General features: G+C 43.9%; 1 protein-coding gene and 1 long non-coding RNA gene across 5 annotated transcripts in view; both read right to left on the minus strand.

Annotated features, from left to right (window-relative positions):
- Nucleotides 1-7,297: 7,297 nt before the first annotated feature.
- Nucleotides 7,298-47,761, minus strand: LOC118926389 (uncharacterized). 4 transcript variants are annotated; one of them, XR_005030442.2, is made up of 6 exons: nucleotides 46,780-47,761; nucleotides 19,399-19,511; nucleotides 11,605-11,744; nucleotides 10,603-11,431; nucleotides 9,985-10,193; nucleotides 7,299-9,876 (listed from the first exon to the last, which is right to left on the minus strand). It is a non-coding gene; the product is annotated as an uncharacterized LOC118926389 (long non-coding RNA). The 4 variants fall into 4 exon arrangements; XR_008992441.1 differs by lacking the exon at nucleotides 19,399-19,511 and adding an exon at nucleotides 14,204-14,296 and having other exon boundaries at nucleotides 7,298-9,876; nucleotides 9,985-11,431; XR_005030441.2 differs by having other exon boundaries at nucleotides 7,298-9,876; nucleotides 9,985-11,431.
- A 23,331-nt stretch (nucleotides 47,762-71,092) lies between these two features.
- FOS (Fos proto-oncogene, AP-1 transcription factor subunit) overlaps nucleotides 71,093-72,089 on the minus strand; it is a 3,391-nt gene continuing 2,394 nt past the window's right edge. The window contains exon 4 of the mRNA XM_036913132.2: nucleotides 71,093-72,089. This exon is cut by the window's right edge and continues 449 nt beyond it. Within this exon, the coding sequence (XP_036769027.1) occupies nucleotides 71,897-72,089 (193 nt within the window). The 3' untranslated portion in view covers nucleotides 71,093-71,896.

The raw sequence follows: 72,089 nt of genomic DNA on the forward strand, positions 1-72,089 counted from the left end.
CTGCATACCCCAGGTAAGAGAGCTGAGTCAGAATAGCATGTTCACTAGGGTGTTGGCTGTGCCTTCACACAGAGTGGGAGGTGATGGGGTGGGGGGCAGAGGGGCAGGTGGATTATCATTAGCCATCCCACTCCCTTAAAGAGAGTTTGGTACTGTTTGAATGAACTTTCCAGAAGCCCTTTCCTTACCTGCTGCATGGGAGTCATTGGTTGTCCTGAAGTGCTGTCTATTAACGATTGTTTCCAGCTGCCTCGAACCAATATAGCAGTCCCCTGTGTGTTGGGGATGAGGGGGGTCTCTTCCCCCAACAGCCAGTGTCACCAGGTGCCGCCTCGGTTTCCCCAGGATGATCAGTCATTGAAAGTCTAAAAATCACACCCTTCAGATCAAGCTCTGATTGGGCACTTACTGACATGTAGCCTCGGGTGAGAGAATTACTTAACCTCTGGAAGCCTGCCTGTTTTCTCTTCTGCAGTATGGAGATTAGTAATGGTGCCTTCCCTTGGGGGTGGCCGTGAGAATTATAAAATGTGATAACCCAGGAAAGCACTTGACACAGAGCCAGGCACAAAATGTTCGCTACAGACCCCAGGCCACATCCTCACAGTGTATGTGACCCTTGACCCTTGAACCTCTCTGTGTAGAGGTAGCTCTTAGCTGTGAGATTTTCCGGCTCTTACCCAAGAAGACATGGCAGAAGACATGCTCTCTTTCCTGCTGAATGGGTGAATGAGAGCCACTACAGGTTTCTTCCTCTTTAAAATCAGCATGCCTCTGCTACTGTGTGAATTGTAAATAAGGAACGAAATCTTGGAGCCTAAGATTATTTGATATAATATACATGAAAGTTTTTCACAAAGCAAAATTCTATGCAACGTGTCAGTTAATAACACTTATTCCTAGCATCCCTAATGTCACGCTGTGAAATGAAACTAAGCTACCATTCACTGAGCCCTATTCAGCACCATATGTTTTATATGCATCACTGAATGTTATTGGATTTAATACTACTAATGGTCCTCTGGGGTAGTAGTAAATTTAAGCCCCATTTTATGGATGAAGAAACTGAAGCTTAATAAAAGTGTGCCCAAATCCGCACTGCTCATACAGGGTGAAACAGCTTGCCTTTGTTGCATGCTCATATGACCAGAGGAACCGCAGAGTATATAATCTAGCTAATCTCCTGGACCTGGCCAGATTCTGCATACAAGGCAAGATCCCATTAGCAGTTATACCCAAATCTAGCTGAGCCCTGACCCTTTTCTGCTCACAGGGACCTCATTCTACCCCTCCTTTGTCCTTCTCTGTCCCCTACTTCAGACATCCATATACAAAAGCAACTCCCCGTTCCCTGTCCCCTGGTGCAAATCACTCCAAGGGATGCCTGGAGAGCCTCTGCCCAACAAGCTCACTTCCAGGGTGCAGCAAGGTCACCCAGCTCCCCACCACAGAACTTGCCAGCCAGTCACCATGTGGGCAGCTTTATTAAGTTTTAGAAACCATCGGTTTATCTTCTTAGCTCCTCCCTACTTCCACTCTCACACCATGACCTTTCTCTCAGTTCATCTTTGTCCTTGGGGAAGTAAGGTCCTCTCTGACTTTCTCCTGTATGACAGTGTAATCTCTTCAGAATATGATTCTTACTACTTAAATCTTCCTCGGCCCTTAGCTTGTATGTCTGCTACCTTTCAGACTGCACCCTTAAAAGCTCCTCTGCCATTTCTGACTCTGGAAAGAGTCAGTCCTGGACACCCACCATTGTCCCTTCACACGTTCTCCCTCAAGTAGGCCATTCCCCTTGTGCTTCAGCGACCACTTCCATGAGTAACGATTCTAACCAAATCTCAGGCCTGGCATCCTTCCAACTGCCTGCTGAACTTCCACTTGGACATCCTGGTCACTATAAAACCTTCGTACTTAGAAGGGGCCCCAATCCTCCCCGCCAGTCAGCTCTCACTCCCAACTTCCTACGTCTGTGGGCACCTCTGTTTGTTTTCAGTTTATGGCAGGAAAATTACAGCCAGGACTCTGCCCTAACTGGTGATACTGGCCTCCACTCTCTTCCTTCCTGGTTTGAAATGAGTTGTCCTATAATAGGATAACTAATGACTACTCTGTAGCAATACAAAATCTCAGTGGCTTAACACAGTATAGATTTATTTCTCACTCCTGTTCAGACCAATGAGAAATTAAGGGTGAGGATCTCTGCTCCACACAGACATTGAGGGGCCCACACCCCTTCACTCTGGCGGCTCTGTCCTCTCCTAAGGCCGTGGAGTCCTCCACTGCATCTTCAGCATCCAGCCAGCAAAGAAAAGACAAGAGCGATTGTGATAGATCACAGGGGGCGCTTTAGGAGCCAGGTCTAGAGGTGGCATATGACACTTTCACCCACACTCCATTGGTCAGAGCTCAGTTACATATCCACACCTAGCTGCAAGAGAGTCTGAAAATGTAGTACAGCTATGTGCCCAGGAGGAAAAGGAAATGTGGATCAGTGGTCACACAGCAATAATCTGAAAGTAAGGGCTCTCCACTTGCAGTGCTCTGTCTGTGGCCTAATTCCTCATGAAGTCCCTTAACCTGAAGTATTCCAGCTTTCTGTTCAACCAAGCAGCCCCACCTCAGTCACTCAACTTACCTTTAAGTATCAGCTGAATGACATTGACCCCCACACAATGCCAGCCTTCATTCATTCAACAAGCGCTTACTGGGCACTTATCATGCACCAGTCACTGTGTTCTACACCAGAGACTCTTACCACCTCATGCCCAAACTATGACTGCCACTGGATGAATCTCCCTGGCTTCTGTCTCTCTGAAGTATTCTGCACAGTGCCTCCAGGTTATTTTCTCTAATGGAAAAACAAAACACATTCTGCCAGCTCTGTATCACAAAATTCTGTGATGTTTCTTCATTGCCTATAAGACTCAATTCAGTACAATAAATATTGTTTTAGCATCTGTTGTGCACCAATTCTGGGACTGCCACAGTGAACAAGCTGTGTCCTTCCCCTCAGGGAAATTGCTGTCCATTCCTAGGATGAGGAAGACAACTCACAGGCAAGAAAACAAAAGGGCCCAATCTTTCAACCAAGGGGAGCTGACATAAATTGTTTCTGCTTACTCTGTATCCACTTCCCTTTACTCTGGCAATAGCACCCCAGTCTTCCATTGGGGAATACTTTAGTTGGGGTTTCTGAGACACAGGTTCAAGTGTGAATAGTTTCCTTAGAAGGTGATCTTAGGAAACACCAGTAGGGAAGTAGGAAAATGAGATGGGAAAGGAAAGGAAGTCAATAAATGGTATGTTGTAATTCAAGAGAGCACTCCGGGCAACTGGAACTTAATCCCACTGGGGATCCCATGGAAACACTATAGCATGAGCTTTGGAGTATTTCCATTCAAGTGACAAGAGAGCTGGAGTATTTGTATACCACCTCCATCAGCCATTGGCTGAGGACTGATCCTAGGAGGTGTTCATTTCTCAGAACTTCTGGCCTGTCTGGAATGTGTGCAGGTGGGTTCAGGGGGTCAGAGAAAGCCCTCAAGCAAAGAGATGCAGGTGTTAACTGGAAACTGAGTTGGAAACTGAGTCAACATTCACTGAAATGGGAAGGGCCACAGGGATAAGGATAGGGGACCAATAGCATCTGCTACAGTGACCATTCCTCCATGTGGTTAGGGTAGAGCAGAACTTGCCCTCTTGGGCCATGTCCCAGACTTGGTCAGTGAGAAACCCCACATTCCCCTGGCTGTGGTTACAGTTCTGGTGGGGGTAGGGGGTGGTTGCTCATGACCCAGGCTGAGCCAATCACCAAGCCTCAGTCCTTAGAACTCTGCTAGAATTATTAAGCAAGAGATGGCTGAACTGAGATGATGTAAGTCTGGAGCTGCCAGGAACCACCACTAGGAGAAAGCCTGTGGGAAAATGAAACCAATACAGATGAACCCAGAGCTGAGAGATTTAGAAAGACTGAGTCCTGATGACATCAGCTGAGCACCTGGATCTAGCCATACCTCAAATTCATGCCCTTGGACTTGTTAATTCGATTAAATAATAAATTCCCTTTATCTTAATTTGAATTTGATTTCTATTGCTGGAAACTAAAGTAGGTCTAATACATGGGGCAACCAAGACTCTCCAAAGCATGCTCCCAAGTCAAGTTTCTATTGTTATTGCCTACAATTCTTCTATGCAAACACAGCACTATTTCTAGGCTTGTAACTGATGGTTCCTCCAATGGGAAGTGTATATACACACCCCTGCCTGCTCTGAGTATCACCCACCTCATTCCCACTCTTCAGGACTACCTATCTAAATCCAGCCCACTGTTGGTCCATCTTCAGTCCTGCTTCCTCCAAAAAGCCACCCTGACCACCCCCAACCCACAGGTCCCCTGAGCTCCTTGATGGCTGCTATCTGCCCCATTCATTTGGTACTTTTCATAACATTTCTATAATGTTGGTGCAAGTAGATGTTTTCCTGACTCTCCATCAAAATTAGAAGCCATGTGTGCAACTGTTCACCTCTTTCATAATGCCCAAAATGAACTCCTATTGTAGTATGCAAAACAACAGCCTGGTGACTCAAATCTTTTTGGAACTATCTTAAAAATAAATAAATGGTGATGACAGTTTGGGCTGGTTGAGTGAAGAACCTAGAACACAAGCATTTCTTACTTCTCCATTTCATCTAAGACCAACGGAGCATATTGCTACTGAGGGAGGCTCACACATCACCCACACAGTGGGGCACTTTCCTCACACTGTCTTTTCCTGAGTATCTCAGGCCACAGCTCATAGACCCCTTGTAGCCAGTATATGTATTCCTGACTTCTCAAAAGACTGTGCATAATATCACCATATTTTAAGGATATTCACATTGGCCGTGTGTGTGTGTGTGTGTAGACATTTCTCAGCTTCCCTTGCTGCTGAGTATAGACATGTGGCTAAGATTTTGCCACTTAGATGTGCATACATAAGACTTTGATTTGGAAGTGAGCTACATGAGGAAACAGGAGGGATGCAGGCACATATTTTATGGGACCAGGTGGTGGCAGGTATGGCAGGTTTCTGGGACTGGAGGCAGCAGTGACAGAACCCCGCCTGCAGCAGAGGCAAGCATTGTTCTGTGATTGGCAGTGGTCACAGCTCCCAACTGCCCCGGTCCTGCAGTGTGGCTCGGGAGCTGTTCATAGAGGATCAGCCTAGAGCCTGCTTCTCCAGTCCTTCAGAAGATTCTGCAAGCTTCCCAGTGTCTCCAAATAAATTCCCTCCTGCTTGAAGTAGCTACAGTGAACTCTGTTGTCTGCAACTGTGCACTCCAACCAATGCAGCCCTGATGGCTTCCCCTCCTTCCCAGGACGGATTCCAAGATATGTGACTTTGCCTGGCTGATGGTCAGCTTCAATTCCTCCAGAGGTCAAAATATCATCTGCTATTGGATTTTATCTGCTTTTGGATTTATCTGCCTTTCATTCTTGGAGAGAAGAGAAAGAGTTGAGCAGCAAAACTGCATGGCCCTAGAAAATCCATCCACATTCCTGGCATTCTGGAGGGTTTTCCTAGTCTGATTGGGAATTCTCACATTCACCCACTAGGTGGCTTTTAGTTGACCAGAAGCTTTGACTAAATAAATATAAAATCACTTACGTCTCCTAAAAATTTTTATGGCACCAGAAATTCAAAATTAAAGAAAAAAATCAACTCTCCCAGTGTGAGGCTCCCTCTGACTCTACAGACCAAGTTCCTTTAGTTCAGGTTCCTCTTACTGGCTTCTGACTCAGCTAATTTCCCCCTTCTTTGGGCCTCTTGAAGACTTTTCTCAGCTCCCCCACCACTGCTCCTTTGCAGCTGCCTAAATCACATTTTCCCCCTGGAGTGCCTGGTAACTTCCCAATAAAACTTGACTGTCTACAAAGTCAGGGGGTCTGAAGCTAGAGCTAGGGCTGGGGTTCATCCTGAGTAAATGTCTCTTCTCTTCCGCCTGACCCAAATTCTATGGAAAACCTTTCCTCCCTCTGCTTCCCATTCTCTACTTCAGCTGACTCCAGACTAAGCCAACAATTCCCCAATCAGCAAGTTGGGCTGCCTGTCCAAACTTTATGTCCTCCTAGAGGGGTGCTGCCAGGAGCAAGAAGAATGGCAGAGAGGATTGCCCAGTTCTCCTAGTGCAGAGGCACACACGTGCATATGGCCACCAAAGATGCTCCACAGGACTCTCCCCCATCACCCTCCCAGCCATTCATTCATTAACATTTGTTCCCTGGAGAAATTGCTCTGGACTGAAACCCTATCAGAGGGCAGATTTGGGATGGCTTCCCAGGGTCTGTCATACATATGCTTTTGTGGACAAGTCCTGGCCAACAACTTAAGGGGAAACAAGTCCCAGGAGGCCCCTGGCTGTCTGATCATGTGACTCTTTTGGCTCTGTTACAAGGACGTCCTGTTCCTCTTGGAGTGATGGCTCTATTGGGGAAGTGACTGTGTCATATCTGGGACAGGAAAAAAGCTATTTCAGGTCCTGGAGTAATCACTCACTCACTCAGTGAGGCCTTTTCAGGAACTGCCTGGACAGTAGATAAAGACCAGTTTTGAGGGAGGGTAACTGGAAGCTGATGTTACTATGCAAAGGTAACCCTAGAGGGAGAAGAGGAACAGGGCAGCCATGTCACTCATCCACGTGATGGACTTCTGGACAGCCACAAAGTGATGACAGGTGGAGATCAATACACATAACTCCCAAACCAAGATGCAGAGGATGCTCCACCCTTCTACATCGGCAGGCAAGAATGGGGACATCCTCGGGTTTCAAAGGCACATTGAGCAATAGGATGGTACCAGGGGACTGTGAAGGTCTCTCCTTGGCTGGCTGGCATCCTCTCTGCAATGAGAGATGGAAGGATCCTCATTTGCATATTTCCTTCAGGAATTATGAGAGTTAAACCCAAAACTTAGCATTTCCTCATCACTAGCGCCAACTGGAGGAAAGAAGGCTTACATTCAGAAAGCTCATGGACCCACACATACTGACGAGTCAGCAGTTTGGCCACCACTCTTAAGGAAACAAGGGGGAAAGGCCTTAATCCCAGAGGGGTCATCTGTGTGTTTGGTGTCATGCATTTACCTGGGCCCGCCTGACACGCTGGAGATGTTTGGCATGTATTTAATGGGTGAATGGGTTCATGTTTATGTATAGAATTTTTATACCATTCTACATTCTCATTTACCTCAAAACAGAGGCCGTGTATCCATTTGAGTCTCAGGGAGGTAAAAGTGGATTTCACGTCTGTAGGATCAGTTAATTAATCATGTTAACTTTATTTGCCTGATAAATAAAAAGAGGCAATGAAAGTCAGAAAGATGTTTTACTACAAGTCTACAGAGCTCTGGGTTGACCTCCAGGTAACCCCGGCCTCACTCAAGTGGTCTCTCCATTACCATGCAAAGAAAAACAACATTTCTCCCAGAAATTCCAGCTACTGTTTTGAGCATCTATGGAGAGAGCAGATGTTTGGCATTCTTGCTACTGCTTTGTATCCTGTGCCCATGACAGATATCACTAATCAATCATTATAACTCTATTCCGCAGACCCTCAGAGTCCTTCACAACACGGCATTCCATGCTGCCAATCAACTAGAATTCACGCAGGGAAAGAATCCTTGTTCTAGCCCATGATGGTTTGTGATATTCTTGTATCCTAAATCTGTCTGAAATCCTCACAATACTCTTTATGAACACTGAACTTACAGAATTAGGGATCTGAAAGGGACCTTAGAGATCATCGAGTTTAATTCAAAATACAAGATGAGCCTGGGGCATCTTATATTGCAAATGGGAACGCTGAGAAGTCCAGAGTGGTTAAGCAACTCGCCCAAGGCCAGAGCGTCAGTTAATGCATTAACAACCCCTTACATGTGTATAGTTCTTTAGAGGTAACCAGTACTCTGACCGGAAGCATCTCATTGATCCTTCTTGTGTTTCATTCCATTAATACTGAATCCCTACTGTGTTCCATGTACTATGCTGGGGATCAGGAAATCAGCAGTCAGTGAAGAAAAAGAAAAAAAAAGATTTGATTCCTTCCTTCAATTAGGTAGAGAGCCTTAAAATGACCCCGTTACCTGGGCAGAACAGATACTATACTTGTCCGTTTGTTTAGGTACTGGGAGATGCCAAAAGAGGACATGACACTGATTAAAAAAATTTTTTAAATGGTAGCTCTGGAATTCACAAGACAACTCAAGTCACCACTTTTGGATGAAGTCACTACTGTGTGATATATAGGAACCAAATTTCCAGACCTATCAGTCATTTCTTCATCAGCTCTCTCCCCATTTCAGAATGCACAAGGTATGAAGGAATGCTCTGAGACCTAGCTCTCTATTCAGGAAATGGTGGTGAATTGGCTCACCTGTTTAAGCAATTGCAAAGGGCTTTTTCCTGCAGAGCTCTGACCTCTGACTCTGTAGCTCCCCACGGAGTGGTGAGGAGAGCACAGATATGAGAGAGCAGAGCCGTGGATCCTGTCCCCACTGATGGCTCTAACCAGCCAGTTCATCTGGGACAAGTCACATCACTTCTGTAGGCCTCAGTTTCCCCACCTGTAAGAGCAGTAGGTTAAACCATGAAATCTCTCAGCTTCCTTCCCCCTGACATCTGATGATTCTGCCTCAGGGAGAGACAACTGTTCAGCAGACTTCACTTTCTCCTTTAACCAGATATATATGTCACAGCTGTCCCTGCAGCCTAGACCCACCAAGCAAACAGCAGCAGGAAAGGCAGTGTGGTCCAGCAAAGCCCAAAGTCCCAAATTCTAACCATGGATTCAACTGATCCTGGGACAGGAGGCAACCAATGCAACCTCCACACAGCACGATCCCTCTTCCCTCACATGACGGTAGTGACTCCATCAAAGGTGAAGCCAGATGCAGAAATGCTTGGAAAATATAAAGATGTGCCCGTCAGGAAGGGGAAAAAAGGAGCTAACCTAAGTAAATTTGGAAGATGATGTTTTGACTGGAATCTGTAAGGCTAAAGACAAAAAGAATGATATGAACACACTGTATTCTAGTTAAAATTTTGTTTTTCATAGGGATGTAGAATAGCAGTTCTGAAGCTGCATGTAACTGGGGTTGAAACAAGTATGTATATAAATTGCAGGCAATGGAACCCAGGTTTCTCACTGTCAGATAAAGAACTGTCAACGAGGGAAGGGGGGAGGCAGCATGAATCCTGTGGGGCTGGATTAGAGTTGGAGATGTCCATAGGAATTCATTTTTATTTTAATATACAGTAGACAGAAATGCATAGAGGTATATGCAAACACATGGGTTAGTGTACACACATATAGTCCCTAACTCTGTCCACTAATAGGGTGTAGAAGCTATGACACCCAACAGCAACCAGCACACCGAGCAGTCAGAGCCTGGTTTCCCAATACCACTCTCCAGTAAAAGGAACCAGGGCTCCCCAGAGAAAGAACTGCTCCCAGGGATGAAGAGGGGAAAATACCAGGTGAGCCTGGAGCATTCTAGAATGCCAGAAGGTAAGGAAATTTTTTTTTTAATTCGGAGCATGTTAAGAAGACACAGGAACCAACCTGAAAGAATTCCACTGACCAAAACTAAAACAATTTAAGCAAGAATCTCAGAAAGTATTGGATTATAACTCAAATAATATAACATCCATGAGTCCATACTAATATAAATAAATAACTGAATACATGAATAAACTACAGAGAAGAGACACATCTTCCTTACAGAAGAATTCCAAATTATATATGTAAATTGTCCCTGTTTCAGGAAGAATAACTTCATTTCCCTCCCTTTGAGTGTGGGCTTAACTTAGTGATTCACTTCCAATAGGCAGAGTCTAGAAAGGGGAAAAACAGTAACTTTACAGTGGAGAAACCAGGCAGTCACCCTACCTGTGTAATTAAGGTTAGCCTCACCACTGATTAGTCATATTGATATCACGTACCTCCTGATATGGGTTGAAGAGCAAAGGCACTTCACCTGTGTGGCATTTTTCCAGAAAATCCAAAACCCTGGTCTAACCATGAGAAAAACCTCAGATAAAGTCAACTTGAGGGATCTTCAATAAAACACTTGAAAAGGTCAAGGCCATTAAAAATAAGGAACAAAAAAAAAAAACTCACAGATCACAGAGACATGATGCAATGCAGTCTCCTAGAACAAAAAAAGGACATTAATAGAAAAATGAAGGAAATCTGAGTAAAGCCTATAGTTTGGTTTATAGCATTGTGTCAATGTTAATTTCTTAGTAAGGTAACCCAAGGAAATGCTATTAATAAGAAAGGATCATTACATCTGCAGGTAGAGAGGTAAGTCTGGAATTCTAGACCACTAACTACAGGGTGCCAGTCACAGTGGCCAGGCACTAGATATGCCACCATTTGAAACAAATTCAAGGAGAGGACCAGGGCGTAAAAGAAGGGAGGCCTGGACCAGAGTTGATGGCAGTAAGAGTGGGATTTGGAAAGCTATATGAGGCTTTCAGGGGCCTTCTAATGATTTCTCAGTGACATTAACAGGCTTCCCGCAGGAAACCGCTTCTGTTCCACCACTCAGTTCTTACCTGTGGGCAAAAGTCATTCTATGGGAAGCTGTTTCTCTGAAAAGGGCTGGTTTGTGATCAGAATCCATTGTCAGGGAGAGAGAAAGTTCCTTCTCCCACGCAAATGCCAGGCAGGGGATGGTGCCAAATGGTCACAGGACCCTCATTTTCTGCAACAGTGATTGCTTTGTGTAAAGGGGGCAAGATGCCAGGGCAAGTGCTGGGGAAACTGCCGGCTGCCCAGCAGGACAAGGCCGCAAGCGTGTGGGGAATTTCAGACTGAGACTGGTGCAAGAAAGAGAACTTCACCACATGATCCCCACCATCTTCTGGGAGAGCTTGTCAGAGAAATAATGGCGAGACGCTGCTCGTTCCTGTTTCTCAGATGCAGCAGCAGTACTGGCGACATAAGGGCGGAGCCCCTCCAGAGGGGGTAACGTTTAAAGCTAAGTGTCTTCTAGAAGGAGTTTTTAACTTGGGTAATTTGGTTTTGACAGAGATCTTTTTAAAACTTGTTGCTCACCACCACCACCAACCCCCTTATTAAATAGATCTTGCAAGATACAAATTAACCTTTCCTTGGTAGTTGAAGGTCATTATGGTGAACATCAGTTATGCCATGTGCTGAGACACAGAAGTGCATTCAGCGTTTGGGACATTTGGGTGGTGATCTCAACAATGGCCGTGAAATTTGCTTTCTTGAAGGAATCCCTGACATCAGCTTGTTTTTCCTTCAGAAAAGTGCAATGTGTGTTCCCTCTGCTTCACAAAGGCCAAACAGAACACTGGCTGCAGAAGCTGTGTGACCTTGGCCAAGTGATGTCATCTCTGAGCGGCTCAGATTCTTCATCTGTAAAATAAGGAAGAATGTTATGAAATTAGATAATGCATATTTAGAACATGCATGAGATGCAATAGAACAATGCTTAAAACAGTCCCAAGTACGTAAGAAGAGCAGAATGTGTTCATTTATTACTATTGGCAGAAGATGACAAGTCCCATGATCTGGTTAATTCCACTCACCTCCTTCTGCTGTGTGCTCACCATCAGCTACCTGCCTGGGAAGCCGCACTGCTGGTGACTTTTATCCCCAGGGCCTCCGGTGGCCACCAGTCATTGTGCTGATTCTAATGAAGGCTACTCACCTCCAACCTGTGCCTTGTCTAGTGAAAAAAAGAGCAGAGACTTCCCTGGGTCAGGGTCCTCACTGGGCCACAGGCCTCGTGCAGTCCACAACGTCCAGAAAGAAGCCCTTTACAAATGTCCACTTAAAGCAGGCCTGATCGGTGGACCGAGAAAGCCCCAGGAGGGCGCGGGCCCAGGACTTCATCAGGAACTGGCGGCACCGGTTGGCAGTGCTCCCATCACTCCCACCCCCAAGCCCTCGAGGAAGGAAGGCCCTGTCTGGCCCGCAGGTCCCTCCCCACGGGGCTATGCCCCGCATGGGCCACCCCGCAGATTTACAGAGACCCGAAGACCCCTACTTCCCCAGGTCACCTCCCCAGACCCTGGGCCGCTCCCGCCCTCTAGCAGGGGTGCTCGGCCCAAACCAGCGAGGCCGCCTCCCAGGCTGGAGGATGCTGGGACACGCTTTATGTGGGACCCCTCAGCACGGATGCGAGCCCAACTGGGGAGACCGCTGCCTCGCAGCACCCCTCCGATGCGAGGACCAGCCCCTCGGCTCTGCGGCCTTCCTTCGCCCGCCCTTTGGCGGACACCATCCTGCAGACACCACCTGCCCAGCTCTGCCGAGGCCCGATGGAGGTTGCCCCCGTGGGCACTGGTGGGGCCTTTCCCCTCTTTGCCAGACACGCAGCCCTCTTTCCTTATAAATACACGCAGACACACAGGCCTGCTCCTCTCCTGGCTCCCCCAACAGAGTAACTCACCGAAGGGGTGAGCAAGAGACCAGGTGAGTTTGGAGGAGCCCCTCTTCTGGACACCTGGAGGGGCAGAGGCAGCACCCCTGACACCTGGCACGCCGCGGGTGTCAGTCGTTATTTATTTTTGCTCTCCCCTTCCTCTTTTTCTTTCTCAGTGTCAGCCCCTCTCTCTCCTCCCACCTCCTCTCTCTGTTTCCCACTCTACCCCTTCTCCCACTTTCTCTCCTTGGGATGGATGCCTTCTGCCTGCCAGGGACACCCAGTAGGCCTGAGGGGGCTCCCTCTGCCCACCCCCCACCCGGCTCCTTCTGGCCTAAATTCACTCTAGTTCCTTCCCCATTTCTGGCCACCCTGGTTTGTCCAGTGTGGTCTGGTTGAAGGAATCAGCTCTATACCAACCTGAACATCCAAAATTGCTACCTGAAGTACATTTATGCATGGCCATAGGATTGTTTGGCTTTTCCAAACACCTTCCCAAAGTTTCCAAAATGCCATCTTATGAATGAGTGTTCATTTCAGTGAGTGTGATAATAATATGGCAGTTATATTTGTTTAAGTCCTTATCTATTACAGATATATATATTTTGAAATACTTACAGGTGAGACATGATGGGAAGGGAAGAGGCAGATGGGGATGTGGATGCAGAGGGAATGGCCTAGGATTGAAATGAAGTTTCCTGGGATTCAGCAATGGGTACATGTGGGTTCATTATACTCTGCCACCTACTTTCTCTGTAACAGAAGGTATAAGAGGATACTCTGGCCATCAAAAAGAAAGATATCAGTAAAAGAACAAAGACACAATGTAAATAATTATTGAAGCTGGGTGATGAATACATGTGGGTTCATTATATTATTTTCTCTACTTTTCATGTATTTGAAAAGTAATTTCCAGATAAAAAAATGTTTAAAACTTTTAAAAGATGTCACCTTCTCATGGACCTTTCAAGTGTGTAAATCCATTCTGTACTCAGCGTGCTCTGCTGAAATGTTGATGGACAGGTGTTTCCTCAAAGGCTTCAAATGCAGCTGACGCCTCTGCTCTCAGAGGAGCACACACCGAAATGCTCCAGAAAACTGAGGACTTCCTTGGCTGGGCAATGCTAATTATGTATCTCCATGCCTTTGCCCATGCTGCTCTCTCCATGTACCCTGCCCTTCCCTGACTCTCTCTCAGCCTTATCCCCTCTTCCACTAAATTTTCTCTAAGGCTCCCACAGTTTGGGCTACCACTGAACCTTGTACACACCTCTGTATTATACCATTCACCTTGAATTGCAATATTTATTTTATATACCTGACTGGCACCCACTCCACACAAGACTTTTAGCTACTCAGGATCAGGGATAATATTTTTATTCAACTTGCCACTGTCGTAATTTCAAATACTATCCTTAACATTCATGACTCTCAAATTAACATCAACAGCCAGACACTCCCAAGCATGAGAGCCGTAGATCTGGACCCAAATGCCCCTGAACTTCTCCCCTTGGATGTTCTACAGACCCCTAAAATTCAGTAAATTCAAAACAGAACATACCATCTTTCCCCTAAACTTACTCTTCCTGCAATTCCTAAGCAGGTGAATGGAGCCACCGTCCATCCAGTTGCTGAACCCACAAATCGGAGCTGCACCCTTTACCCCCTCCTCTCTGCTCCACCTGTCCACATCCTGCCTTGTTCTTGATCGTACCCACCTGGCTCATCCCCTTTCTTGTTCAAGCACCATCAACTCTTACCTGATCAACTTCAAGAGCTTTCAACTGTTCTGCAGTCCTGCTCCCTCCATCCTAGTCTCCACACAAAAGCCTGATCTTTCTAAGATGATCTTTCTGAAATGACAATATAATTCTATCACACCCTAATAAAATTCTCCTATGTCTCCCCAAAGTCTACTTACCTCAACATTTAAAATGACTTGCAAGACCGTTTGTGACTGGCCTCAGCTTATCCCACTCCTACAATTTCTCTCCCCCAGTACACACACACACAGTAAGCCCAGCCATTCAGAACAACTTGGAGTTTCCCAACACCTTATACTCTCTCTGTGTGGCACAGGTGGCATCCTTCACCAAATATCACATGTGCTCCCCTACATTTCTAGCCCTGTAGCAATTAGATGTAGCCATGTGACTAGTTCTGGCCAATGGATTGAAAGCGGAAGGTGCGTGATCAAGCCCAGGCTAAATCATTGAATCTGCAGTGCACCTCTCTCCCCTCGTCTTCCCAGGTCCTGTGTTCAGATGAGGGAGTCTTGAGATGGAAGCATCCTGGGTCAGAGTCACCCCATGGAGGACATTGCCCCAAACTGGTATAAGACTTTGCTTGAGTGAGAAATAAACTTTTCTTGTGTTAAGCCATTTAGAGTTTGAGGGGTTTTCTTTAACTGCAGCATAATATCTAGCCTATCTTCACTAGTTATTTTGCACATGCTCTTGCCTCTGCCTATAACAGTTTCCCTCCTGCCTCTCCTCCACCCACTGCTACACCTCGCCAACTCCTGTTTTTCTATCAGGCTCAGCTTAGTGGTCACTTCCTCCTGAACCCCCAAATCCAGGCATGGGGTTCTTACTAAGAACTTCTTTACCACCCTATGAAATCCCTTTTAGCACTTTGCATCATATATTTTAACTGGCCATTCATTCGCTTCTTATTTGCCACCCAGTCTGCAAGGCTTGGACCCATGCTTATCTGGCTCCCAGTTCTATCCCTAGCACCTGCCAATGCACCTACATGTAGGATATTAACCAAAATTTGCCCAGTAAACAAACTTGGTGTTCATGGGACCTAGCCCATAACTCAATATACATTTGTTAAATGAATGAATGAATGACTTCACACTCCCCAAAATCAAACAAGGAAAAAATATTTGGGTTAAAATTTCAACTACAAAGCAGCCCAATGCTCAGAAATATGAATAATTTGAATTATGAAACTATGTTCACAGACAGCTTTAGATAAACAAATTAGCACATCCACCCCTCATCTCTGCGCTATTCCAAGGGTCAACTCTTTAATTTTAATGGGTTTTTAGTCCCTCTTCTAATAGTAAACTACTAGAAATAGTTGAGAAGTTGTGAGGGTAGGAAGTGACTTATACTCAGCTGGGGAAATCAAATGCAAATGTTGAAAATCTACAGCCAGATCCTTACTCTACCCACCACCTCCCTTTTTCATGTTTAACTTTTCCTCCCCTTTGCCTGTTGGGACCACAGAAGGACCTGCTGTAGGCATTAAAACAGCAGCTACGTAAATAAGAGAGACATCTTAAACCCTGGTGCCATTTAAGGCCACAGCTGTCTGCAAAGCCCCAGGCCCTGCTATGGAGTCAGGCAACTAGGAGGACTGGGGCTGGGGACTGAGCAGCACCTGCCCCTGGCTGTCGATGCCCATGGTGGTGCTCGAGCCCTTCAGCTTCTCCATTTGTCATTTCAGCAGTGCCAAGAGCTTAGGTCCCTGGGAACTTGGGCAGGCTTCTGCAATTTTTCCCAAAGCTTTCCGCTCAATCTGGGTGAAACCCTGAGAAATCAGCAAGGAAAGAGTCACCTATCAGACACAATTCAAGGCGACAAAGATCTATTGAGCAGGCACATACATGAGTCCTTGGAGGGAATACTAAAAAAGTCTGCATTCCAGATGGTGCCTTCAAAGGTCTGAGCCTCAAGATAAAAACCCAAGTTAACCACGTGAGAAAAAGACAAGAGGACAATGCACGGCAGTGTATAATCAAGTGCTACATTATGCAGTTCAAGCTTTACAAGAGTCATAAAGGCAAGACAGATGTGACCAGGAGAAAGCAAGGAGGGCCTCGGCCTCGTGATAATATTTGCTGTTGGATGCCTGCTCTGGGCCAGGTATTACATATGTTAGTGCTTAGGCTTTACTAACCCCGCTGGGGAGGCTCAGGAAGGCTACATAACTCGCCCAAGGTGACACAGCTGGTGAATGACAGAACCAAGATTGTTACCCAGATCTAACCTCACAGCCTGTGTTCTAGACCACCTTACATTTACAGCTTCATAAAGGGTATTATTATTGTGACCAAGACCCTGAGCCAAAACCTACACGTGTATTGTTTCTCCACCCCACACTATCCCGAGGAGGCAGGTATTATGATTCCCAACTGACACTTGGAAAAACTGAGGCTCAGAGAAGGAGGGAAATTGGGAGACCCCTAACTGCAATACAATTCAAGTTACTTCACATTCAGGTACCCTGAGCATTTTCATTTTCATCTGCCAGTGATCTTTCTGAACCACAAAGATTTTAGAGATGTAAATGTGCTATTTGAGGACTTGGTGACATTTCGATAACGCCTGTTTCTCAAAGACAAATTGGTAAGTGGTCTTACGGCGGCTCAGCATCCGAAGTCCTTCCTAGGAAGTAAGCCCATCCTCATGCGGACTCATTACCAACCAAGATCGTGATCCCCACCTGTCACACCCACAATGGCTGATGTTGCCATGAAATGTCACTGGTGAGCCTTTTAAAGCAGGCTTCATGTTATGTGCTTTTGCAATTTCTTGATGTTTTCCAGCTGCCATTAATGTTTGTCAGACACATCAACATTCCTATTTTCTCTCCACACAAATCCCGTATGTTTTTACATCATTTTCAGTAAAAATTCTCACCTGAGTAGGCAGTAAGGCACTCAAATCAATTTTTGAAAAACTTTTAAACCAGTAAATGTGCATTTTGTTGTACAAAATACAAAAACAGGTATTTGTCCATCTCATTGACTACCTTTGTAACCTTTGATAAGAAGCATAATCTCTCTGAGCCTCAAGTTTCTCATCCATAAAATGGCACTCAATAAGAGATACACACTAGCAGTGGCAATATTTATTTATTGTCTATTATTTGCCAGGCCTTACGCTGTGTGCTATAAAGTATATATAATAAGACTCTGACATGTACACATGGAAAATACACACATGAAGATACATAGATAGATAGACCATATATATGATTGAGAGTATTCAGAAAAAAAAGTCTGGCATGATACAAATCTAAATATTAACAATGATTATGGAAGGTTTATTTCCTTCTGTGTCTTTATATATTTCCCAAATTTTTCCATAAAATATATGGACGGATTACTTTTGTGATTCAAAGAAAAAAAATCTTGGGAAATCCACGCAAAGTGCAGTTCATTTTGGAATAGGAGGAGTGCTTTATTTCAAGAAGCATTAAAACTTTAAAACCTTTTAAAAGGTGCACTAGCTTAACAGCCCCCAGAAGCAAGAAGTAGCTATTTCCTAGCAAAGCTGAGCTAACTCAGCTAACTTCATCAGCAGTTGCTATGGTACCTGGTTCTAGAACAAGGACGGGAGGATTGGAAAGGGAAGACTTCTTCTCAGTGTCAATCATCTGTCTGGTGGTCACCAGAGGAAGGCGGCTGACCATTGGCTAAACCTCATGTTTAGTTGTTCTGAAGCCAAGCCCAGCTCCTACACACCAGCCATCCCTTCACCATGATGTATGCATTCTTCCAGAGTGGAGACCATGCAGTGACACAGGTGTGCCAGCAGCAAGGGACTGCCCACAGTTCTCCCCACCTGGGAGACAGACCAGCTGCTAAGCAGGGACACACCTGGTCCAGCTGTGAAGCAGCATCCATAGACAGAAGCTGTGGGGACTGGGAGCCGGGCTCAGCAGAGAGGAAGTGGGGAAACAGCACGTGCGGGAACAGCAGAGCACCTTCTGCTTCCCACCAGCTTTCTCATCCAATCCTCACCGCAGACTGATGGGGGGCAGTTGGGGGTGCTGACTCACAGATGAAAGGGTCTCAGGGAAGTGAAGAGCCTTGCTCAAGTCCCACAGCTAGTGTGAGGAGAAAAGTTACCACAGCATGCTTTATTTCAGGGACAGCAAAGCAAATGTTACAAGAGTGGTGAGGACCTTGGAAAATTGAAGAGCTGAACTCAAACTGGGCCAGCTTTTCAGCTCTGAGGACCGCACCATGCTGAATGCAGGCCTGCTATGGCAGGATCTTCTGAACTGTGAAATGTTTCAGTTTCTGAATGTTGGATGCATTTTAAAAATAAAATAAAGGCATCTGCAGGTCAGAGAGACACCCCTCCTGGCTGAGTGTGACTGACCAGCTTGCACCCTTGGCCTCAGGGGCTGCCGGGACTGGATTCAGGCTGTCCGGCTTGCCGGTGTGCCACTTAGTGTGCTGCCTGGCAATGGGTAGAGAGTTTCAGGCTCCTCTGGAGAAAAGGCGACACTTCCCATTGGACTGGGGGCTAACCCCAGAGGAAGAAGAAAAGCTATATATGTTTTCAGATTACCAGTCAGAGAAAACATGAGCTGGGACCAAATAGATTTAGGAGAGTAGAGAGCTGGATTTGGTGTCTAGTTCTGACAAAAGAATTCTTTTAGGCTATGAGCCAGTCAGCATTGCCTCAGTGATGACCATATATCCACTTATATTGTTCTGGATTCTGGGGGTAGAGTGAGGAATAGAACAGAAAGAATCTTGTGCCCATGGAGTGTACAGTTGAGAGAGAGGAGGCAGAAAATAACCAAGTGTACCATCCCTTGGTGGGAAAAGCCATGAAGAAAAGCAGGATAAGGAACACAGAGCACATTTTCTGAGGGCTACACTGGTCAGGAAATCCTCTCTGATAAGGGGAACTGACTTCATTGGCAAGCCGTGTGGATTTCTGGGGAAGAGCAGTCAGGGGGATGGTAGATGCAAAGACCCTGAAGCTGGAGGATGCGTGATATGCAGCAGGAGCCGGGAGGAGTGAGAATGGGAGGAGAGGAGGCCAGTGGAGGTGAGCAGAGTGAGCATGGGCCCCATGACACAGGGCCACCTTGGTCATAGGCAGAGCAGTTTCTGGGGATGAGACGGTAATGAGATCTGCCCTCTGCCCTCAAGGGGCTTACAGCCTGACTCTGTGACCCACTGCATCCTACTCCCACCTACCTGGGTGTACTTGGCGTCCTGAATTTTCCTCACACCCCTGCTGGCCTCTGAGCCATCTGGCGGCAAGTGGGATACTGAAGAGAGCCCACTCAGCACAGGGCAACCCCCTGGGTCTGGACAGAGAAGCAGAGAGAAGGGAAAGCCTGTGCTGGCTCCCCCCCTAGGACCAGTCATGCAGGGTTCCATGGTCAAAAACCCACTGCCTCTTCACAGGTTGACAAAGAGGGCAGGAATCACTGCCTTACCATTAGGACCCAGAAGTACTTTTCATTCACATATTCCTGCAACCTGTAAGTACTTTTGCATTCACATATTTATTTTGTAATCCCTGAGCACTAAATTCTGACTAGTGCTTGGGTATCCATAAGTGAACACCCCACAGAGCCCACAGTCCTGAGGGGATCCAGATAAGCAAACAGGCAATTTGAGCACAGCAGGGAAGTTCTGTCAAGGAGGCAGAGCAGGGGATTCTGGGCAGTGATTGCTGGTAAATGTTTAACAACTGACTCTCCAAAAAAATATGTTTGTTGGTGTGTGTGTATGTTTATGAATTTTACTGACATAAAGTATGTATAGCACACAATTTATAAGTAATAACAAAATATACAATACTCTTCATTATAAATTCCATATAATCAATAGATTTTTACAGAATGATGTCATTGATTTTTGCTAGCACTTGGGTCTGGAGCCAAGCTATTGTTATTACATATTGATGAACAGGTTCCGGCAGAATATTGGCTGGTAATGTTGTCTATGTTAGTAAGTACGATGAAAGGAAGGGAGATAAAAATGTGTGTTGGAACTTCACTTTATTTGTCAATGACATGAAAATTTTCTTTGCTGAATTAGATAATAGGTTTTGAATACTGAATGAATATTTCCTCAATTTTTTGTGCTATTCACAATATCATAGCTATAAGCACAACTTTAAATGTAATCTGCATTTTTTAATATTTTCCCTATCACTTAAATTTAGAAAGTAACACAATAGTAAGTCAATCCCTGACTTATATTATTTGCCAGTTTTTGTGATGTAAACATACCCACAAAGGCTGATTTCAAGCTACTGGTGTGTTATGGTCTGAATGTTTGTGTCCCCCCAAAATTCATATGTTGACATCCTAACCCCCAAAGATGATGGCACTAGAAGGTGGGCCTTTGGGAGGTGCTTATGTCATAGGGTGGAGCCCACATGAATGAATTAGTGTCCTATAAAAGAGGCTCCTGAGGGCTCCCTTGTCTCTTCCACCATGTGAGGACATAGAAGACAGAAGGTGCTAGCTGTGAACCAAAAGACAACCGGGTTAGTGCCTTGATCTTGGATTTCCCAGCCTCCAAACTATGAAAAATAAATTTCTGTTTTTTATAAGCTATCCAGTTGCTGGCATTCTGTTAGAGCAGCTTGAATGGACTAAGCTATAGTGTAATATCCCTAAACTGAAGAAGATTTGGAGAGAGATGCACAGAAGCCTATAAAATATATAGTATTTCCACCATATGGATACAAGCAACATAAGTAACATAGGTAATAGCAAAATGCACAAGTAATTACAACGTGATGAATTTTGAGTATTTGTTACCACAGTTGAATTTTTACTAATGGCTGTGTTTAACAATCAGCTCACAAAATTCCCTGAAAATTTAACAGTAAGTTCTTTTGAGACACATAGGTAAAGTGCTAACCTAAACTTTAGATGGTCAGGCCAGCTGAGACCAAAGGGGTGGGATTAGCAAGGCCAAGTGGGACCAGGTGTCCAGGCAGAGGAAACAGTACATAAGAAGGGAGAAAATATGTTATCTTAGTAGCTGAGCAGAGACAGTATTATTCAGAGAGTCATTTCTTTATCAAGGCCTTAACTGAGGCAAAATTCTAAGGCCTTGAAGTCCAAGGGTGTCTCTGAGTCTAGGGTGTCTTGTGTCTTGTGTCTTTAAAGGAAGGGAGGGTTACTGGGCATGATGGAGGGAGAGGGACTGGGAGCTCCCAGGGAATCTGGGTGGGCGGCCGGCAGAGGGGAAGCACGGAGTGGGCTGGGTGCTGGGCATGTACAGGGGCACCTGCCCGGGAACAGGCCCCTCCTTCAGACTCCAGGAAAAGTCACACCACTAAGAGAAACACATTTGAGGAGTTTTAATTTCTTGTGAGAAATGCAGTGAGGAAGCCAAGATTTGTGTCAGGGTTAATGCCCAGAAGTGACAGGGCCTGGGGTGTCCTGAGAACTGGAAATGGCCCGTCCCCCAGAGCCCAAGGTGGGAGGTGGAAAGTGGGAGAAAGACTGAGCCCTGGAAGCAAGGTTGACGGTGATGGGTCCTGCCTTGCACGACTCGAGGCCCCAGTACTTCACTCCCACGCACAGTTCTGGGCCCCTCTCTTCTGGGTTAACTCCAGGTGTGAGCATCCGACATGGGACTAGACCTTGCAGAGCCCCACATCAGAGTCAGGCTAATGCCCTTGCCAGAATAGCCCTCATCCCCTTTCTTGACCGCAGATAGCCTTCCCAGGCCCCAGAGGCTGTGGCGTGACAGGACTCAAAGCTCCCTCTAAGGAGGCTTCTAACCCCTGCCCCTTGGCTAACAGTGACCTTTAATGGGCATCAGGCGCCCCAGAGGGAAGACAGCGAGGATTTTCCCCCGCTGCAGAACATCCTCCACTTGGACTCCTGAAATTCACCCGTGGTGATACAGTCAGCTCCAGACAGTGACTAACCCGGGTTGGAGGTGAGTCTTTCCCTGATGGGGAAATGAAGCCTTGGAAAAAGCTTACTCCTTCTGCAGGGCACTTTTCTTCCCCCATCTTCAGTTGGCTCATCCTGAAGTCACAGAACTTTTGTCTTCCTCTTCCCCATTTTCTAAAGCCCCTAGATATCCTGTGGGGAAAGGAGAACAGCCCCTGCAAAGTCCAAAACCTAGCTCCAATCAGTGTGCTCTTTTGGCCTGTTGCTGCTGCACATGTCTGTTCCCAGGAGCCCACAGCCCAGGATGCTGGGGACAGACAAGTAAACCAACAGTTGCAATGCACCATGACACGCGCCTTAATAGAGACAAGCCCAGGGTCCTCTGGAGGCCTGGAGACTGGGGCATCTGATCTGACCTGGAAAGGCTGGGAAAGGCTGCCCAGAGCTGGTGGCAGGTGTATCTAGAATTAGACCCAGAGTTGAGTTAGCCTGGCTGAGATGCAAGGACAGGACATTTCAAACAGATGCAACAGCACATGCAAAGACATGAGAAAAGAAGGCACAGTCAGGGTCTTATGAATGGTTTGGTGTGGAGAACTACAATCTTGATTACATTTCTATAACCTGATGAATTCAGGCATGGCGGTAGGACTTATTGGCCAATGAAATTTCCAGACAAATGCATGGTTCAGAATCCAGTGTCCTCTCTTCCTACTTCTGCAATGGTGGAAGCACATGTCAAGCTAGAGCTTCCATCAGCCTGGATCCCTGAATGACTATAATGTATAGAGCCCCCTGCTGTCTAAATGGCCATGTGGTATTAGCAAGAAATGAACTTGGTGACTCATTTGTCACTGCAGCAAACAAAGCCTGTTCCTAACTGATACCATTGGCCTAGCAACAAAGGGTTTATAATGGGGGGCATCAGAAGACAAGCCTGCATATGTATGCAGTCAACAAGATCCCTTGTTGTTCTTTCTCCAGATCTCAGATAACGGCTCAGGCTGTAGTTAAATGGGTTGGGATCCTAGTTTTGCCATTTACTAATCCTGAGACCTTGGGCAGTTTAATTAAACCCTTTGTGTAGCCTAAGTTTATCCATCTGTAAATTGAAAATAGTATTACCTACTTCACAGAGCTGATGTGTTTCCTGAGTAAATAAATGCTGGCTCTTCCCTATCCCTAATTATGACCCTTGGACCACCTGTTCCCAAGTCATTAGGGTACTTATTTAAAATGCAAATGCCTCACCCTGACATACTGGGTCCACATCTCCACAAGTGGGGCCCAGAAATCTGTGCTTTTGGAATGCACTCAGGGTAGTGTTTCTGCATGCTGGAGTTTAAGAACCACCACCCCTAAGGTTTTGATAGGGAGTCAAAACTTCTGCACTGAGAAAGAACCATTGCATAGAGGCTAGCTTGCTTTAAGGCCTACAATTTCAGCCTGCTACTGACCAGGTGGTCACAATGCCTTCGCTAAAAGCCAGAGGTTTAAATGCTCTGTATTACTTCGAGATCAGGCAACCTCACTTGAAGCCAGCTTAGTTTGTACAACTCCAGCGTTAATGAGCCTTCTGTAGCCAGCCTCAATCTGCTGCTGAGATTTTTATGGGGTGTTCTTCTGAGGGAGAACCTTCAGCAATGCACCTCTCCCCACCCCTGCCTACCTGCAGTCTGGCTTAGGGAGGCTTACCTCTTGGGTGTATGGTACCAGTCCCTTTTCCTTCAGGACAAGGCTGATTCTTAAGAGGACATAGACTCTGTAAGGTTAAGGCTAGGGAGATGGCTGTAAAACTAGAGCCTGGTAGGTAGCCTTCTGAGTGTAGAGAGCATCCCAAAGGCCACAGAAGAGAAAGATGCTTGAAGCTACCTGTATTATTGCTCAACCCACGCCCAGCTGCTCTCCTTGCCAGCCCCTTCCCAGCACATGTCCCTGCCATATGGCTCTTCCCAAGCACTGCTCCAAAGCATGCATGTGCTCAGAACACACAGTGGCTCCCTATAGCTTCTTTCCCATGGAATCAGGTGTTCTAGCTTTCAAATCCCTCTGTCTTGCCCTAAGAGTTTCAGCCCCAGCAAGTTCACTATGGATTCAGTGAGACCAAGAAATGACAATGGTTTGTGTTTATACAGAGGATCAAAGCCTAATTGGGCTACCCCGAAAATGAACTAAGATACGATATGAAAAAGAACTTCCAACATCAGCACTCTCTGGAAGACTCATGCCAGAAGATGATCATCAAAAAACCCCAACAAAGATCCACGCACTGCTACAGCTGTAGATGCACTCATCCCACCAGTTCCTGGACTTGCCATGGGAATGAGGAAGGAGATATCTAAGCTGGCCTGTGCATACAGTAAAACAACAAATTTGACTGGATCTATACTGTTGGAACTCAACCAAGAATTTGGAGAAGTGCAAATTGTAGCGCTCCAAAGTCTTACAACTACAGACTATTTACTGTTAGAAGAACATATGGCATGTGAACAGTCCCCAGGAATGGGTTGTTTTAATTTGTCTGATTTCTCTCAGACTGTTCAAGTTCAGTTGGACAATATCCACCATATCATAGATAAGCTTTCACAAATGCCTAAGGTGCCTAACTGGTTTTCTTGGTTTCACTGGAGATGGCTGGTAATTACAGATATGCTTTGGTTATGTAACTATACTCCTATTATGTTAATGTGTGTGCGCAATTTAAGTAGTAGCTTAAAACCTATACATGCTGAAGTACTCTACAAGAAGATATGTCAAAGAAATAATCAATCTTCCCATGTTTTCTTCCGCCTGCTACTTCTATAGCTTTTCTTCTTCCTTCCTAATTACAACCCTTAAATAGAATTTGTGCCTCATATCAAATTTACCGAGTATCATAATTCTTCCAAGTGGTAAAGATACCTCAAGACAAATGCTGGGCATAGAAGCCACAGGGCATAAATATGCAAAGAAGTAAAAAGCTAACCTTTTCCAACAATAAGGCTTCTCTCTCACTTACCAACTTAATATTTCCCTGTATGGCCCCGGAAGATGACTGGTTAGCCAGAGACGGGTAAGATTCCTCAAGGGAGGAACAACCTAAGACAGGCACAGTCACAGGGGGGCCATCAGGTGAGAAATTGGGGATCAACAGAGGTGAGGCTTAGAACCTCACCCCCCCTGTTCTGAGAGAAATCTTCTGCATACGTGGATGTTTTATTGCCCTGGTCTAGCTCAGATTAACACATAGTCTACAGGCACACACCTCATCATCTACATTTGCTCTCTTACAACACTAAACTATGTTTTCTACCTTTATCTTGTATCTACCTACCACTTCAGCATTTTATTAAAAATAATAATAATAAAGAGAGAAATGTGGTATCCACATATAAATCAAGTATAAAAACCAAATGAATATTCATATTTGAACCGACTGTTTAGAGTTCATAATGCATGAGCAAAACCGAAAGTTTCTGTGATGACTGCCCTTGTACTGTTCACTATGTAACTTATTCATTATGTAAGAATTTGTTCTCCATGTAAGAACTTGTTTGTTATGCCTCAGAAGATTGGAGACTGATGAAAATTAGGCTTGGGGTGGATTAATGATTGTGCATTGAGCATTGACTCCCCTATACAGAATTTTATTGTCATTAACAACCATTTGATCAATAAATATGAGAGATGCCCTCACAAAAAAAAAAAAAAAAAGGACAGACTTCCAATGGTAAAATAAATAAGTAACCGGGATGTAATGTATAGCATAAGGAATATAGTCAAGATATTGTAACAGCTTGGTAGGGTGATAGCTGGAACCTCGAATTATGTATATAAATGTTCTACCACTGTGTTGTACACTTGAAACTAATGTAATGTAATACTGTGCGTCAACTACCCTTCAATAAAAAATAACTATTTAAAAAAAAAAAAAAAAAAAAAGAAATGACAATGGAATATTCTTGGGGTAAAAGGGCTTATACCTGGCTTTATTCTCATGGTGGTAGGTTGAGCACTAGAATCACACCTGCATCCAACAGTGTGCAGGTCTATAACCCACCTCCATCTTGGCCTCTGCCCAGAGCACTGGGAAGAGCTTTTTATATAGCGATTTAGTCAATAATAGCTTATTGCCTATGGGTGTGGAAGCGTTAGTCTAGCAGTATAGGCCAATTACATCATCAAGTAGTTTAGGGTCAGGTGAGGATCCTGGCCACAGGAACTTCAATTTCCCCCACACTCCACCCCTCCAGGATTCTCGCCTCACAATCTACATGCCCTCAATCTTCCACAATGGTCCCTGTGTAAGAAAGCTGGAGCATTGTAACCAGATCCCACAGCAGCAACAGAGGACAATAACAACATACAGATAATAACAAAAATTATGATACAACAAAAATTATGATACAGATAACAAAAATTATAATAATCCTCAAGCCTGAGAAGATTATTCCAGCTGTATTCAAACCAGCTCTACTCAGATGAGTTTCTGACTCACACTTTCTATGGGAGAAATCAATATTCTGCAACAGTCCCTGTACAAGAAACCTAGAACCTTGTGACAACAAAAATTGTAGTAATAGTCATTCTCAAGCCCAAGGAGATCAATTGCCACCAAGCGGTCATCCCAGCTGTGTTCAACCCAGTCCCAGCTTACAACTCGCACTTCCACAGGAGGCCAGTAGTGGTACTGATAAGGAGCTCCATTCACCCCAGAAAGTAGCAGTTTTTTGCTAGAGTGTGTGCCCAATCCACAAAGACATAAGAGGAGACTAACCTTAAGGGCAATAAGATACATGTTTTAATGACACCAACATAGGCAAATCTTGTCCATCAGGTAAGATGCATGCAAGAGAGTGGTCCTGTGATTGGACTAGAGCAGGAAGGGGGTCCTGTCTGGGTCTAGTATACCATACCTTTACCCTTTTTCCTATGGGGGTTTCTGAGGGGTCTATATATAGTGCTACTGGAGATGAATGCTCTGGCCATAATGATAAAACAAAACTCCCCAGTAAGATGCTCCTACCTTCCTGCCATTTGGGATATACTACTGTGACCTTTGGGGTTCACTCTGCTGTTACTCCAGTAATACACAGGAGGCCAGCTTCCAGACCTTGCCCCCACAGTGCCAGGAGGGCCAGCCGTCATTGGACCATGTGTCGAAACGTCCAAGGCCACATCCACTGAAAGAGTCTCTGGGGTTTACTGCAGTTGATCTGGCAGCAAGATATTATACCCGCAGCCAAACCTCGACTTCAATGATTTCTCCTTGTTCTGTACTTGCGATTATATAGGGGAGGCAGCAATATGTGTTAGTATGTCTATGGGCTCAATGCCCCCTTCTGGGGTTTCTTATTCAAATGTTGTAGCACTGTCCATAAGCAGACTGACCATCACCATAGACTATTGGTGTCTGACTTCAGGCCAGATTTTAACAATTTTTTAAAAATTGGTGTCTGACTTCAGGCCAGATTTTACTTCTCTATCGTGCCTGCCACAGTAGGATTTTATGGTACATGAAACTTCCATTTGATTCCTAACTGTTGTACCCATTCTTGTAGTGTATATCCAGTAGAGTGGGTATCTTGATCACTCTCAATTACCTGTGGTTGCCCAGAGACTGCAAAGAGACACTCCAGGCCTCTTTTGGTTGTCTGCTGGTCTACACATCATGCAGGAAATGTAGTCAGAAATCCAGCAGCTGTGTCCACAGAAGTCATGGCATATTGGTACTCTTCTGACACAGGCAGAGGCTCAATACAGTCTATCTGCCACCTGATGGTTGGTGATCTGCCACCTTAGCTAAGTCCCATGTTGCTGTGGGACTTGGTGTAAGTACTTTTTAGAGCATACAATGCACTCCTACTGAGCTCTGCTGACTTCTTCAAAGGTCAAAGGCAGGCCCCACTAACAGGCAACAGCCCACTGCTCTTCCCCTCACCACCTTCCACCCATATTGTCTCAGTCTTAGGATGGAAAGGTACGGCCCTCCATTTTTGGGGCTGCTCATGGCTGGAGCCATCTGTGTATTATGCATCTTCAGGTGTGGGGGCTCTTATTCCCCGATAAGGGCTCTCTGCTACTAATGGCTCTAAAGTAAGTTCTTCCTGCTTTTCATTGGCATTGGCCCCAATAAGCATTGGAGTTCTTCACTCAAGGAGCTAGTAGAGAGGGCTCTACACTGCTGTAGGCATGTATCCCACTTGGCCAGTGTAGGCATCTGTGCCATACCACTCTGTAGCTGTTGGGTCCAGTCTTATACCCTCCCCACAATAGGCTATATGGTTATTACCTTTATCAGGGCCATTCCAGTGATGGGTTCTGTAGGCAGCAAGGCATGGCACACAGCAGCCAAGTGTTTCTCTATAAAGATGTACAATACCTCTGCTCCTTTCCAGAGCTGCAACCAGAATCCAATAGGTTGGTAAGTTTGTTCAAGCTGCTGCCAGAGACCCCAGCCATATCGTCTTTGGTTACATGAACATCCAGCTCATAGGGCCTTTATGGGTCTATCACACTCAAGGCCTAAACGGCCTTGACTGCCCATTTTGTGGCAGTAAAAGCAGATACACATATCTCATCCCAGTCCCAACTGACATCCTTTCATACCAAATGGTGTAAGGGCTTCATATTTGTGCCAAGTGCAGGCTGAACACTCTTCGGTAACCTAAAAGACCCAAAAACTCCTGTAACAATGCCACAGTTGTAGGGATTTTATCTATGGCTGGACTTTATCTATGGTATAACTTAAGTCTTACCCAACCAGACAACCCCCAAGAATTTGAATGACAAACCAGGTCCCTGAAACCTGGTGCTGTTCACAGCCCATCCTTTCTGCTATAGATGTTGCAGCAGTCTAGGTGCTTCACATTCTAGATCTGTAAGAGAATCAGACGTGAGCATGATATCATCAATGTAATAGAACAGCTGCACTGTTGGCAGTTTCTCCCATGCTGCCAAATCCTGGGATACACAACTGTGACAGATGGTGGGACTGTGGATGTATCCCTGTGGAAGGACAGTGAAAGTCCATTGCCATCCTTCCCATGTGAAGGCAAATTGTTCCTGACTTTCCTTTTCTATGTCAATGGAAAAGAAGGTATTAGCAAGATCCACAATGCAATGATATGTTCCTAGTTCATGACTGAGAGTATCCATCAGGCCTGCAATAGAGGAGACAGCAGCATGCATGGGGGAGGCTTTATTCAATTATCTAATCCATTGTCTTACACCAGGAGCTGTCCAGCTTTTTTACTAGCCACACCAGGGAACTGAAAGGACAATGGATGGGCTTTATAATACCCACCTTCTCCAGTTCCTGGAGGGTTTCTCCAATTTCTTTATGCCCTCCAGGTACTTTGTATTGTTGGGTTTTAGTCACCTGCAAAGGCACAGGCAAAGCTACAGGTAGGTGCCTAGCATGTCCCCTCAGAACTGCCTTTACTACATGTATCCTCAGTCTGAACTCACCTGCAGTGGTCTGCAACCATAGACCCTGCAAGATATCTATTCCCAAAATATATTTCAAGATGGGAGAAATATACACAGTATACTCCTTTGGGGGTAGATGCCCTATTCCCCACAGGATTTGGGCTTGTTTCACTCTGATAACCTTACCCCTATATCCACCTATAACAGCAGGGGTCCCAGGGGTCTCAGGGCTGCCGTTAATCGGTGAACATGCAGCCCCTGTGTCTACAAAAGCCAGGACACATTGTTCGTTCACTGAGGACCAATGAACTGATATTTCAACATGTGGCCTCCAGTCCCCCCTGCACCCGGTACCTAAGGGTCAATACCTTGACCCTCCCTTCAGTCAAACCATATCCTCCAATCATCTTCCTATGTGGGTTCAGGCAAGTTCTGCCCCCTCTACAGCAGGAAATTTTGTAGACACACAGGCCAGACGTGTGGCTCCATCTCTGGTCTCTGCTTCTTTGTCCTCAGCTTCCAGAACCACTGCTCCAGTTTCAGTTGTTGCCACAGCTCCAGTAAGATTCTATTTGACTTTCCATCCAGTTTCTTTCTGTCTGCTTCTGCCCCTATTAAATCAACCCACATCTGGACCCTCATGACCTTCACAGAGCCCTTTAAATTCTTTCTCTGAGTGGCAGATAGTATTTCCTTCCATGCTTTCATTGCTTCAGCCTCTCCCAAGTCTGCTACCATACATGTAATCTCACTTATGGGCTTCCCGTAAGTAGGAGCAAGAATGGCCACTAGGAGCCCAAAGAGGGACATGAGCCATTTGAAGCACCACATTTCTCATTCCCACAGTAAAAGGCTCCTCATCTGGGCCATAATTCTCTGGACTAAAAATGACATTTTTCATGCCTAATTCCCATAACACCTGTTGAAGCTCAGCATATGTCTGCCATCTAGTGGAGGAAGTTGGTAAATCATCCTGATTGGGCCATACAGCATGAAGTGCAGCCATAATGCAATCAAGGAGAGAGTGATTTTTCTGGGGTCTGATGTGCATTTTGTAATCACTGCCTCAAGGCAGGATGAACTGTCAGGGAAGCCAGCTTTCCCATCTCTGATCCAGACAGAAGAACAATTCCATCCCCCACTATATCCCAAAGCCACAGGAACCAAGCTGATATTGACTCTGAGGGCTTCTACTGAAACCAAGAGCCCAAATCCACCAGCTCTGAGTATAGGGGCAAAGCACAGAGTGCTCCATGACCTGGGCAGGGGGATGCCCCTGTCCCAGAGGAACCTGCAGTTGCTGCATCTTTATTTTCTTGACTACTGGGTGGGGGTTTTCAATAGAGGAGGGGTCGGTGCTTCCAGCACCACCTCTTCATCCTTTCCTGGCCCCTCCTCCATTTCCAGGGCTGATGGCACCTTTCTTGCCACTCCCCTGAGTGCCTCTCTGCTACACCCCTTACCTTTCCTACAGTGCTTCACAGCAACACTAGCTCAGTCTTCAACCACACTCTTACCTTCACCTCAATACATCGCAGCTGATGTTCTCATTCTGTCTCTTCTTGTGCTTCTCTCAGGAGTACGCCCCTCTCCTTCATGGCCTTTGCCTCTTCCACAGCGCCTTGAAGTGCCACTCTCATTCTGCAAAGAATCTTTTACCTCCTCCACAGCATTCTGCAGCTCATGTGCTCGTGCTGCCTCATCTTGCGCTTCTTGTAGGGGTACGTCCTGCTCCCTCATGACCTTTACCCCTTCCACAGTGCCTCACAGCAATGCCATTTCATTTTTCAATAAATCTTTTATTTCCTCCACAGCACCTCACAGCCTGCATTCTTGTGCTGCCTTTTCTCGTATCAATGCTATTTCATTCTTCAACAAATCTACAGCACTTTGCAGCTCATGTTCTCATGCTGTCATTTCTCATGTCTCTCACAGGAGCACATTCTTCTCATCTGTAGCCTTTTTTAATACTGTGAGAAACAGTCAACCCATAGTTCCAGCTGCCCCGTGGGCACTCTATCTCTCAAAGGAACTCCTTATTATGCTGAGAGCCACCTCTACTGCCTCAGGGATCACCTCTACCTGCCCCCAGTCCTGGAGTGGGGCCCAGTCCTCTAGAAGGCAAGTCACCTCAGACCACATGCCGACTGAGGGATACTTGAATGTCTCTCCATCCATAGGGAAAGCCCACTGAAGCACCCTTCCCATGAGGGAAGCCTGTTCCATTTTTCAGTCTACAATGAATCCTGCTGATTATACCAGTTGTCTTACCTGAAGGTTTCAGCCCCAGGCAAGTTCACTGTGGATTCAGTGGGACCAAGAAATGACATGGGAACATTCTTGGAGTAAAAGGGTTTATAACCAGCTTTATTCTCCCCACAATAGGTTGAGCACTAGAATCACATCTGCATCCAGCAGTCTGCAGGTCCATAATCCACCTCTAACTCTGACTCGACCCAGGGGACCACATAGAGCTCTTTATAGTGACTCAGTAAATAATAGCTTATTGCCTACAGGTGTTGAAGCATTAGCATAGCAGTAGGCCAGTTACACCATCAAGTAGTTTAGGGTCAGGTGAGGATCATGGCCATAGGAACTTCCATTTTCCCCACATCCTCCTAGTCATATTGCATTTTGCCTTTCCAGTCCTTTTTCCCACTACTTTCCCAACATGTTAAGTTCTTTCTTCCCCCTCTTGCCACTGTAACCCACCTGGGAGAGGGGTTCAGATGCATCACCTGTTATCGGATGCTGCCAGCATCCCACCCAGACTCCCAGCACTAGGCTGGTGGACCATCCTCTGATGAGAGGTACAAAAAGCTGGCCCTCCTGCCTTAAGGTAGGTCAAATCTGTGCTGCCATCCACCCTCCAGAGCTCTCCACAGGACCAGGCGGAGGTTATATTTCTGCAGAACGTTATCTCTTCCCTTCTCCCGTCCTGTTTTTCACTTCCTCACAGACTTTTTTCCAGAGAGCACTCCCTCATAAATCACCTGCACAAGAATTTCTGTCACCCAATGGTAATGGTCATGTCTAAGAAACAGATAAAATCTTTAGCTGCTCAGCAGGTTCCTTGCTTCCAGGAAGCCTGATCTAAGACTCCCCTGTCATTTGGGAAGTCACCTTGAGGCAATGGCAGCCTCCACTTTATTTCCAGGCAGGCTATCCCAGAGATCACAGAACAGAAAGGCTCACAGTCCAGACTGAGATACTTGAATCACACCATTTATTTAATCAAGTCAAAACAGAGGGAGGGGAGGTGGAGCCAAGATGGTGGCATGAGTAGAGCAGCGGAAATCTCCTCCCAAAACCACATATATTTATGAAAATATAACAAAGACGACTCTTCCTAGAAGAGAGATCAGAAGACGCAGGACAACATCCAGACCACATCCACACCTGCGAGAACCCAGCGCCTCACGAAGGGGGTAAGATACAAGCCCCAGCCTGGCGGGATCTGAACATCCCACACCCCAGCTCCACACGGGAGGAGAGGAGTCCGAGCGGGGAGGAAGAGGGAGCCAAGGACTGCTAAACACCCAGCCCTAGCCATCCGGACCAGAGCACAGACACAGTGCATGCGTGGGGTCCTGGATACTAGGGAAACAGGACAGTAAGACCTGTGAGTGGGTCCCTGTGGCTGGCACCCTGGGGACAAAGAAAAGAGAGTGCTTTTTGGAAGTCTTAAAGGGACAGGGACCCCAAAACCAGACGGAAGCGTCCTGGGACACTTAGTCCAGCAGCAGGGAATCTGGGGTACTCTGGGCACTCTAACCCCTGGGCAGCAGGGAGCACGGATGCCCCTCACGGAGATAAATAGCCTCCCTGCCGTTCCCCCTCCAACGCAGCTCCACCATATGGAGCAGCAGCCCAAGGCAGCCCACGCCCACAGCAGGCCACGCCCACAGCAACAGTGGAGATAAACTCCATAGCAGCCCGGCAGGAAGCAGAAGCCCTGTCTGCGCGCAGCTGCCCAGCACAAGCCACTAGAGGTCGCTGTTCTCCCAGGAGAGGAGGGCCACAAACCAACAAGAAAGGAAGTCCTTCCAGCTGTCACTCATGCCAGCTCTGCAAACTATCTCTATCGCCATGAAAAGGCAAAATTTCAGGCAGACAAATATCACAGAGACAACACCTGAGAAGGAGACAGACCTAAGCAGTCTTCCTGAAAAAGAATTCAAAATAAAAATCATAAACATGCTGATAGAGATGCAGAGAAATATACAAGAGCTAAGGGATGAAGTCTGGAGGGAGATCACAGATGCCAGAAAGGAGATTACAGACTCCCGGAAAAAGATTACAGAAGTGAAACAAACTCTGGAAGGATTTAAAAGCAGAATGGATAAGATGCAGAGGCCATTGATGGAATAGAAACCAGAGAACAGGAACGTATAGAAGCTGACGCAGAGAGAGATAAAAGGATCTCCAGGAATGAAACAATATTAAGAGAACTGTGTGACCAATCCAAAAGGAACAATATCCGTATTATAGGGGTACCAGAAGAAGAGAGAGAAAAAGGGATAGAAAGTGTCTTTGAGGAAATAATTGCTGAAAACTTCCCCAAACTGGGGGAGGAAATAATTGAACAGACCACGGAAATACACAGAACTCCCAACAGAAAGGACCCAAGGAGGACAACACCAAGACACATAATAATTAAAATGGCAAAGATCAAGGACAAGAGTTTTAAAGGCAGCTAAAGAGAAAAAGGTCACCTATAAAGGAAAACCCATCAGGCTATCATCAGACTTCTCAATAGAAACCTTACAGGCCAGAAGAGAATGGCATGATATATTTAATGCAATGAAACAGAAGGGCCTTGAACCAAGGATACTGTATCCAGCACAATTATCATTTAAATATGAAGGAGTGATTAAACAATTCCCAGACAAGCAAAAGTTGAGGGAATTTGCTTCCCACAAACCACCTCTACAGGGTATTTTAGAGGGACTGTTCTAGACTGGAGCACTCCTAAGACTAAACAGATGTCACCAGAGAAAATGAAATCACAGCAAAGAAAGCAGACCAACCAAATACTAACTAAAGGCAAAAAATAAAATCAACTACCCACTAAAAGCAGTTAAAGGAAACATGAAAGAGCACAGAATAAAATAACCAATATATAAAGAATGGAGGAGGAGGAATAAGAAGGGAGAGAAGAAAAGAATCTCCAGACAGTGTATATAACAGCTCAATAAGCGAGCTAAGTTAGGCAGTAAGATACTAAAGAGGCTAACCTTGAACCTTTGGTAACCACGAATCTAAAGCCTGCAATGGCAATAAGTACATATCTTTCAATAGTCACCCTAAATGTAAATGGACTGAATGCACCAATCAAAAGACACAGAGTAATAGAATGGATAAAAAAGCAAGACCCATCTATATGCTGCTTACAAGAAACTCACCTCAAACCCAAAGACATGTACTGACTAAAAGTCAAGGGATGGAAAAACATATTTCAGGCAAACAACGGCGAGAAGAAAGCAGGGGTTGCAGTACTAATATCAGACAAAATAGACTTCAAAACAAAGAAAGTAACAAGAGATAAAGAAGGACATTACATAATGATAAAGGGCTCAGTCCAAAAAGAGGATATAACCATTCTAAATATATATGCACCCAACACAGGAGCACCAGCATATGTGAAACAAATATTAAGAGAACTAAAGGGGGAAATAGAATGCAATGCATTCATTTTAGGAGACTTCAACACACCACTCACCCCAAAGGATAGATCCACCGGGCAGAAAATAAGTAAGGACACGGAAGCACTGAACAACACAGTAGAGCAGATGGACCTAATAGACATCTATAGAACTCTACATCCAAAAGCAACAGGATATACATTCTTCTCAAGTGCACATGGAACATTCTCCAGAATAGACCACATACTAGCTCACAAAAAGAGCCTCAGTAAATTCCAAAATATTGAAATTCTACCAACCAACTTTTCAGACCACAAAGGTATAAAACTAGAAATAAATTCTACAAAGAAAACAAAAAGGCTCACAAACACATGGAGGCTTAACAACATGCTCCTAAATAATCAATGGATCAATGAACAAATTAAAATAGAGATCAAGGAATATATGGAAACAAATGACAACAACAACACAAAGCCCCAAATTCTGTGGGACGCAGTGAAAGCAGTCTTAAGAGGAAAGTATATAGCGATCCACACACACTTGAAGAAGGAAGAACAATCCCAAATAGTCTAACATCACAATTATCGAAACTGGAAAAAAGAAGAACAAATGAGGCCTAAAGTCAGCAGAAGGAGGGACATAATAAAGATCAGAGAAGAAATAAACAAAATTGAGAAGAATAAAACAATAGAAAAAATCAATGAAACCAAGAGCTGGTTCTTTGAGAAAATAAACAAAATAGATAAGCCTCTAGCCAAACTTATTAAGAGAAAAAGAGAATCAACACACATCAACAGAATCAGAAATGAGAATGGAAAAATCATGACAGACTCCACAGAAATACAAAGAATTATTAAAGACCACTATGAAAACCTATATGCCAACAAGCTGGAAAACCTAGAAGAAATGGACAACTTCCTAGAAAAATACAACCTTCCAAGACTGACCAAGGAAGAAACACAAAAGTTAAACAAACCAATTACGAGCAAAGAAATTGAAATGGTAATCAAAAAACTACCCAAGAACACAACCCCCGGGCCAGATGGATTTACCTCGGAATTTTATCAGACACACAGAGAAGACATAATACCCATTCTCTTTAAAGTTTTCCAAAAAAAAAAGAAGAGGAGGGAACACTCCTAAACTCATTCTATGAAGCCAACATCACCCTAATACCAAAACCAGGCAAAGACCCCACCAAAAAAGAAAATTACAGACCAATATCCCTGATGAATGTAGTTGCAAAAATACTCAATAAAATATTAGCAAACCGAATTCAAAAATACATCAAAAGGATCATACACCATGACCAAGTGGGATTCATCCCAGGGATGCAAGGATGGTACAACATTTGAAAATCCATCAACATCATCCACCTCATCAACAAAAAGAAGGACAAAAACCACATGATCATCTCCATAGATGCTGAAAAAGCATTCAACAAAATTCAACATCCATTCATGATAAAAACTCTCAGCAAAATGGGTATAGAGGGCAAGTACCTCAACATAATAAAGGCCATATATGATAAACCCACAGCCAACATCATACTGAACAGCGAGAAGCTGAAAGCTTTTCCTCTGAGATCGGGAACTAGACAGGGATGCCCACTCTCCCCACTGTTATTTAACATAGTACTGGAGGTTCTAGCCATGGCAATCAGACAAAACAAAGAAATGCAAGGAATCCAGATTGGTAAAGAAGAAGTTAAACTGTCACTATTTGCAGATGACATGATATTGTACATAAAAAACCCTAAAGACTCCACTCCAAAACTACTAGAACTGATATCAGAATACAGCAAAGTTGCAGGATACAAAATTAACACACAGAAATCTGTGGCTTTCCTATACACTAACAATGAACCAATAGAAAGAGAAATCAGGAAAACAACTCCATTCACAATTGCATCAAAAAGAATAAAAGACCTAGGAATAAACCTAACCAAAGAAGTGAAAGATCTATACCCTGAAAACTACAAGTCACTCTTAAGAGAAATTAAAGGGGACACTAACAAATGGAAACTCATCCCATGCTCATGGTTAGGAAGAATTAATATTGTCAAAAATGGCCATCCTGCCCAAAGCAATATACAGATTTGATGCAATCCCTATCAAATTACCAGCAACATTCTTCAATGAACTGGAACAAATAGTTCAAAAATTCATATGGAAACACCAAAGACCCTGAATAGCCAAAGCAATCCTGAGAAAGAAGAATAAAGTGGGGGGGATCTCACTCCCCAACTTCAAGCTCTACTACAAAGCCATAGTAATCAAGACAATTTGGTACTGGCACAATAACAGAGCCACAGACCAGTGGAACAGATTAGAGACTCCAGACATTAATCCAAACATATATGGTCAATTAATATTTGATAAAGGAGCCATGGACATACAATGGGGAAATGACAGTCTCTTCAACAGATGGTGCTGGCAAAACTGGACAGCTACATGTAAGAGAATGAAACTGGATCATTGTCTAACCCCATACACAAAAGTAAATTTGAAATGGATCAAAGACCTGAATGTAAGTCATGAAACCATAAAACTTTTAGGAAAAAACATAGGCAAAAATCTCTTAGACATAAACATGAGTGACCTCTTCTTGAACATATCTCCCCGGGCAAGGAAAACAAAAACAAAAATGAACAAGTGGGACTATATGAAGCTGAAAAGCTTCTGTACAGCAAAAGACACCATTAATAGAACAAAAACGTACCCTACAGTATGGGAGAATATATTTGTAAATGACAGATCCGATAAAGGTTTGACATCCAAAATATATAAAGAGCTCACCCACCTCAACAAACAAAAACCAAATAATCCAATTAAAAAATGGGCAGAGGAACTGAACAGACAGTTCTCCAAAAAAGAAATTCAGATGGCCAACAGACACATGAAAAGATGCTCCACATCGCTAATTATCAGAGAAATGCAAATTAAAACCACAATGAGGTATCACCTCACACCAGTAAGGCTGACTACCATCCAAAAGACAAACAACAACAAATGTTGGTGAGGTTGTGGAGAAAGGTGAACCCTCCTACACTGCTGGTGGGAATGTAAATTAGTTCAACCATCGTGGAAAGCAGTATGGAGGTTCCTCAAAATGCTCAAAATAGACTTACCATTTGACCCAGGAATTACACTCCTAGGAATTTACCCTAAGAATGCAGCACTCAAGTTTGAAAAAGACAGATGCACCCCTATGTTTATCGCAGCACTATTTACAATAGCCAAGAATTGGAAGCAACCTAAGTGTCCATCAGTAGATGAATGGATAAAGAAGATGTGGTACATATACACAATGGAATATTATTCAACCATAAGAAGAAAACAAATCCTACCATTTTCAACAACATGGATGGAGCTAGAGGGTATTATGCTCAGTGAAATAAGCCAAGCGGAGAAAGACAAATACCAAATGATTTCACTCATCTGTGGAGTATAAGAACAAAGGAAAAACTGAAGGAACAAAACAGCAGCAGAATCACAGAACCCAAGAATGGACTAACAGGTACCAAAGGGAAAGGGACTGGGGAGGATGGGTGGGTAGGGAGGGATAAGGGGGGTAGAAGAAATGGGGTATTATGATTAGCATGCATAATGGGGGGGGAGAAAGGGGAGGGCTGTACAACACAGAGAAGACAAGTAGTGATTCTACAACATTTTGCTATGCTGATGGACAGTGACTGTAATGGGGTTTGTGGGGGGGACCTGGTATAGGGGAGAGCCTAGTAAACATAATATTCTTCATGTAATTGTAGATTAATGATAACAAAAAAAAGAGAAAGAAAAGGGGGATTACTCCCCGATAGGATAAAACTAACTGCAAATCAATGATTAATGCATGCTTTACATATCCTTAATTTTGATCATTTAAAGGGTGTCAGATGATCAGCTATGGAAGTACATTTTTCTGATAATATTCCTTTCTCTTAAAAAAAAAAAAAGCAGTTCCTGTGTGGTGACCTCCAATAGGTTCTTCACAATGGTATAAAGGTCATATCGAAGTGTGGGCAAAGGGTTTGTTTGTGTTTATACAGAGGATCAAAGCCTAATTTGGCTATCCAGAAAATGAATTAAGATACGATATGAAGAAGAACTTCCAACATCAACATCCTCTGGAAGAGTCATTCCAGAAGATGGTCATCAAAAAACTTCAACAAAGATCCTGGCGCTGTTGCAGTTGTAGCTGTATTCATCCCACCGGTTCCTGGGCTTGCCATTGGAATGAAGAAGGAGATATCTAAGCTGGCCTGTGCATACAGTAAAACAACAAATCTGACTGGATCTATACTGTCGGAACTCAACCAAGAATTAGGAGAAGTGCAAGTTGCAGCGCTCCAAAATCTTGCGACTACAGACTATCTACTGTTAAAAGAACATATGGGATGTGAACAGTTCCCAGGAATGTGTTGTTTTAATTTGTCTGATTTTTCTCAAAATATTCAAATTCAGTTAGACAATATCCATCATATCATTGATAAGTTTTCACAAATGCCTAGGGTGCCTAACTGGTTTTCTTGGTTTCACTGGATATGGCTGGTAATTGTAGGTCTGCTTTTGTTATGTAGCTGTATTCCTATTCTGTGAAAGTGCATACGCAATTTAATTAGTAGTTTAAAACCTATACATGCTGAAGTTACTCTACAAGAAGATATGTCAAAGAAATAATCAATCTTCCCATGTTTTCTTCCGCCTGCTACTTCTATAGCTTTTCTTCTTCCTTCCTAATTACAACCCTTTAGTAGAATTCATGCCTCATATCAAAATTACCGAGTATCATAATTCTTCCAAGTGGTAAAGATACCTCAAGACAAATGCTGGGCATAGGAGCCACAGGGCATAAATCTGCAAAGAAGTAGAAAGCTAACCTTTTCAAAGAATATTTCTTCTCTCTCACTTACCAACTTTACATTTCCCTGTATGGCCCCGGAAGATGACTGGTTAGCCAGAGACGGGTAAGATTCCTCAAGGGAGGAACAGCCTAAGACAGGCACAGTCGCAGGGGGGCCATCAGTTGAGAAATTGGGGATCAACAGAGGTGAGGCTTAGAACCTTGCCCCCCCTGTTTTGAGAGAAATCTTCTGCATCCGTGGATGTTTTGTTGCCCTTGTCTAGCTTAGATTAATACTTAGTCTATAGGCACAGACCTGATCATCTACATTTGCCCTCTTACAGCACTAAATTATGTTTTCTACCTTTATCTTGCATCTACCTACCAATTCAGCATTTTATTAAATAATAATAATAATAATAATAAGGGAGAAATGTGGGATTCACCTATAAATCAAGTATAAAAATCAAACGACTAATCATATCTGACTTGATTGTTCATGATGCGTGATCAAAACTGCAAGTTTCTGTGACATGACTGCCCTTGTACTGTTCACCATGTAAGAACTTATTCACTATGTAAGACCTTGTTCACCATGTAAGAACTTGTTTGTTACGCTTCAGAAGATTGGAGACTGTTGAGATATAGGCTTGGGGTTGATTAATGGTTGTGCATTGAGTCCCCTATACAGAATTTTATTGTTGTTAACAACCATTTGATCAATAAATATGAGAGATGCCCTCTCAAAAAAAAAAAAAACAGAGGGAGAAGCAAGGGGAAAGGGATGACACAGGTGAACACACTTAGGACAAATACAGGCAGGTGGAAGACTCCCCCTACCTGAGTCCAGGGGTTTCACAACATTCATATACCTTGTTCTCTCTCTGCCACAGCTGCCTTCCTTCCTGATGGTGCAGCTCCAAGGGTCAGAGTTGAGGAAAAGCCAAGGGGAACAAGTGGAAAGCAGTATCTGTAGTAAACACACCACTGCCTCTTATTGCAAAGACTTGGGGGCACGCACACCTGTTCCCACTGCAGCTCCCCAGTAAACCTGCTGAGCAGCTAAGGATTTGATCTGTTTCCTGGACATGAGTGTGACCATTGGGTGGCCAATGTAGGAGTGACATTGCTTCAATCTGGAGAAGACATGATTCATGCCTTCTAAGTATATAAAGTCTACTTGATCTTTTCACTCCTCTCTATAAGTAACACTCTCATTTCTTCCATCATTCTATGTTCAACCCAAATACAGTCTATTTATTTTCTCATTGTCTAAGAAATCTCATATATGACTTGCTTCTATACTTAATTTCTCTGATTCTCTATAGCAAAAATGAATATTCTTAAATAACACAGCAAACACAAGGCAGTTATTTTTTCCAGAATTACGATCTCCTCCTCATTGGTCCCCATAGCTCTTGGTGTCACCCCTATTTTAAAACCACATTCTTTAGTAAGGGAACTAGGATTCAACTCAGAATTTGAGGCTTGCTCCACTTCTAAATCTGATGTACATACAATTGTGCCACGTAACGTGTTGTCTGGGAACATGGCTTATCTCCACTGCAGATGGAAGGGACCCTGTATTTCATGCCACCTCTCTCTCTCCCTCATTTTCGCTCTTCCAAACACACACACACACACACACACACACACACACACACACACACAGAGTGCTTGCCCACGATGGGCCCTTGAATTATGTTTGTGGGTTCCAAGTGAACCCATTATCACTTAAGAGAGAGCACTGTCAGTTTGCTTTCCTGCATCATCATCATTTGACTTAAAAAGCCAGAGAAGAGACACAAGCTTCTCCCTCCAGCAAAGCTCTGAACAGAGCACGTGCTAAATCCTGGTTTTCATTTGCCAGATTCAGACTGTGAACACCAGAGTCCTGATGTCTCTCCAGATTCAAGAAAGCAAAATCCTGCCCCCATGCGACTGTAAATCCAGGAGCATCTGTCCCTTTCCAGTGGGTCCAGCCATCACAGCACTAAAGTTGAGCTTTTATATGTGAATAGAGCTTGCCAAATTCCCAGAATAGCCATGGCAGGAAATTGAATAACGCGGTAAAAGTGTGTCCCTGTACTACACCCTTAATACTGGAAAAGAGGGGGAGATAGGGCCCATTAAGAAATAAAAATCTTACTGTTGGCCTGTCAAGCTCATACACAGAGCTTTACTCTAGTTCAAGTCACCAGTTCCGAGCCACCCACACAGAAGTAACCAAAGGCAGGGATTTGACAACTCCCCTGCTCCACTAAATAACTTCAAGCTACTCAGAAGGTGCAGGGTCTTTGTTTAGCCATTCTGACTGTCACATGTGGTCACCCTTTCCCATTTAGTGGGGAAACTGCTCCCTTTCACACTTTTTCCCTTATTTTCTCTATCACTTAGGATGCTTTTGGATAACAATGACAACAGCAGCTAACATTTATGGAGTCACAGGTTGGGTCTGTGGGATGCAAACTCCGAGACCAGCAGGCAGGATGTGCTCCATGAGTCAATACCTATAGAAAAAGAGGGAAACGAAGCAGGGATGTGGGGCAGAGGAAGAGGGAGAAGTTGAACTGAAGTGAAAGCCCAACAAAGGCCTCCATCAACCCCATGGAGAGCTCTAGAACTGGAGACCTTTCAGAGTGGTCCTGAGTTGAGGCAAGCGGCTGAGGCAAGGGGTTCAGGCCTTCCTAGCTCCTCATAGATCAGCCATTGGATGCAGGCTGCCCCCAGAAAGAAGCCATGGCCTTGGGAATTGTAGTCATCTTCAAATGGGACAATCCTTGTAAAGGATTGGCAGCTAAGCACTCCCAGTAGCTGGGGGAATAAGTCCTCTATTCCCAGTATGATCTGGGCAGACATCACACCTCCCATAAGCACTTACTACATGCCAGGTATTGTCCTACACCTTTCACATTATCTCATTTAATTCTTGCAGCAATCCTATGAGGCTGGCACTTGAATTATCTCCTATTTGTATGTGGAAACTGGTGCACAGAGAGGTAAGTTTACCTAGTGTCACACAGCTAAGGAGTGGTGGAGCCAGGATTTGAACTCTGGCAGTCTGACTCTGATGATCATTTACCCACACTCCTCCCATGCTATGAAAAGAAAAGCCAACAAAACTAAACTGGGAATTTTCCCAAGCATGGAGAACAGTATCCAGCACCTAACAAGCAATCAAAAATGTTTTAAATGAATGAACTGGTTCACAAAAGGAAAAATCCAGTGCCATGGGTTTCAAGAGCAATCAGGAGTCCGGCTCCACTTCTCTGCTCTCTGTCCTCTTGCATGTGTTGGCTTTGTCCTCAGGATGGCTTCTGTCAAGGTCACAAGATGGACTTTGGGCTACCTGCATTTGTGTCTGCACCAGGAGGGGAGAGAACTTCACTTCTGTAGCCATCAGAAAACTCAAGCATCACAGTTGACACTTCACAGTCGGAACCAATCACTGAGGCAGAAGAATTGATATGCTGATTGGCTTAGGACACAAGGGAACACCCTTGATATGTACCCAAACCCAGGAGAATCTGGTGTTGTTAGGAAGGGAGGAGAAGAGGAATAGATACTGAGAAGGAAACCAATGACCATCCACTACCCTCTTCATCCCATGGGCCTCCAAGCCCTTGAGCCCCTTCGCTCTCCTCCCCAGGGTCTGGCTCACCTTCTCCTCATCCCCGGCCTACATGTTCCTCATCCCTGCAGCTGAGGGTTTGAGAAGTGGATTACTCTCAGATCCTACGGGAGAAGGGGAACAAGAGGAAAGCAGCCCCACTGAGTGGGGTCTGGGCTTGGGATAAAGTATATATATCAGATTCTTGATGCAATTAGATTAACCTCTTTGCAGACCCTCAGACAAGCCCATCTGGCCGCACTATCTAAAATACACCTCACTCTCTCTCCCTCTCCCTGCTTTATTTCCTTCATAGTGCTTATCTCTTTCTGGACTTGTATTATTTTATGTTTATTTAGTTGTCTGCAGAAAATATCTGATCCACAGACACTGGCCATCTCTAGGTGGTCCCCCGTTTGAGAGAGAACAGATCAATGAAATCCTTTTGTCTACACACATTTCAGAAATGTAATAAGGAAGATTTTGACAGCAATCCTTTTCAATTCTTAATAATTATTAAACTGATAAAAATCACACATACTCTACAAGGTCAGCCATGACCAGCTCACCTCAGCGAATATTTTAATTAAGGGTGCTGATTGTCTTAGACAACACATGTTCACGATGTCCACAGGCTCTTCATCACAATTCTACCATTTCTCACATGGTGATCTGGGGCTACCAATTAAGAAAAGACTGGAAGATCACAGAATTTGAAACCTATCTCCCTAGATTCAAATCCCAGCACCAGCTCCTAGTGTCTGGGGGGTGTCGAGGGCAAGTTGATAGATCTCTCTAAGTCTCCATTTCCTCGTGTATAAAATGAGGATACTATTACTCACTCCTGCATGGACTTTTGTGAAGATGAATGAGTTATTCTCTGTAAAGCACTGAGGGGAGTGTGTGGCTCGTAATAAACACCATGTGTTTGCTGTTGGCATATCTGGTCTTCAGGGTAGAGGAAATCAGTCATCATGAAAGTCTCCCTCATTTTTGCAACTCACATGCACATCATAACAGAAACATACAACACACACTACATATCCATAACACATGCAATATACAACACACATAGAACAAAACATGTAAGACACACAACACACATAGACATTCTTTAAAAAGCCAAGCATTGTTTCATATCCACAGTTGGTGGTCACATCCAATGTTAGAGCCAAATCCTTGTTAACCCACACTCAGTGCTCATTGCTCTTCCCCATTTTATGTCATTGTGACATCAGGCAATGTCATGATAAAGCAATTTACTAATTGCTCTCAAGGCAGAATATTCTTTACCAATTTTGTTTCATAAGCTTCTCAGCAATACTGTCTTCTCCAGTGCAGAATGGCCTTTTCATGCAAAGTTTTGGAGTCAAATACACATGAGTCCCACTACTGACATTACTACTTACCAGCTGTGTGACTTGGGGCCCACTGCTAAACTTCTCTAGCCGTAACCTTCTTCTCATTTTATGGGTGAAGAAACAGAGAACCAGAAAGAAACTGCTGAACATAAGCCTCATGTTGTTATCTATAAAAAAGATTCACCTTGCATGGTTCTTACAAGGAATGAAAAGACATGCTACATTTAGATTACTGCTTAGCACATACTAATAAATGCTAATACAGCATGCTGGGTGAGTGGTGGTGATGAATGGTGCATTTCTTTAAATGGGTAGCGGGGAAGTTGCCTTGGATAAATTGTTGACAGTTGATGGGACTCTCTAATAGTGACTTGAGTCCCACCCATGCATTAAGTTCCAGATCCCATAAACTTCCACCCAGCACTGTGTTGTAACTGTACCATTTCCCTTCAAGAAATTTGAGAGGTGATGTTTTGACATTGTTTCATTTCATTTCATTTCCTCCAGAAGGGTGGGCTTAACTTGTTTCTCAATGTAGGCAGAGCAAAATGGAGAAGTGTTTTAAATCGCTGTGATAGTCCAAAATGGTCTTACCTCTGGCCCCTAAGAATGACTCCAAAATTCTCTTCTACTCTCCTGAAGTATTTGGGCTTCCTGTAATTCCTCTAATTGCCAAATATAATCCTTAATTTCCTCCAAATCTCCCCCTTTGTCCTTTCATCTTGCCCCTAGGCATTTGGGTAACTTAACAATTAATTTTTAAATAATATCTTACTCATTTTTCATATTCTTATGGTGCATTTCTGCTCGCTAAGTGCTTTCACATCCTTTCCTTTCTTCATTTTTGGCTGAAGCAAGACATAAGTCCACTCGAAGGATGACAAGCTGAGGGTCAGAGATGTGAACCAACAAGTCCTGGATGTCAGCCTTCAAGAAAATGCCACTGTCTCCTGGTACAAGATGACAATCTTTAACTGACAGACTTTTTTTTTTTAATTGTGGTAAAATATACATGACATAGAATTTACCATTTTAACCATTTTGAAGTGAACGGTTCAGCAGCATTAAGTACATTCTCATTGTTGTGCAACCATCACCACCATCCCAGCACCCTTTTCGTTTTCCCAAGCTGAAACTCTGAACCCTGAAACACTGAATCTCCATCTTCCCCTCCCCCAGCCCCTCGCTACCACCATTCCACTTTGCGAATCTATGAATGTGACTGTGCAGGAAATCAGAATCATCATGTAAGAGGAATCATCCAGGAGTTGCCCTTTTGTATGACATACACTTTTGCAGCAAGATTTCTGAAGAAAGGTACCAAGATTATTTTCCCCACTACATTTGCTCTGGCTAGTGTTGCCCACTAGCCAGAGGGTACCTATTCTTTACCCTAAAGAAACCCACCTTCAAGGACATAAACACCTTTCAGGCCCTGCCCTGCAAAGCAGATGTTTTCCAATGTTTTGTTTTATACTGAATGCTGTTCATTCCTCATGCCCTCCAGATAATTCCTTGAATTGTGGTCACGAGAAAAAAGAAAGCTCCTGGAAAAAGACATAAGACGTTTTCAAGCTCCACCTCTAAGATTCCCACAGGCCTCGCTCTCCTCCACTGGCGGCTGTGTGAGCATGTGTTGTTTTTTGGTTTTTGTTTTAAAGAACTCTGTGATCCATTTCAATTCATGTTTTGCCCAGAAAGCTAACACAGCTGCAAATCCTTTCTGCCCGGAAAGCTTTCCAGACTTTGCAGAGGCCGCTTTGTGGTTCAGTGGCCCCTTCCCTCCCTCTCAAGCTAGCCAGGCTCTCCAAGCCCACTGACCCCCGCAGGCCACCTACCTGCCACCTCCTCAGAGAAGGCAATGCTCTCTGCAAGTTGCCACGCCTTCTCCGGGGTTTCTGCTACTTGGAGAAGCACAGGCCCCCCTCTTGGGGTTTCCCCCTCAGAGAACTGGCTCGGCTCCGCGCTGGTAAACGGACTGGCCATCGCCACGACAACGACCTGGCCCAGAGCCTGGATGACGCCGGCCTGACTCCCCTCCCAGCCTCACCCAAGTCTGTTTGTTTGAGTTCCAGCAGCTTTTGTTGGGCTTCGTTGTGCTTGTCAGTTGGAGGCAGCTCCATGGCTGACTGGCTGTAGGGGACTTGGGATACCGGGAAGTCAGCTCCATGCCCGGGCAGGAATTTCCTGGCACCCTGAGGAATTTCCTCATCATATTAACAAGACCAGAAGAGCCCTTCAGGCGAGGCAGAGCCCACAGGAAGCTGGGGCACCAGATAATCCCCTAATGCTCGGACCCCGCAGCTGACTCCAATCAAGGGCACTATTACTAACCCCTGTTGGCTTGGTTTTGCCCTACCCATGACAAAAGGCCAGCCTGTTGTTTGATAAAACTAAAAACGCCATACAACATGTTGACAGAACAGTCCAGCTGTGCGGAAACACCAACAATAACTCACTCCAGGAAGGAGAAGAAACAATATGAGGACTTTGAGGAATAGTTTAAGTGAATGTGGTGAGAGACACCCAAGTGAAGATTCACCTCAACATTTGGGGAAGTTTTGCTTCTATTATTTGGATAACTGTATAAGCAGGAATCTGAAACATTGTGACTAATCTGAAAACACACCTTCTAGCTTTTTGTCATTTCATCAGGCTTTTATCTCCCGAATAACCCATTGAATAACTTGCTTAGACTCTGGGGCTTTTGAGTTTACCTCAGACCCTCTGATTTTTGTTATAAAAGATGCTTCTCATGTGTGGCCCTTTGAAGCTGTATCAGGGCAGCCTCATCGCCTCATCTGTACAATGGGAGTCGATAATGGCAGGCAGCCAGGCTGTAGAGTACTTAGCTCAGCCCTGGCATTGACTGAGCTACTATCATCATCATTAACTCCCACCTAAGTCTTTTTTCTGAGAATCCTGACACTTTGCAAGAATTACACCATTGATTCATTTAACAAATACTCAATGGGCCAGGCCCTGTGCTAGCCATTAGGGATAAAATGATAGACAAAAGGAGACACAGAACCAGCCCTTTGGTAGCTTCTGGACTAGTGAAGGAGACAGATAATAGTCAAAATAACCACACAATATGTAAAATTACATCTGTGTTGTATGAGTGAAAGCATCTCAGAACCTCCAGACCAGCCCATACCCAGCTGAATAGGAGAAAGGACATCAGTCTTCACCACATTGAGCTAAATTTCCCAGGCATTTCCTGCCTTAATTCCTGGCCTGCAAAATCATGAGGTATAATAATTCGATTGTTGTTTTAGCTCCCTGAAAATAAAAATAATTACTGCTTTACTATGTGCCTAAAGCATTAAGAGAGGAAAGAAACTACATTTCAGCTTCTTCCTAGTTAAGCTACTGGTGTTAAAGTGGGTTTAGATATAAGAATTTAGAATGAAATTATTTGGCTGCCTAAATTCTAAGGCTTAAAGCAAAATTTAGGGAGGCAAAGTCTCAATCCACAGTCGTGCAGAAAGGTCCCTTTGGTTCCTTACAGCAAACCTTGTTTCGCTGAAGAGCACCCTCTTCTGGCTCAGGGCCCTTCCTCCAGCCACACTGCCTCATGCTGCTGCTGCTCTTAAAGACATTTGTGCATTATGACGTCTGTTCCTTCATCAAAGCAGTATAGAGTACCCAGGCCCCCGAGATTCAGCCTGAATCAGAGGAGGCTCCCATCCTTGTGGGACTGACAGTTATTTGCACTTCCTGACCTCTCTGAGAGTGCAGGGCAAGCTTCAGAACTCCCATTTGATAGATGAGGAATTGAGACAAAGGAGAGATAACACTGCCACATTATTGATAATTTAGGACTAGATTTCAGGGCTCAAGAAACCAGGATACCCCACCTCCACATCTTTGTGGCTTCGGGTGCTTTTTCCCTGCCACTTCATCTCTGCAATGACTGTTTCTCCAAAGCTGGCCTCCAGTCTCCCTCTTCCCTAACACCCTCCAGGAGCCCCTGACATCTTGCCCCCACATCCACCCCCACAGCCTTGACACTGTAACATACATTTGGGAACTTATACCCAGGCAGGCACCTTATTGCATAGCCTGTCACATCAAGGGCACAGTCTGTGGAAGGGATCAGACAGGCCCGGGGTTCAAACCTCAGATCTGCCACCTACTGGCCTTCTCAGGGGTACAACGTGGATAGTGATTCCCACCTAAACAGAGCTGTTGTGAAACTAAATGATATGTTTAAAGCCCTTGGCATATAGTAAACGGCACATTATATGTCTAATGTTTAACATGGTCAACCTGGTCACCTGTTTAAAACGCAATACAGCCTTCAAGCCATCCAGTACAGCCCTGGGCACCTGTAGAGAGCAGGGCTGATACAGGAGGCATGGTGCCTAGGGCCCACGATACTTTTTAGGAACCCACAGAAATGTTTTAATTTCTTTTAAAAACCAGAAGAAAAAAAATTAACCTGTACATCGAAAAAATGACTTAATATATTAGTATTAATATATTCATCTTTATATCAATGCAGTAAAAAAAATAAAATTTGAATTAATTTTTATAGAGAAAGGGGCCCACAAAGGCCAAAGTGGCTAAGGACCACAAAAGTCATAATGCAGCTCTGCTGAAGAAAGGCCTCCGCTATTAAAAAAAAAAAAAGTGAGAAAAGGGAACAATGGCAAAAGAAGAAAAAGTTAAGGGTTCCTCCCAACCCTGGCATCCTGTTCCAAGAGTTTCTTTCGCCTTCTCACTACAGGGACCCTGGGCAGAGTGTATTCCTAAGAGCACATTTCCTAACGCTATCAGAATCTGTGTGCCCATCTGCTTTTAGCAGAAGGTTTATTTTTCCCCCTAAGAATTTTGTTTCACAACGCACGCAGCGGTGTTTGGCTACTTGGTCAAGGGTTGTCATGCCTCTCGATGGGCGACAGAGGGCGCAGCGACCCAAGTTTACGCGAGGGAATCACTACAGCGGGCGAGAGCAGAGAGAGGCTGTAGTCTGAACTCCCTGCTCAGAGCGGGCCCTGCACCAAGATCATGGGAATGACCCCGGAGCTTGTTAGAGATGCAGAGTCTTGGACCCGATCCTAAGGAGAACCAAGGACCCTCGGAATCAGAATTCACATGGTGAGATGCCCAGGTCACTTATAGACACATGAAGATTTGAGAGGTGCTGTTTTTTTAAAAATTAAAATATAACCATTCGATTTAAAGTTTCTAGACTTAGAGATGCCTGCTTCCTCAAGGGAAAGAGGGATGGGAGAGGAGCTGGCTAAGTCGTCCCTCACAGCCCCCAAATCTCCTGTTCCTTCAACCAGGCAGCATCAATCAAGAGGGATTAAGCCATAGGAGGAGGTGTGAGAGCACTGTGCCAGTCACAGATGAACTGGCTGCTTTTCTTCTATTTCAGTGACTGCTCATGAGTGTCTACTAATGGCTGAGCATCAAGGATACAATAGTGAGTAAAAATCAGACCCTGTTCCAGCCCTCACAGCTTTCAGCCTAGTGGGGACATCAACAGTGAATAATCATAAACACATATAACCACAAACCTTGACATTGCTGTGTGGGTGCAGAGGGCGATGAGAGGGTAAACAAAGAATTTGGTATATTAGTTTATACCAAATGGTCAGGGAAGGGCTCACTGAGGAAGTGAGCTTTAAGCTTTAGATCTGAAGGATGCCTAGGAGTTAGCCAGAAGAAGAGTAGCAGTTCCTCGCAAGGGGAACAGAATGTACAAAGGTCATGCAATAGTGGGGAACATAGCACGCTCCAGGAACTGAAAGAAGACTGACGCGGAGGGATGCAGCGCAGGGCTAAGAAGGTAGAGAGCTGCCTCCAGGGAGCCAGGACCAGAGAACATGTACTCCACCTCAGGTCTTACAGAGGTGTCCTCCCAGGCCACAGAGGGACTAGCACACGGCCCTCTTTCCAAGGGTCCCTGCTCCTAATGGCCCGTGTAGACATCTCATCCCTGCCCATGGGGTTCCTGTTCTCCCCCACAGCCCACTCCCTCCCCTCCATGAACTTCCCTCACCCTACCCACCACAGGCCCTTCTCAATTACTTGCCCACTTCTTCCTCCCACTCTCCAGCATCTTCCCCATTCACCATTTAATCCTGCGTGAGTTCTCCCCGGACTTTGCCAGGCAACAAAACCTCAATTTCAAGACAACTTCTTCCCCTGAAAAAAGAAATACGTATCAGCCATAAAAAGAAAAGAATCCTGCCATTTGAACAACATGGATGGATCTAGAGGGTATTATGCTCAGTGAAATAAGCCAGGCAGAGAAAGACAAATACCATATGATTTCACTCATTTGTGGAGTATAAAAACAAAGCAAAACAGAAGGAACAAAACAGCAATAGACTCATAGACACTAAGAAGTGACTAGTGGTTGCCAAGGGGGAGGAGAGTGCACAGGGGAGTGGGGAGAGGGGGGCTGTTGAACCAGTGTGATGTACATTTAATAAAAAATAATTTATTTTAATATTAATTTTTTTAAAGAAATCCATAAATCAGAAACAAACACCATTTACTGAAGGCTCATCAGTGCTATGCCAGCCACAACTTCACATGTTTTTTTCATCCAATCCTCACAACAATCATATTGGATAGTTAGTCTCATTACAGTTTCACATTTGATGAAATTGAAGTAAAGAGACGCCAGCAATTTCCTAAAGCTTACACAACTGCTTGAGCCAATGCTACCTCCCCATCTGTAACAGAGACCACACACTATACTATGTGACACTGTGCTGAGTGCACAGCTACATTTCAAAAGCCTTAAAAAGGAGGACACACTTGGCCCACCAAGAAATAAATAACCTCGGACATGCACAGAAATTGAGCCACAAAGATATTGGCAGCCTTGTCTCTAGTAGCAAAAATTTTTGAAGCAGCCCAAAGGTCCAACAGTACAGGATGGGTTAAATTGCGGGATGATTATAACTAGAATCCTATGTGAACAGCTATTAAAGTGATCTTCAGGATCCATGGTATAGGCAAAGCAGATGGGGAAACAATATTAGGGCATGGTGCCATTTTCATAAAAACCACAGTATAGAAACTAAAGAGTCTAAAACTGAAGTGTATAGGAAACAGAATCAAAAATGCAACAGTGGTTATCTCTGGGGTGGGATTACAGGTGATTTTTATTTTATTTTGATTGTCTGAATTTTCAAAGGTTTCACCATGAGCATTTATTTGTTTTGGGAAGAGAGGAGAAAGGAAAAAAAATCAGATGTCTGAGCCTTCCCATTTATTATGTTCTGTTATCTATTAAAAAAACAAACATACTGCTCTTCTGGGAACATTTAAGAAACATTTTTTCTTATTACAAAAGCAATATGAGCTTGCCAAAAACAAAAAAACAGAAAGTACAAACAAAAAGAAGAAAATAAAAATACATTCCCGGTACTGGATTAAAGATGGCAACGTGAGAGGTGAGACAGAGACCTCCTCCTAAAACCACATATAATACACAAATATAATTTAATACAATTAATCCTGAAAGAGCAACAGGAAAGGTGGCTGCACCAGACTGCATACACCTGGAGAAAAGAGCAGACCCCACGGAACAGGGTAACGTACCAAAGCTGTGACCCAGCAGGGCCCAAGCCCTTCCCCCACCCCAGCTCACGAGCAGGAGGAAGAGAAACAGAGCAGGGAGGGAGTGGAGGCCTGGGACTGCTGAACACCTAGCCCTGGAGATCTGCTCTGGGAGCACGAACCTACATTGCTTGGTGCTCTGGTGATTTAGTGCTGTTGGAAAACTAAGACAGGTGGAATACCTGGAGAGACGGAGATTCCAGCTGATTGTGGAAAACAGGGATTCATATCGGGCTGATCTGGGTGGTCAGTCTGAGAGACTTCCTAATAGCAGGAGGGCTGCTAAAGGGGCAAGGATTGCACAGAGCTTACTGCTCAGGAGAAAGGACAGGTAGACAAAATTGTCCGGGTACACTCTGCCCAGCAGGTTGGGAGCTTAAGCAATCTTCAGGCACTCCATCCCCCTGGCTGGCTGCGCAGCTCCAAGGCCCGCTGGCTACCTGCACCTACCTCAGGGTCACAAACTAGCAACCCCTGCCCTGGCATCAGGCCAGCCAGAGGGAAGCCCTGCCTATGGCAGCTTCAAACAGAAAACATAGAGGCTTATACCTGTATGTTCGGCCCACTGGTTCTGGCAGTGGAGACAGGCAAAGCAGCCAGGAAGCAGGAAACAGCTCTTTCCTCTCCCGAAGCACCAACACTGCTTCCCTGCAACCCCCGACATTGCTCTGAGGGCTGAGCAGCTCCAGAGAGTAGAGCTTCTGGGCACTAGAGGGCATCACAGACAAATTATGAAACGTCAAAGGAACCTGGTTCAAAGCAAAATTATGAATACACCTGAGAAAGATTCAAATGAAATTGACCTCATGAATCTTCCTGAAAGAGATTTCAAAATAAAAATCATTAACATGCTCATGGAGGTACAGAAAAATATTCAAGAACTCAGGAACGAATTTAGGATGGAGATCCAGTCGTTGAAGAACAAAATGGAGGGTATTCAAAGCATATTAGATATGGTGGAGGAGATGATAAATGAAATAGAAATTAGGGAAGAGGAATACAAAGAAGCTGAGGCACAGAGAGAAAAAAGGATCTCTAAGAATGAAAGAATACTGAGAGAACTGTGTGACCAATACAAAAGGAACAATATTCATATTATAGGGGTTTCAGAAGAAGGAGAGAAAAAGAGATTAGAAAGTGTCTTTGAGGAAGTAATTGCTGAAAACTTCCCCACTCTGGGAAAGGAGATAGTCTCTCAGGCCACGGAGGTGCACAGATCTCCCAACACAAGGGACCCAAGGAGAACAACACCAAGACATATAATTAAAATGGCAATGAGCAAGGATAAGGACAGACTATTAAAAGCAGCCAGAGAGAGAAATAAGATCACATACAAAGGAAAACCCATCAGGCTATCATCAGAAACCTTACAGGCCAGAAGGGACTGTCATGATATATTTAATGCAATAAAGTAGAAGGGCCTTGAACCAAGAATACTTTATCTGGCAAGATTATCATTTAAATTTGAAAGAGGGATTAAACAATTTCCAGATAAGCAAAAGCTGAGAGAATTTAGCTCACACAAACCATCTCTACAGTGTATTTTGGAGGGACTGCTATAGATGGAAGTGTTCCTAAGGTTAAATAACTGTCACCAGAGGTAATAAAAAGGGATAGACAGAGAGTACAGAATATGATACCTAATATATAAAGAATGGAGCAGGAAGAAAAGGAAGGAAGAAAAAAAGAACCTTTAGATTGTGTTTGTAATAGCATACTAAGTGAGTTAAGTTAGACTCTTAGATAGTAAGGAAGTTAACCTTGAACCTTTGGTAACCACAAATCTAAAGCCTGCAACGGCAATAAGTACATACCTATCGATAATCACCATAAATAAAATGGTCTGAATGCACCAATCAAAAGACACAGTCACTGAATGGACAAAAAAACAAGACTCAAGTATATGCTGCCTACAAGAGACTCACTTCAAACCCAAAGACATACACAGACTAAAAGTGAAGGGATGGAAAAAGATATTTCATGCAACTAATAGGGAGAAAAAAGCAGGTGTTGCAGTACTTGTATCGACAAAACAGACGTCAAAACAAAGAAAGTCACAAGAGACAAAGAAGGACATTACATAATGATAAAGGGGTCAATCCAACAAGAGGATATAACCATTATAAATGTCTATGCACACAAAACAGGAGCATATGTGAAACAAATACTAACAGATTTAAAAGGGGAAATAGAATGTAATGCATTCATTCTAGGAGACTTCAAAACTGCACTCACTCCAAAGGACAGATCAACCAGACAGAAAATAAGTAAGGACACAGAGGCACTGAACAGCACATTAGAAGAGATGGACCTAACAGACATCTACAGAACTCTTCACCCAAAAGAAGCAGGATACAATTTCTTGTCAAGTGCACACAGAACATTTTCCAGAATAGACCACATACTAGGCTGCAAAAAGAGGCTCAATAAATTCAAAAAGATTGAAATTCTACCAACCAACTTCTCAGATCACAAGGGTATAAAACTAGAAATAAATTGTACAAAGAAAACAAAAAGGCTCACAAACACATGGAGGCTTAACAACATGCTCCTAAATAATCAATGGATCAATGACCAAATTAAAACAGAGATCAAGCAATATATGGAGACAAATGAAAACAACAGCACAAAGCACCAACTTCTGTGGGACTTACCGAAGGAAGTTCTAAGAGGGAAGTATATATCAATCCAGGTCTATTTAAAGAAGGAAAAGCAATCCCAAAGGAATAGTCTAAAGTCACAATTATTGAAACTGGAAAAAGAACAAATGACGCCCGAAGTCAGCAGAAGGAAGGACATAATAAAGATCAGAGAACAAATAAATAAAATTGAGAAAAAAAAACAATAGAAAAAATCAATGAAACCAAGAGCTGGTTCTTTGAGAAAATACACAAAATAGATAAACCCCTAGCCAGACTAATTAAGAGAAAAAGAGAATCTACACACATCAACAGAATCATAAATGAGAAAGGAAAAGTCACGATGGTCCCCAGAGAAATACAAAAGAATTATTAGAGAATACTATGAAAATCTATATGCTAACAAACTGGATAACCTAGAAGAAATGAACAACTTTCCAGAAAAATACAACTTTCCAAGACTGACAAAGGAAGAAACAGAAAATCTAAACAAACCAATTACCAGTAATGAAATTGAATCAGTAATCAAAAAACTACCCAAGAACAAAACTTCTGGACCAGACGGATTCATCACTGAATTTTATTGACATTTAGAGAAGACATAATACCCATTCCCCTTAAAGTTTTCCAAAAAATAGAAGAGGAGGGAATACTTCCAGACTTATTCTATGAAGCCAGCATCACTCTAATACCAAAACCAGGCAAAGAAACCACAAAAAAAGAAAACTACAGAACAATATCCCTGATGAACACAGACGCAAAAATGCTCAACAAAATATTAGCAAACTGATTTCAAAAATACATCAAGAGGATCATACACCATGATCAAGCGGGATTTATCTCAGGGATGCAAGGATGGTACAACATTCGAAAATCCATCAACATCATCCACCACATCAACAAAAAGAAGGACAAAAACCACATGATCATCTCCATAGATGCTGAAAAAGCATTCGACAAAATTCAAGATCCATTCATGATAAAAACTCTCAACAGAATGGGTATAGAGGGCAAGTACCTCAACATAATAAAGGCCATATATGAAAAACCCACAGCCAACATCATACTTAACAGTGAGAAGCTGAAAGCTTTTCCTCTGCAGTTGGGAACAAGACAGGGATGCCCACTATCCCCACTGTTATTCAACATAGTACTGGAGGTCCAAGCCATGGCAATCAGGCAAAACAAAGAAATACAAGGCATCCAGATTGGTAAGGAAAAAGTCAAACTGTCACTGTTTTCAGATGACATGATATTGTACATAAAAAACCCTCAAAAACTACTAGAACTAATATCTGAGTTCGGCAAAGTTGCAGGATACAAAATTAATACACAGAAATCTGTTGCATTCCTATACACTAACGATGAACTAGCAGAAAGAGAAATCAGGAAAAAAATTCCATTCACAATTGCATCAAAAAGAATAAAATACCTAGGAATAAACCTAACCAAGGAAGTGAAAGACCTATACCCAGAAAACTATAAGACACTCCTAAGAGAAATTAAAGAGGATACTAATAAATGGAAATTCATCCCATGCTCTTGGCTAGGAAGAATTAGTATTGTTAAAATGGCCATCCTGCCTAAAGCAATCTACAGATTCAATACAATCCCTATCAAATTACCGACAGCATTCTTCAACGAACTGGAACAAATAGTTCTAAAATTCAAATGGAACCACAAAAGTCCCCGAATAGCCAACGAAATCCTGAGAAGGAAGAATAAAGCAGGGCCGATCTCACTTCCCAACTTCAAGCTCTACTACAAAGCCACAGTAATCAAGACAATTTGTTACTGGCACAAGAACAGACCCATAGACCAGTGGAAAAGAATAGAGTCTGGATATTAACCCAAGCATATATGGTCAATTAATATATTATAAAGGAGCCATGGATAAACAATGGGGAAACGACAGCCTCTTCAACAGCTGGTGTTGGCAAAACTGGACAGCTACATGTAAGAGAATGAAACTGGATTACTGTTTAACTCCATACACAAAAGCAAATTTGAAATGGATCAAAGACCTGAATGTAAGTCATGAAACCATAAAACTCTTAGAAGAAAATATAGACAAAACTCTCTTGAATATAAACATGAGTAACTTCTTCATGAACATATCTCCACGGGTAAAGGAAACAAAAGCAAAAATGAACAAGTAGAACCATATCAAACTAAAAAGCTTCTGTACAGCAAAGGACACCATCAGTAGAACAAAAAGGTACCCTACAGTATGGGAGAATATATTCATAAATGACATATCCGATAAAGGGTTGACATCCAAAATATATAAAGAGCTCATGTACCTCAACAAACAAAAAGCAAATAATCCAATTTAAAAATGGACAGAGGATCTGAACAGACACTTCTCCAAAGAAGAAATTCAGATGGCCAACAGGCACATGAAAAGATGCCCCACATCACTATCATCAAAGAAATGCAAATTAAAACCACAATGAGATACCACCTCACACCAGTTAGGATGGCCAACATCCAAAAGACAAACAACAACAAATGTTGGTGAGGTTTTGGAGAAAGGGGAACCCTCCTACACTGCTGATGGGAATGTAAATTATTTCAACCATAGTGGAAAGCAGTATGGAGGTTCCTCAAAAAACTAAAAATGGAAATACCATTTGACCCAGGAATTCCAATCCTAGGAATTTATCCTAAGAATGCAGGAGCCCAGTTTCAAAAAGACATATGCACCCCTATGTTTATAGCAGCACTATTTACAATAGCCAAGAAATGGAAGCAACCTAAGTGTCCATCAGTAGATGAATGGATAAAGAAAATGTGGTACATATACACAATGGAATATTATTCAGACATAAGAAGAAAACAAATCCTAGCATTTGCAACAACATGGATGGAGCTAGAGGGTATTATGCTCAGTGAAATAAGCCAGGTGGAGAAAGACAAGTACCAAATGATTTCATTCATCTGTTGAGTATAAGAACAAAGAAAAAACTGAAGGAACAAAACAGCAGCAGATGCACAGAACCCAAGAATGGACTAACAGTTATCAAAGGGAAAGGGACTGGGGAGGATGGGTGAGAAGGGAGGGATAAGAGGGAGAAAGGTGCATTATGATTAGCACACATAATGTAGGGGGGGCACGGGGAAGGCAGTATAGCACAGAGAAGACAAGTATCTAGCATCTTACTATGCTGATGGACAGTGACTGTAATGGGGTATATGGTGGGGACTTGATAATGGGGAGAATCTAGTAATCACAATGTTGTTCATGTAAGTGTATATTAATGATACCAAAAATATATTTAAAAAAACACATTCCCTCCTCTCCAAAGACAAGCAATATTAGCACCTTCATGACTCTTCATAAGCAACATTTTTTTAAAGATTGTTTCTACCTGTGAATTCTGCTCTGTGTGCTGGTCCTTGGGGCCCACCCTGTTGCTGCTACCGGAAATCTGAGTTTGGAATGAGGCTTACAGAGTCCTCCAATCCCCAGACAGCTCTTAAGGTGCATTTGCTCAGGTCTTGGACTGGGTCTGGGATCCTGAATTATCAACTTACTTAGTGTAGACCCTAGCCTGTTGAGGGCAACTCCTCAAGGTCATGGGAGACAAGCGCCATCAAGTGTGAGGACCATAAGAGTGATTCCCAACGTGTTTGGGATTGCAACAGCTTATCATTGTTGGATTTTGCAACCCTCCTTCCCGATTCAAAATAAACTCAAAGGAATACATACAGCATTTGCATATTCCACTTAGTACTTTTCCACACATGCAGCTGAAGGGAATTAATGTTAAATTGGCTCTAAGACTATCATAACCCTCCTTCCCCTCACCCATCAGATAATCACAGGCAATCAGTCCAGGGTGTCCTCTGTCAGGATTGGCAGTGGCAGCTTTGAGGAGCTGTGCAGACAGGTTCTACCACGAGGGAGGCCGCACCAGGCCTGGGAGTCCAGCTCCTGGGGCAGAATGTCTCTGGGCCATTCCCATATACACACACTCAACAACAGCAGGTTTCCAAGGCCCACCCTGCCCACACCCTCTTACTAAGGTCCCCTCTCCTGGAAAGGAGAGCAGGAGGGACCTACAGCTGCTGGCACCTGGCTCCACTGGGTCCGCACCCTCAACTTGGCCCTTGGGCAGAAAGTGTTCCTAGAGCTATGTACAAGCCAAACCATTCCTGGTTTCTTCAGATGTTGTGATATTTAGTCATGATCCAGGGCCTACCCTCCTACCCGCAATCTACATGAGTGGAGCTGGTCTCATTGCTATTCAATATGTTCTATCTTTCTTGAAACTTCAAAGATGTTGGAAACCCTATTCTCCTTTATATATGTCTCCTCTCATCAATAATAACTATAGCTTCTTTTTAGTGAGGTCCTTCTGTGCCAGGCATTTTACAAGAATGTAATGCACACAATAATTTTTTGAGGTAGACACAACTGTCCCCATTTCACAGAGGAAAAAACTGAGGCTCCAAGTTCAGGGATCTGCCCAAAGTCACACAACTGCTAACAGAGACAGGAGTCTGCTCAGACCTGCCTGACCCCAACGCTCATGCACTGCCTTAGAAGGTCATGCAGAAGGGAACCGAAAGAGTGTATCATCTTCCCACATTCAATTTACAAGACAGCTAAGCTGGAAATGTCATTTACAAACTGTTCTATAGCACTATGTTCTAGGCAGTGTTCTAGCACTTTGCAAGTATCAGTTCAATTTATCCTCATCTTATTGCTATGAGATAGCTATTTATTCTTACAGATGAGAAACTGACACACAGAGCAGAGAATAAACTCTCCCAAGGCCACCCAGCTAGGTGGAGTCAGGATAAAAACCTGGTTCGAGAGGTCATGCTGCCTCTCCAATCCCGGGAGACCTCTCCTAATCCTTTGTCCTCTGACCTTTCCACATCACCACCCGCCTCCTCATCTCTTTCTGAGAGTCCACTGCAAGCTTCCTCATCCCTGTCTGGGTGGTGGTGGTGCAGTTCTCTTGTGAAACTGCTTTGTGAAACACTATTTGTTGCGCAAGGTTGTGTTTGATTAGATCACTCTCTAGGTTCCTCCAAAGAACTAAGAGTTCTGGAAGGTTTATCGAAGCAAAGGCTTAGAGTTTCTTCTGTATAAAATAATCAGTTAATTGCTTAATTAATCAGCAAGGCCTTCTTGAGAGCAGTTTTTGTCCCCAGCCCTGTGATGGGCACTGTGGGGTATATGAAGACATCGTCCCCACCCTCAAGGAAACAACAATAAAGACATCATAAAAATGTATAGTCTGTGTACTCAGCCTATGTACAGCTGTATTTCAAATATATATAGGAGAAGTGAGTTCGAAAAGCAGTTAGGAAGGAGGTGGGATCTGAAATAGGGTCTGAAAGGAAGAAGCAGTGTTTGGATAGCAGCAGGGAAAAAGGCAGTCCCGGAAGAGAAACAATGGAAGTGCTTTTGGCAGCTAAATTGACAAGATCCTCAGAAATAAACTGGAGAGAAGGGGAAAAAAAAAAAGACTGGGATTTCTTTTTCCTGCCAAGTTTTCCTACTTCTTCAGAGTGAACAAAGAAAATCTTCCCTTAGCCTGTACCACCACGATGGAGGGGCGCTCTGCCCCACATGTCCACCAGGGGGCAGAGCTGCCACTCTGCTGCTGTAGCTTAAGTACCATCAGAGAGGAAGTGAAGGATCCCAGAGTCCACTCAGCTGGTTGGGAGGGCCCAAGGCCAGCTGCGGGCACCAGTCTTCTCAGTCTGAGCTGCCTTCATATTCAGCCTTGAAACTAGGGAAGAAATAGTATATCAAATGTAAGAGGAAGTTGGGTGAGACTGAAAAGGAAGTCATTCCCCCACAGGATTAACCTCCCTCTAACCATAAAAAGACCTTTCAATGACAGAAAATTGTTTTCCCTGGGTTCAGGCTACTCGTGCCTTCTGCTGTGGTCTTGGCTGAGAAAAGCTTAATCAAGGCTTAGGGAATTACGAAAATGACCAACTGCTAATCTAACACTGGTTTCAGGGCTGCCAACTCAGGTTCTCCTGACAAGGGTAGCCATGACATCCACTGTCAGGAAGAATGCTTGTGGCTTTGGAAGTCCACACCTCCTGACCATCAGGCGCTGATGTCATGCTGTGAGCTGTGTCTGGCAGCAGGCGTCCAACTGGCATCCTTTAGGAGCCCTGAAGTCAGTATTTAGCTTTTCTCTACACTCCACCATCTGAGCCAGACAGCAGGATCCTGAAGCCTCAAGAGCACAGGGGATCAGAGGTGAGGTGGAAAGGATAGTTACAAGCTAGAAATTCAGGCTTTTATCTGTTTCTAACTAGCTATGCAAGTTTGTACAGGTGAACCGACTTCTCTGAACCTTATTTCCCCATTTCTGAAACAGAGAGGCTGAATTAGGGAATAAAATTTGATGTGCGTTCCAGCTCTGAAATTCTGAAAAAAAACACAGTCCTTTGGCCGGAGGAACTGGGGATGGGGAGAGCTGCGGGCGCGACTGCGCATCTTAAAAGCCGACCCCGCAGTCGGCTGCCCCACGGTAGCCACTGCGGCACTGCCTGCCCCACCCCCGCCCTCGGGCCCGGTGGCAGACACGCTCGGCTCCTTTGGAGGCTTCTGGAATCTCGCTGGATTCCTCCCAGAAATGTGAACTGCCCTTTACACCTGCAAATCGCTTTACATCAGCACTCCTGCTACGCGATTGTTCATCATCGCAATATTCCTCCTTCCGCCTTGTAAGAGGAATTGCGCGGATCCGGATTTATGAAGGTGAAATTCGAAGGTAATTTGCCTGGGATTCATTCGATAATCAGTTAACTAAAGTTAATTAAGCGCCTATTGCGAGCAAGGCGCAGAGACACACAAATCCAGTTACCATGGGAGTCAGAATTGTAGGGTCCTCAAAAGAACTTCACTGGCATTCTAACTATGTCATGGCGGGGGTGGGGGTGATGGACCATCTTTCTTCGCAAGCTTGATGACACTGCTGCAACCCTCACGGTCCCATCCCACAGTTCATTTTACCAGGCCGGGCAAAGGGAAGTGACCTCCCCAAGGTCACTTACCCTCCAAGGGGCAACTCTGATCCCAGAACTTTGGTCTTGAAAACTTCCTCCTGCGCCGTGGGCGAGAATTTTAAGCTCACGCCTATAAGATATAAAATAGAGTTAGGCGAGGGATGGCTATTGCCATGATTTCCGAACAAAGACAGAAAACCGTGATCCCAGCTCACCCACCCCGGACAGACAGGACAGCCCCAAACCTTGACTGCAACCTCCACAAGTCAGGGAATGCTAGAGCTCCGAGCTCATCCATCAACTCAGCCACGCCCTCTACTGGAGTCCCTAGAGCCCCGGCCCCCCGCCTCCCCTCGGGCCTCCGGGAAGGGGCGGGGGGCGCTCGGATCAGAGCGGCGGGCTGCTCTTTACGCGAGGGTGGCCAGGGCAGGGGGCGGGGCGGGGAGGGAATCGCGATCCCAGCCTTTGCAGACCCGCGTCGCGGTGGCTGAGCCAAATATGGGCAGAGCGGAAGCGGCGGGTAGACGTCACGGCGCCGGGTGGAGCGGCGCTGCGAGACTGGTGACGGGAGGCGCTGACGGCGCCTACGTGTCACCATGGAAATCAAACAGTAAATAGAAGACTCGCGAACTCCTGGCACCGCCTGACCCAGCGACCTGGCCTGGAGCAAGGGGCCGGAAGCTGGGAAGGGCCAGAAGAAACCTGGGCCTGGCAGATGAGGGCAGGGGCGCGGCTAGAGTGCTGAGAGGGGCGTGCGAGCGAGCACCCTTGTCTGGGAGGCCCCTGGGAAGCCAGCTCGCCCTCAGCCCGGGATCCTAAAGGGGCAGGTCAGGAATAGCAAGAAGCCCTGCTGTTTGGAAAGAAGCCTTCCCGTCCGTATTGAAGGGCTTCCATCGGCCTGCAAGGTTGTAGGGAACTTTGGTTTTGCTTTATTTTTCCTTGCCGGTGGCTCAGAATTCACACATTGGAGTCACATTCCCCGGCCTCAAATTCCAGCTCCGCCACACTAGTTGGATGATCTTGGGCAGATAACAATCCTTTCATGCGCCGAGACACTATTCTATCTATAAAATAAAGATAATAGCAGAACTTACCTGCTAGGGTTGTTTTAATGAAATACTGATTTGTGTGTGTGTGTTTGAAACAGCGTCTAGCACATTGTGAGCCCAAATTAGTGCTATTATTTTTACTCTTAAGCAGCCCAACACTAGCTTACCTAGGATTAGGCAACTGTAGCAATCATACTACTGATGTAATGTTTTCTTGATTTGTTTTTTAGTTGAAAATAAATAAAAGAGTTTTCCATCTTGAAACTAAAATTTAGTAAAATATTTCATGTATTAACTGAAATGTTCATTTACCAAATAGAAACACTGCATGTCTCAGTTTGCACAGCTTCACAATTTTAAATCTTAAACACAAAAACTCCCAAGGATCAAATGGAGTAATAGAACTGAAGTAACTCAAGTTCAATTTCTTTGCTCTTTAGTTATCTTTATTTCAAATCTAATACTTACTCTCAGTATAGTGTAGCACCAGAAAGTGGAGACATGCATTGCATCCAAAATGATCTCAAATGATTCTGAACCATTACAAACTTACACTTAAAATGAAGGCATATAGCTAAATCCATGCTTTGGGAGCTACTTCCCTGTAAAATACAATGTATCAAAGGATAAGTCTTTTAAGTGAAGCTTACCTTTGCATTATGAAACATTAACAATAATCCCAGCAACTGTTTAGAACTTAAAACAACAAAAGCTTTCCTTCAGGAAAGAGAACTATTTGGTCACATCTGAAATTGCCAGTTCATGGTGTTAATTAAAAAGCAGACCAACATCCACTGGTTTTACTGTTACTTTTAAATTCTCAGCAGGTAATGTGATGCCTTGTGACAGACCCTAGGGTGACCCCCAATAATTCCTGTCTGCTGGTGTCCATGTCTCTGTGTAATACCTTCCTCCTGAGTGTAGATGGAACCTGAAACTCACTTCTAAGCAATAGTATGTGGCAACGGTTTTGAGATGTCACTCCTATAATATATAAGACTACATAGACAGGTATAGATAGATAGATAGATAGATAGATAGATGATAGATAGATAGATAGATAGATAGATAGATAGATAGATAGATAGATGATAGATAGATAGATAGATAGATAGATAGATAGATAGATAGATAGATAGATATCCATCTTTCTAGCACACACTAGTAGGCTCTTCTGGAGGGCTTGATGAAATGAGCAGCCATGTTGAGGAAACTCACATAACGAGAAACTCAGAGCAGCCTCTAGGACCTAAGGGTGGCCTCTGGCCAACAGCCAGCAGAAAGCCTGGCCTTAGTTATACAATCACAAGGAAGTTAAGTCTGTCACAATCGGAATGAGCTCAGAAGCAGGCTCCTCCCCATTCAGGCACCCAGCTGAGAATGCAACTTGGCTAACACCTTGATTGCAGCCTTGGGAGACCTTGAACAGAGGTCCGAGCTAACCCGCACCCTGTGGGGGCTTCTGACCCACAGAGACTGTGAGATAATAAATGTGTGCTGTTTTCACTGCTAAGTTTGTGGTAATTTGTTATACAGAAAGAGCACACCAACCCACCCACCCTCTTTGCCTGCTCTGGGGACACACTGCTCTCCCCTCATTGTGCTTGGAGCACCACCATAGCACTGCACACATTGCTCAGGCTTCCACCTAAATGATGCACGGGGGGCCCCTTCAGTGCATTTCCACAGTAGTTGTCTGATGTCAGAGTTTTGAGGCTGGAAAGGGAATTGGGCAATTTTTGAAAACCATTCCTGATTTGGAAGAGGAAACAGTCTGAGAGAGGTTAGAGTCTCACCCTAGGTTACTTAAGTACATATTTAGAATCAGATTTGAACATTCTGGCAAAGCAGTTAAGCACTTTGGACTTCAGAGTCACAAAGAGCTGATATCAAATCTCAGATCTGCTACTTACCAGTTGCATGACCTTGGTCAGTGCATTTAACCTGTCCTAGATCATTTTCCTCATCTGTTAAATGAGGATAATAATATCTGCCTCATAGGACTGTGAGAACTAATGAGAGCATCCATTCAACAAAATAACTATTGTGACCCCATTATGTGCCAGTTACTAGAGGTAAAATGATCAGCAAAGCAAATATGGTCCCTGATTCAGCATTGCCTGGAAAGGGCATAGCACAGCCTGGCACATAGTAAGTATGTGTGATATGTTAACCATTATCAACAGTATATCCTTGGGCTCCAGATTCTATCCCAACCACATGCCTCCACACACTCTATAAACTCACATCAGAGAACTTCTATCATGTAATTCCAACTATCCACATTTCCCCTTCCCCCCCCATATTCCACAGGCATAGAAAATTCGGTTAGTCTAACACAGAACTTAACCTTCTTATCCCCAAACCTGCTCTTCTTCCTATAGTCACAAAGTTGTTGATGGAACTGCAGTCTCCTTGTGTGTCAAGCCCAGTAAACCTGGGAGTGAACTTGGATTCCTCAGTCTTCCTCACCTCCCACATCCACTCAATCACCAAGTCCTGACAGTCCTACCCCCTAATTACCTCTTGTTCCCTCTCCCTTCCCATCACCACTGTCTTGGTTCAGCCTACACTCAACTGAACTAAGTAAATACCAGGCTCTTCATGATCTGGCCAGTTACCTCTTCTTGACCTATCTCCAGCCCCCTTCACTTTGACTTTGCAGTACTGATGTAAATGAAATCAAATGTACTTTTGTATTTATTTAGAGCATTAGCTCTATAATTTACATCTCCCACCCCCTCCTCCTCCCCCCATCCCCCACATTTTATAGTCTAGTAAAACCAAGCGCATTGTTTTACGAGTCTGTGCCTTAATAGTGCTATCCCTCTGCCTCCTGGAATCCCTCCACCTGCCATTTGCTCATCTAGCAAACTCCATCTTCCAAGCCCAGCTCAGAGGTCACCTTCTCAGAGACATCACAGATAGAAGTGCAAACACCTGCACCTGGTATTAATTTCATTGTTACAGTGTATTACAGTGTTTGTGTTTATGTGTCTTTCTCTCTCAGTAGACCATGAGCTCTTTGACGATGGGACTTGTTCTTGTTCACATCTAAATCCAGCACCTGATACACAGTAGATACCCAGAAACTTTTCATAGAAGGAAATGAATCCCAGGCTTGCTCCAGAGGATGTGTATTTTCTGCCCTAACCCCCATCTCCCTTAACTCTAAAGATAATAAATAATATCTAATACTTCTGTGTGTGTGCCCAGGCACCGTAATAAGTGCTCCAGGCATGCTATCTTATTTTAATGTCCACAACAACCCAGAGAAGTAGATACAACCCAAACGGGTGGGTATCATCCCCCTTTCCTAGATGGGGAAACTAAGATGCAGAGAGGCCAAGTAACTTGCCCAAGACCAAGGAGTCAGTATTCAAAACTGAGTCTATGTTCTGAACCACTCTGCTGTACTGGATCTAATGCCTCAAATCCAGATTAATTTATTATATTGTTTTGATAAGTATAGCTGTGATGACAGCCTCATGATTTGACTAAAAAGTTTGAAAATGAATCGTTGTTTCTGTAGATCTGACCACAAATTGCTCCCCAAAATAAACATGGCAGCAGGTGGGGCCTGTACCATTTACGCTTATAATAAAAGTGCTCCTTTCCTCCACAACCATTAACAGGCCCCTGGCCCACTTCTAATGTAACCAACAGTCAAAGCCCTCTGGGTTATTATCCTAATCAACTAATTGAAGCAGACCCAAGTGCCATGTCAGTGTGAGCTGAAAGTAGAAAGGGCCTATTAATTAAGAAAAGCTGGTGGTCATTAGGCCAGACAGCCTCCTTGGGACAACAGGCAGAGCCCTTTATGCTTTTTGTCCTCTTGGGTAGCTCAACAATGCTTCCTGAGCAAAGGAAAGGCAGCTTAGTTTAGTCTGTGAGTGAATGTGTGAAGCCTCTGAAATGAATTGTGTTGCAACTAAAGCAGTTTATGCTTCTGAGGTTTTCTCCTATGCAAGGAATGTGGAAATCTATCCAGCCAGCAACCTTCAAGGACTTTGAACTCATTCATCAGGATGCAATGCACTTTATTCCCCATCTGCTTTTCCTCAGGTCTGGACATATTCTCAGTAAATGATGATTATGATAATTACATTGATATTGACAATGATCATAAGCAGCTAACCCTTATTCTTCTATTTTAATGCAAGCTAAATTGTAAGATCTCTAATTTAGCACACCAATTGCTAGGAACCAGTGAACTTAAGTGGATTCTGAAAATTTTATATCAATAAGAGTGAAAAATAGGCTTCTTTGTTCCTCTGAAGATGATTAGACCTATAGTTACATATGTAACCATTCTTCATTAGATGTTGAAACAAATTTCTCAATGTGTAATTAGTCTTGAAGTGTCACTGACCTGCAGTACACTTGTATTTTTTTTATCCCTTAAAATTCCTTCACAAGCTTGCTAGTTCTTCCTCTTAGTATCGCAGAACCCTTGATTAGAATTTTTTTAAACGAAGGGGCATGCTCTTCTACCCAGGAAAAAGTGTATGAAGTGTACCATTCATTCTCACTCTTAAGTTCTCATTATCTTCCTTTAAATATTTTTGTAATTTTCATCTACCTTCATTCATTCATCCATCTTCATTCATTTAACAACAATCTGAGTGCCTAATAGACATTGGGGTTACAGAGGTGACCAAGACAGAAAACGTCCCTGCTCACATGGAGCTTAGGATCCAGTGGTGAAGGGCAGAAATCTGTTTAAAAGGAAAAGAAAACATAAATTAGATTTAATAGATTGTGGTATGTTCTGTGAAAAAACAAACCAGCATAATGAGATAGAGTCATAGGGAGGGAATGTGTGCAGAATTTACTTTAGGTAGCAGGACGTGGGAAGGCCTCGTGAAAGAGATATCCTCTGAGCTGTCTTGAATGACAAGAATGAGGCAGCCTGGGAAAGAGGTCTAGGCAGAGGGATAGCAAGTGCAAAGGCCCAGCAGCAGGAACAGGCCAGCTCTGTGTCAGGAATAGAAGGAAGGCTGGTGACAGAGCACCTGCAGGGAAGAAGAATGAAATGGAGTTGGAAAGGGGTGAAGTCCTTGCCCTTTAATATTAATCGCAAAACAGCACAGCTTAAAAGCACTCAAGTGGTGTGCTCACATCTCATTTATTTTTGGAGGAATTTGGTTATTCTCTATTAGGTGTAAGTCTCATACACAGTTTAAAGACATATTTTGTTTTCAATTTTTTTTTCCTTGAAAATCAATGAAATTTCAAATGATTTCCTTGGAACAATCATCTGACAATTTTAACTTTGCCTCAGTCTGTTCTTTGTCCATTACTTAAAGATAGCATAATGGATTTACTTTCATTCACACATGGGAAGTGGCTGTTGATACAAAATTACTGTTATTAGAACAAATTGTTAAATGCTACTCTTTAATTTTAATAATTGCATAAGATGCAGGTATGTGCACAGGTGATATAGAATCTACAATCCATTATTCTATAGAGGTAAATATTTTTTCTTCTATCCTTCTCCAATCTAAAATTAATTTGGAGCTGGAAACATAATGGCAGTGTATTCACTTAGAAGTTGAACTGGCAGAGGTAATCAAGAGTAGGCTGTGAATGAATTCTAGGAGCCAAGGATAGAAATGGGTATGTGTTTGAAGCCAGACATAAACAATGTGAAATCCCCATTGCTTAATGTCATAACAGGGCCTGGTAAAGGAGAATTTGGAGACTATGTATGGAATATATTTCTGCTTGTAGAAATATTACGGGAGAATGTATTCATTCATCCACCAGGCAAATATTCATTAATCCTGTACTATGTGCCAGGCAGTGAGACAGTTCTTGGGATCCACTGACGAGCTAAACTAGACATGCTCCCCGTAAGGACATGACCCCTCCCATCTTTATTCCCATCCCCTTCTATTATTTGTGCATCTTTGTATCAGTGTTGAATGATGGTGCCCTAGGTTAGCTGATCTGGTGAAACCAGTGTGAGGCCATGTCTTGTGGGTAGGCATCTATCTGTCTTTCCCAAAAGAAAGCTGACATTCCCAGTGTCCATCATCCATGGGAGTTGCTGAATCCTGAGTCAGGAAAGGAGAATTGGGAAGGAGCCCTTTGGCTGAAAAGAGAGGGAATTCCTTTCTTCTCCTGATCCCATGATGATAATAGCAGGGAGCTTGGGGGGATGTCAATCCTTTGGGGGAACTTATGGTCTCTGAGAAGCCCGTTCAAGAGATTCCCTGTATGCAAGTCCCTCTCACTGGATCTTTAATACAGTCTTGATGCAGCAGCCTTGTCTCAGCTGGGCTGTGGTGAATTAGAGGAAGGGTCTGTGTCTGGGCCTAGGCCAGTGCTGTCAATAGGAAAGCAATGTTCTCTCTCTACTGTCAGCATGGGGCTTACAGGGATCCCAAGGAGGAGTTCAGTGTCCAGCCACCCTTCTCCACCTGAGAAATCTCCTTCTGTGGATTGTTATTACTGTACATGTAAGGGAACCAGCTGGTTTCCTTATAGGGTGTATCACCTTGTTATTTCAGCTCTGCATGTTAGTTACAGTAATTCTGTATTTTGTTTAGGTCATATTTAAAGGCTACAGAAAATTTACCTTCTGAACAGCAAATAGGGAGTCAAAGACCACTTCCATTATTGCAAGACAGGCAAAGTAATATGCAAGTGCTGTGTGATCTATCCGTGCTCATAAGAGACTAAGGTGAGTTGCTTTCAAATGTCAATTATGTGAGGAGCAGGGAGATCATAGGTGAGAATATCAACCTCAGTGGAACTGTCATTTCATATGAAAGTTTCTGTTTGAGGTGAGTATGACACCCCATAACCACCCAGTGATTTTCATTATCACCAAAGCATTAGAAGGCTAGTGCTTAAAGCTCCTCTTCCACCAGGCATGTGTGGAAATATGGTCTCTGGCTTCCAGGCGTGCTGCCTGCATGATCTCTGAGAGCAGGGGAGGAAGGGCGCCATCTCCTTTCTTTATGGTTTGTACCTGTGCGTGTAAGTGTCCCATTACAGAGGTGTCCCAGACAAAGGTCATATTCTTCTTTAAGATGATAAAGTTTCTAAGTTAAAGCTTATTCAGAGTTATGTTGACTTCTCCTTAATGAGCTATTATGTAACTTTTTATTTACCCAAGGATCAACCATTATTTGTACTATTTGAGATATCTTTCAAATTCTCAGAGCCAGCTTTTTCTTCCTCCCATGCAAACTGAGTATCAGGCATGTTAAGGAATTTCAGGAATTACAATGCATTTACTACTAAGGGATAGGACAACAGCCCTCCTTACCTTCTGAAAATAAAGTCTAATTGTATGTACGTTAGAGTTTGGGACCGACAAGTTTTTTTTCAAATCAAGTGAAAACTTTTTTTAAAACAAGTATTATTACGGGGCAGTTCAGCCTGATGGATAGGATTCCAATCCCAAGAGTGGAATACTGAGAAAGTTACTCATTCTTCAACTTGCTCACCACCTTTAAGGTGGGAGTAAACCCTTCACATGATTTTGTGTGAATAAAGTTTAGGTGATTTGTACAAAGCTTAATTCTGTTTGCTAAAAGGATTTAAGATCAAGACATTTACATTTCATATTAGCACAACTAGAGTTAAATATTTCCCCCTGTGACTTTCAGAACAGAAGCAGCATGAAGATATGATCCCACAAAAGCAGGATCCCACCCCTTATGATCCCTATAAGTAGAGGATCTCAGCATTGCAATGTGAAGACACATATTTGTAAAATATTCCAACACTGTAGAGTTTCTTTCTCCTCTTCGATAAGGAATCAAACAAAGAGGTGTGTCCCCCTCCAGGAGCGACCTTCTTGACAAACTGTTCTCCGGTAATAGCTTTCAGAAGCTTACAAAGCTTCCAGAATGAAAAGAGTACAAGGTTGGTCGCATTCAACTTAAATGCTTTTATTGACAATGCCTTTGAACAGTAAGCAAACAATGCTTAAATTTTTCATTCAAATTCACTTTCCACATGTCAAAAGACCTCAAGGTAGAAAAAAATAAAATAAAAATATAAATATCTGCGAATCCATCTTAATAAATAAATTAAAAACACAATAAAACGTTTTCATGGAAAACTGTTAATGTCAGAACATTCAGACCACCTCAACAATGCATGATCAGTAACATTACAATGAACATTGATGTTGAAGAAAACCTACAGTACATGGATATAGCTATTTATTTCTAACTACTAGAAAATAAAGTCATATCTTTTCTTAGTTTAATATCAGTCATCGCTAATCAGAACACACTATTGCCAGGAACACAGTAGTTATTGTTAAAATCAGCTGCACTAGATACAATTTGAAAATATCCAGCACCAAGTTAATTCCAATAATGAACCCAATAGATTAGTTAATGCTATGAGAAGACTAAGAGAAAGAGAAAAGTGACACAGACCCAGGCCTGGCTCAACATGCTACTAACTACCAGCTCTCAGATGTGTCACTGGAAACAATACACACTCCATGCGTTTTGCTACATCTCCGGAAGAGGTAAGGACTTGAGTCCACACGCAGATGCTTTTAAGTCCTCGAGGCCCACAGCCTGGTGTGTTTCACGCACAGATAAGGTCCTCCCCAGGTATACAGGAACCCTCCAGGGAAGACGTGTTTCTCCTCTCTGTAATGCACCAGCTCGGGCAGTGGCACTTGTGTGTGCCTGCTGCCTCCTCTCCCTGCCTGCTCACAGGGCCAGCAGCGTAGGTGAGCTGAGCGAGTCAGAGGAGGGCTCATTGCTGCTGCTGCCCTTGCGGTGGGCAGCCGCACAGCTGGGGAAGGAGTCAGCCTCGGGGTAGGTGAAGACGAAAGAAGACGTGTACGTGGTGCAGCTGGGAGTACAGGTGACCACTGGGGTGCACAGGGGCTCCAGCTCTGTG

Source organism: Manis pentadactyla, chromosome 11 (assembly GCF_030020395.1).
Source record: "Manis pentadactyla isolate mManPen7 chromosome 11, mManPen7.hap1, whole genome shotgun sequence".
In the NCBI taxonomy this organism is placed as follows: domain Eukaryota; kingdom Metazoa; phylum Chordata; class Mammalia; order Pholidota; family Manidae; genus Manis; species Manis pentadactyla.